The sequence below is a fragment of the Bos mutus genome, chromosome 2 (assembly GCF_027580195.1).
Source record: "Bos mutus isolate GX-2022 chromosome 2, NWIPB_WYAK_1.1, whole genome shotgun sequence".
Classification (NCBI taxonomy): Eukaryota; Metazoa; Chordata; class Mammalia; order Artiodactyla; family Bovidae; genus Bos; species Bos mutus.
The window spans coordinates 65,190,330-65,244,593 of record NC_091618.1 but is presented as its reverse complement, the minus strand read 5'-3'; the positions used below and the strand labels follow the sequence as shown (position 1 = coordinate 65,244,593).

Genomic DNA, 54,264 nt, shown 5'->3' with positions numbered 1-54,264 from the left:
CAGGGCCTGCCACTAAGCAAAAGGCACCTGGCCAGAGGGGAAGTGTTTGTGTGTTTGGGGGAAGCTAGAAAAGTTTGGGGACCATAAGTAGGAACTGATGAGTAGTAGAGGCTGGGATACTGTGCCCTTGTTTTCCAGTCTTGCAAAAACCACTTATGGATTTGGAGAGTGGCCCATGGCTATGGGGGAATGAGCCTATATTTGTGTCTATTGCGCTTGTGCATCTGAGAACCAGAGACAGAAATGAGTCCATAAAAGCTTTGTTTGTATGTCTCTGTATTTGTGTGCATGGCTGGAGGCTAGCGAATGTACACATCAGTGTGTACACCTGAGTCTGCCCCACCAGCTGGGTACAGTGAAATGTATTTGGTGAAGGTTTTGGTGTACACTGTTTAGAAAGGAGAAGTCTTCCACCATCCCGCATTTCCACAGAACTTTAGATTTCGTTTAGGCAGAGACAAATGTCATGGTCCTGCCTGCTTCCACCTGTCTTTCGTGGATGGGTGTGAGGGGGAGAATTGTGAAAGCAAACCTTGCAGCCTGGCCAGGCGTGCATGCGTTGGGCCGAGTATGAGCGTGTTGCATGCACACGGTGGTAATCGCATTTCGAGTGTAGATCAGATGGCGGTGGGGCCTTGTGGCGCGGGACATGAATGAGTTGTCGCAACACAATAGCGCACAGCCTTCCTACGGGGACTGGGTGACCAGCGGTTTTGTTGGGAGTGAATGCGAGGAGATTTCTGCTACAAGTGCCTCGGTATTATTATGAGCCGGAAGGTCAGACTATACATCGCAGGTCCCCAAAGCCTATAGACCTTGGGAAATGTGGGGCCTCGAGCCACGTCATTGTACCTGACAGTCCTTTCAATAGACTAATTCAATTAGCGCTTGGGAGTTTTGGTCTTCATTTGGAAGCGATAATAATGTAGGGGGTGAGTGGGTGCAGGGGGATTCAATGGGTATTGGTTAGGGATCCTAAGCGATTGTACCCAAAGTTTGAAGCAGGACTTGGGGAAGCAGGGGAAGGGATAAAGCTGAGATGGGGGTATGTGGGAAGCAAACCATAGAAATAAAATGCTCTGTTGACTCTAGAAATTGGGGCAGCTGCTTTGTTTATAGAGACCCTAGAAGACTGGAGGTGGGCAGGGGATATTTCTTTATTTCTGTGTGCAAGAAGTATACCCACAAATGTCCAGGTTCCTAAAAAGCCCCCCAAAAGCCCGCTGTTGGAGGTGGTCACCTTTGAGGATTTCAATATTTGAATTTATGCACCCATCAGCCTGCCTTCCCTCAGGGTTTTCTCCCTTTTATGGGAGCGAGAGGCCGTTCACAGCACGGACTTTTTGTTCTAGCAACAGTTTTGGTTTCGGGGCGCTTTTATCCCCTTTAAAGCTGGGCAAGCAGAGAAAATGAAGCCCTTTCTCTGCTTGATTATGGGAAGTACGGGAAACATCTCTGGCGATTCCCGAAAATTGCGGACGCTGTCGGCGCCTGATTCCCGGACACCGGGGTGCAGACACCAGACCGTCGCTTCGGGCGGGCTGACTTGTCGACTTAGGGCTGGATCAAGGACTTGGGGAGAGAGATGCAAGGCCCCTTGGCACAGATTACGGAAAGGAGCCTTTACCTTCTCCTCTGTATCCCCAAACCGCCCTAAAGCTGTACCACACGCCCCAACCCCCCGCCACCCGGGAGCTGGGGATTTTAGAGCTCAGGGCTTCCGAAAGCAAGGCGATTATATATCCTTCTCTATATATTTTTCTTCACTTTAATCAGGCATCCCGCCTTTCTCCTTACAAAGAATTCCACCCAAACCCCAGAACCGAAACCCTAATGTTCATCCTCACAGCCCCCTACACCACCACCCCCGCCTAAAAAGAAAGCCCAGAGTAAATTCAGCGGCTACGCTCGAATTTTCTTCACTCCTTTATTTTGCTTTTCGCCCTCTCTCTCCCTCCTCCTGCCCAGAAGGTTCCCAGAGCTTGGCGACCCCAGGCCGAGGGGGCCTGCTGCCCACCCAGGTCCCCACCTGTCCGAGTGGCGGCTCCCGCCTCCATGCGGCTCGGCGCGGGTCGGGGTCCACACTGACTGGCCTCGAGCGTGTGCACACCGGTGGGTACGGATGTGAGAGTGCGCACGAGGTGGGGCCAGGGCGGCTTCCGGGTTCTGCTGCCCCCCCTCGGCTCAGTCCATGCTCCCCGGGAGGTCAGACCCAACTCCAAAGTTGGGAACAAAAAAAGAATAACTCAAGAAAAAAAAATACACATACGACATCCGAGTCCTTTGCACGCCCATACGGCTCCAAAACCGCGGTCTCCGGCTCGCCCCAGCAGTCATCCTTCTTCCCTTTACTCCTACAGGGCTAAACACTGGTCCCACGGCTCTTCTGCCGCTGGCCCGGGGAAAGCAAGCAGAAGTCGGCGCACCAGGCTCTCGGCGCTCGGGCTCCCGGCCAGCGCCTTCTCGCCGCTCTCCCCACCGGCCCCCGGGCACGAGCCAGGCCGCGCCCCCGTTTCATCCACTAGGTGCAACCTCCCCGACCCCCTTCCCGGGGAGGGTGCGGGGAAACTCCGGCTTCCAACATGAGATCCGCGCTACTGGCAGCTGGCGGGGAGGTGAGAGAGGGAAAAGTTTGGTCCGCAAGGGGGGCAGGTGGGGAAAGGAAGTCCACCGAGCCTGGAAGAAGAGAGGGAAAGAGGGGAGAGAAGCCGGGTGCCCTCCCCCACCTCCCGACCCCCCCCCCCACCTCCTCGCTCAGACTGGATCTTGTGCCGGTGAGGTGCGGAGGAGGGGTCACTGCCAGGTCTCGGCCTTCGGGGCCACCTTCCCTCTCCCCCTGCTCCTGCAGAAACCAGAGCTGGGGGGCGACGGTGCAGCCGGGCGCCTGAGTGTTTTTACGTGACTCTGTGTGTGAGAGACTCCAGGTGAGTGCGTGTGTACGTGTGTGCCAACTGCACGAAAGGACTGTGTGCATTTCTGCGCTCCTGTAACCCTCGCGTGGTTGCGCTGTGTCCGGGTATGTAAGTGTAAGTGTTTGCATGGGCTCTGTGCCCTGGCTGTGCTTGTGCCTGTCCATGTGTAGGTCTCCGGGGGTGCCTTTGTGTGCCAGCTGCGAACCTGAGAGCAACTCCCTCCCACTGAGGCTCGAAGTGAGGTGTGTGATAGAGCAAGGGCCAGAGGACTCTAACCCCAAACCCACTGCTCACCTCCCATGCCATCACCACTCCCTCACCCCCGTCATTGAACTAGGCAAAGGCAAAGGAAGCAGTTGATAAATCCTGATTAACCTTCCTACGAAATCCCCAAACCCTAAGTCCTCACTGGGGGAAAGAGTGGCAACATGTGGCCAGGTTAACATCACAGGGCCTCAGGGAGAGAATAGTCTATAAGCCCACTCCACAGATGAGGCAACTGAGACTCAGAGCGGGAAGGAACTAGATCAGGCTGCCGCTGGTATTGGGAACCTTGGACATCTGAGTTTTGTCCCGAGGCCTAAGTGCCAAATGAGAGCACAGGGGACAGTGGTCTCCTTCCCTGGGTCTGCCAACTCCATTCAATTCACCTTCAAATAAGGTATATTCTCTCCCCAGACCGTCTGTGCGGTGGAAGAGGAAGCATCTCTTGGGGTTGGGAAAGCAATGGGAGGCGAGCGGGAGACACAGTCCCTCCTCTCTTCTGTCCCACTGGAGGGCCTTAAGGTTCCTGCTGCCTTTCGGGGAGGGACGAGGAGTGGGGGTTCCCTGCTTCCTCTCCACCCCCACTCGCCTTCAGAACTTTCCAGGCATGAATGATGCTGTTAGGGATGGGAAGTCAGTGAGAGGCAGGCTGGCCTCAATGTCAGGAATGAAGTACGGGGGAGGGATGGAATACCGACCCCAAAGCCATTCCAGGCACGTCCCTCCCCTCCCGCACCGAGTATGCCCGCCCCAAAATTGTTATGCAAAGGAGTCAAGTCTGTGATCTTCTGGCGATCAAAGCGGCAAAACCAAATATTAGAAAAGAAGTCAATAATGGATGAGCAGACTAAGAAACCCATCTCGGGGACAATTATCGTCGCAATTGAAAAAAGCTCCCGGCTTCCCTTACTCCCCCCCACTCCATTCCCAATATTTGGAAAAAAAAAAAAAGTAGGCGGAAGAATGGGGCCTGGGGATGGTGGTAGAGAAAGGCAGCAGCCCCGCTTGCGTGAAGGAGCGGGTTCGTGGACGCGTTTGTTGAGGGGAGATAACGCCCCCTAGGGGTGACCCTGGTAAGTCCTGGTGTTGTCTCTGGGCCAGTGAGCAGAGCCGTGCCCTCTGCGCTCCAAGCTCTTTAGCTTCTTAAAACAGTGTGGTCACTCTGAGCCGAAGGGCTAGAATCAAGGTTTCTAGTGTCTTTTCAAACCTCCAGCACGAACCTGAGCCCCTCTCTTGCACCCCTTTCTACCCGCTTTCTTTCGAGAGAGACCCTAGGCGGGTTCTTAGGGCGGAGAGCAGGGTCCTAGGAGCGCGGGAGGATTCCCGGCTGGTTTTCCTGTGAGGAACGCGCCACCTATCGGTGCTCTCGGAGAACTGCACCTGTGTTGCTCTCCGGAAGAGGAGGCTATAGGGGGGAGATTTGATCTGAACTCCCTGGGCCGGGAGATCCAGACCATTTCCGGACAGTCCACACCAGACAGGGGAGAGACAAGATTGCAGGAAGGGGATCCTTCACGGAATCCCCTCGCCTCATGAGAGCTTAAGCTGTTTGCTCTGTGATTCCTAAAGCAGCAAGCACCTGAGTCGGAGTAGGATGGGCAGTGAGTTGGGAGTCAGAATTGGATTCTTTCGACTCCTCTGCTATGCGACCTTGAGAGGGTCCCTGGCATTCTCTGGGCCTGTTTCCTTATTCATAAACTGAGGAAATTGGATTAGATTGATCCCTTCTCGACTCTGACCTTGAATCTAACATTGAATCTAACAAGTATATGTAGACGTGTATGTCCTGTGTTTCTATTTCCAGCTCTTAATAGATTCTGGACTTTTACATGCCATTTATATCCTAATATCTTATATGTAGCTGCTTCAATTAATATTACTGTTTTCTCAGTTGTCTGGGGATTTCATTTGCGTGGAGTCAGGATGCTTCTTGGTGGCCCGAATAGTTGTTTGAAATGAAGCCAGTCATGTCTGACTCTTTGCGACCCACGGACATAGCCTGCCAGGCTCCTCCTTCCGTGGAATTTTCCAGGCAAGAATACTGGAATGGGTTGCCATTTCCTTCTCCAGGGAATCTTCCCGACTCAGGGATCGAACTCGGGTCTCCTGCATTGCAGGCAGACACTTTACCATGTGAGCCACCAAGGAATCCCAAATGCCCGTTTACTTAAACCTTTTTTAAAAAGAAACAAACAGGAAAACTTCAGTCAGTTTACAGTGTGGGACATGGCTGGGGAGGACGGGTGTCACGGAGCCAGGGAGAACATAATGGATGTTCATGTGGGAGCCTTAGGAGAGAAGACCCAGGACCCTGGATTGCAGTCATTGTCAGAGAGGTCAAGGAAGAACGGAAGCTAGACCCTGCTAGAAAAACGGGCGAAGCCATGGACACTCTGAAACTCCTGGGGTCGGGCCGGAGTAGCTCCTAACTGGAGGCTCCTAGATAGATGAAGCAAAAAAGGTAGGCGTTGAGACCAAAGGAGGATCGCTCAGATCTTAAGCCACTTCCCCTAAAACTCACCATGAAATTAATAAAGAACGGAAAGAAGGGGGTGGGAGACAGTATTTTCCTCTGGCTATCCCGAGAAAGCGTGACTTTTGCTTGGAATTTCGGGTTAGTGAAGCTGGAGGGAAGCGAGAGTTGCCCGCTGTGGGTGCTTTTTGAAAGGGCCGGCGCGCAAGCTTGGGGCAGCCTGCCTGCGCCCAAATTAGACGTGCCGACTGGGGCGCCCCGGAAAGATCTGCACCTGACGGAGCAGCAGGCAGGGCCCTCTAACCTCCTCTTCAGCTTCCCAACGACCAGGGGCAGCGCGAGGCTGGATCCGCTGCTTTTTACGATGGTTGGGCGGAGGCCGCGCTTCCCCTCCCCTGGGAATAGAAACTCCCCGTGGGACACCCAGAAAGGCTGCCACTTTGAATCTGGGACCCTTTTCATTCTGGATGGAGGGGACGTTTCTCGTCTTCCAGTCTGCGTGTCCAAGAATCGTTCTGGGCCACCGGCTCCTCGGAAGTGGAAGTGGTGAATTTCAGCGTCTTAACAACCGGCGCACATTGAGATTCAGGGCCAGTGGTTAAAGTTTTTAGCTGCAGATGGAAAAATCAAGGGTCTGGTCACTTGTCCTTGTGAACGCTAACCGATCCTTTGGTGTACTTGGTGACCTGGCCCTGACGTCCTGGCGGTCTGTACGGCTCGGAATTTTTCTCCCGAGTCCGGGAGATCGAGCTGCACTCAGAGGCCGGCGAAAAGTTCGCAGTCCCGGTTCTCGGCAGCGCGGAACTCATATTGCTTGTGACACGGGCGCTTTCCCAGCCTCTCAGATCTGACCCATGGAACTTTGTGCCCTCTGGCCTGGGTGCTGAGGCCCCGGAGTTGGTGGCCACCCCGTTAAGCTATGTCGGCCCAGGAAATGCGAGCTCCAAGCCTGGGCCTACCACGGCGGCACCGCGGCTGTAGCTGTGGGTTGAGCACGGTGGCAGCGTGATCGCTGTCTCCTAGCCGGACCGAGGAGCAGCAGGGACTCAGTGTCCAACCCACCACCTCCTTGGCTCTCCCAGGTGGGCCAAGAAACCCAGATTTCAGGAATCACAAGATGCCAGACAAGAGTGCGCTGCGGCAAGCTGACCGAGACGCGGGAACTTCGGCGGCGCTGGTGCGGAAAACGCTGGCTCCAAAGTACACACAGCTCAGATTCGCCTCTGTGGCAGGACCGACAAAAGAAAAAGAATGGATTCATTTTGCATATTTCATTCAGATTTTGCGGGTCTACAAAGCCCTCCGGAGAGACAGAGAGATAAGGAGAGAGACAAGGAAAGGGGAGAATGTGGATGAGGGATCGAGATGGCGGAGAGAGGGAAGGAGAGGGGTAAGGGGAGAGAGACAAACAGATGGAAGGAAGGTCCCCTTAAGAGGAGGTAAGGATGCTGAGGAAGAGTATCCAGCATACAGCGGTGTGCTTTGGGAGCAGCTCTAAGCTTTTAATTGGGGTTAGTTCATTTAATGCTTACAGTAACCTATTGAGAAGTGTGGCACTGCCTCTCCAACTTTCAAAGGAGGAAACTGAGGCACGGAGAGTCATAACGTAGCCCGAGGGGATGCTTATAGCAAGCGGAAAAGGAAGAGCAGAATTGATCCCCAGCTCTTGGAGGAGCGGAGGAAAGTCTGTTCGGAGCACCCAGGGAGGACGGGGGTGTTATCATTTTCTCCGCACCGAGGCGGCCTCGATGATCCCAGACGCTCCAGCCAGGCGGGACTCGTGTAGGCTGCGGAGCTCCTTCGGGTGAACGTTGGCCCGGCCTTCCGAGTTCTCTCCGGGGGTAGGCAGATCTCTGGTTCTTGGTAGGGACTGGAATCCTCTGCAGGGAGATGACCTTCTGTTTCCCTCACTCTGACAGCCTCTCCGGGTGTAGCGCGGTCGGGCAGCCACTCATTGCGGGTTTTGGTGCTCTTCGCGCTTCTGAGCTCAGTGACCTTGGAAGGGGCCCCGCGTGAACTCATTCTTGGTTGGCTGCAGCGGGCTGCGGGGGCAAAAACGCTGGTCCTGGCAGGTCGAAGTTGCTGGGAACCCTCACCCCCACCCCACCAGCCCAACCCGCACCTCCATTTTCAGTGTCTGGTCTCGGCAGCTACGGCTGCCAGAGTGATCGCCAAAGCCCAGTCTTTCCCAGACTTGCTTTCCGGCAGCAGGAGCGGGGGCCCTGGCTGGGGCGTGCAGAGAGCTCGAGTCCCGCTGAGAGGAGGAGTCCCTAGGCTTCCTAGACCTGAGCCTCAATTGTCCCACCACCACTTTCGGAGGCCGGTGGAGGACAGTGGCAAAATCCGGGTTACCCAGCCTTTCCTAGCCATCATCCCTCATCCCTCGGGATTGCTCCTCTCCAAGGCTCCAGCAGCCCTTCTTACTGACCAGGATGAGGGTGAGGATGGAGAGGGAAGGAGGGGACCTAGGATCAGAATTGATAGGAGATAGGGGTCCACTCCCCTCTACCTTGGCTCCAGGTCCTCTGCAGGCCAGTGAGAAACTTTGCCATCCTTGAGAACCTTCAGCTGGTGCTATGTGGAAGGGGTTGTGCTGATGGTTGGCTCCAACTCACCCAGGCCCTGGTGAAAGAACTTTCCAGGCAGAGAAAAAGGAGGTGGCCTCTCAGCTTGCTTCAGAAAAGTGCAGGTGGGCTGAGAAGAGGGGGCTGGACCCCAGAGTGCTATCTCCCTCAGCTAATCACCAGGAGTTTTAGTCTTTCAGCCTTGGCTCCCTCCTATTTCCTTTTCCCACAGCTTTGTCCTTGAACCCAAGGAGCAGAACTAGAGGCTTTGCTGCAAGGTCTCTGTCACTGAGGGGGCACGTCAGACCCCAGTTTCCCCAGACCCCACAGGGCTCTTAGATGAGGAGTGAGCAAACCTAATTAGGACTTGTCAAATGCTAAAAAGTCTTCCTATTGGAGGCTGTCTTAGGTCTGGAAATCACAACTCTGTAAATTTGCAGTGTAGTTGAGATTTGGCAAGAAACTGAAGGTGTCAACAATTCTGAATGAATGTGAACTTGAACTTGACATGGGTCTTTTTTTTCTTTTTGGAAGGTATCTGAACCTTGAGCCAAAATACACCAAAGAAGAGATTCTCCTCACATCCTCTACCTCCTGGAAGTTACAGGTACCTTGACTGTGGGGACCTAGGGCTTGGGAGTACAGAATTTGCAGGGAGCATAGGAGGTTATTTATCTTCCCTAGGTCATCAGAGAAGGAAAGCCAAGAGACAGTGCTGCCATCCCTCTTTCTCCATCAACCTTTAGCATTTATCCCCTCACCTCTCCTGCCTGCCCCTGTCAGTCTCCCAGCTATCAAGTGCAGACTTGACAGGAATGTTGCAAGGAAAAACTAATTAAATGGCTGTACAATGCTTTGGAAATATTAAGTGTCATGTAAACGCCTAATGCTAATAATAATCTTGATGGTGGTAATTATGTGCCAGGAAGCACATCCCAGACAGCTCAGCACTGAGCCCCAATGTGCGTGTCTATGAGAATCCCAGGGAACACCCATTCTTTCTGCCACAGAGCCCCAGCTTTGAGTGGCCAGGTGGAAGGTGGGAACTCCTTCCCACTCCAGGTCCTGCTCCCATCACCTGGGAAGCAGACTGGGCTTAATCCTGGCTGGGAGTCCTTAAGTTACTTCACTCTCTGACCCTGAAGTCCATCACCTGTAAAATGGGAAGTTGGTGATTCCCAAGGTATGAATACCCCCACGTTGGGTTCTGCTTCTTCCAGGCTCTGACCGGCTCCATGGTACACTCACATCAAGGTCTGACCTTTGTGAGCTAGACGTCTTCCATCCTCCAGAGCTTGCTTAAGATAGAATCATTAGGGGGATTACCCTGATTACCCTTCGTGTTTAAATAGAAGGATGTCCTTAAACACATCTCCCTCTTTCTCTGGACTCTCAATGGGAGGGGCAGGAGGTCTCAGATCTTAACATTTTTTCTAGTTTGATGAAACACCAGGCCTTCCCCAGGACTTAAAGTTGCCTTATAAGGTCATTTCACTACCACCCATCCCTCAGCCCCATCCTCTCCCAATCAGAGCTTCCCCACCAGTGCTGGGCTGGAGATATGGGGTGCTGATGTCTGCCAAAACCAGTGGAGGCTCAGGGGGCAGCAGACTACAGTGACTCATGATTGAGGGTTTTGGGAATTTCCACCAGAAATCACTGGGCCTCTCAGGGGTTTTGAAGAGTCAAAACCTAGATACTTTACTGATACTTCTCATCCTTGAACTTGCCCTAATTTTATTTCTCCACGACTTGGAGAATAGGTTACAATTTCAGGCTTTACCAGCTGCCATTTTTTTGTCAGTCCTAATTTGGTTGGATTTTCAGTTTTTATTGCTATGTGATGACATACCCCCCTCCTTGTTGGAGAAGAAAATAGCTTTTTTTTTTTTTTTTTGTCATTCAAAGGAAACAAATTCTTGTCTAGTTAAGCTTTAAAAACACAGTACTTTGTACTGTTTAAACTAGGCTTCAGTAACTCAAAAACACCTTACCTTTAAAACTAAAACTTTTTGCAGATTAAACAGAAATAGGTGGTTTCCTAGGTATTTTTTAAAGGCATCCAAATAGGAATGCTATTAACAGGGACAGTGTTAGGCTTTGGCATTTAGGCTATGTGGTATTTTGTGGTCAAATTTGAGGAGAATTACAACATCAGACACTGACAACACACACACACATACATACAACACAAATGCACCATTGAAAGAAATTCTGGACTTTGCCATTTCACACTTTCTTAGCTAAATATAGGCTTTGCTTTTTATTTCTTCCTTATAATGAGAAGCTGGGTGTGCGACCCCATGGGCTATACATTCATGGAATTCTCCAGGCCAGAATACTGGAGTGGGTAGCCTTTCCCTTCTCCAGGGGATTTTCCCAACCCAGGGATTGAACCCAGGTCTTCCGCATTGCAGGGGGAATCTTTACCAGCTGAACCACAGGGAAGCCCAGAGAAGTAGGTGACAAATGTTAGCTCACACCACCCATTGATGGCAGGCAGAGACTACCTTCCAGGCCAGTCAGTGCCCTTTCTGCCACACCAGCCTACCTGCTGCTTCTTTGGATAAGAAGGCAAATCCACATGCAAAATCCTGCACACTCCCCAGACGTGACCCTGTATGTGTGTGTGCTTAGTCGTGTCCATCATTTTGCAATACCATGGACTGTAGCTCACTAGGCTCCTCTGTCCATGGGATTTTCCAGGCAAGAATACTGGAGTGGGTTGCCATTTCCTCCTCCAGGGGATCTTCCTGACCCAGGATCAAATCCAAATCTCCTGCATCTCCTGCATCGGCCCTTTACCCTGTGCCACCTGGGAAGCCCCAAATGTGACCCTAGGCATCACCAAATCCTACAGTTCAAACATACAGTTCTCACACTGACCTGCCAACCCCACAGCCAACTTTGAAGGGGTGCAGGCAGTTTCCAGGCTAAATTGTATAGTTACACACCCAGGACAGTGGGACAGTGAACCGTAAGGCCCATTTCTTCACCCCTGGCTTATTTTTTGAGTTCAGGCTGTACCCCAGTAATCACCTCCAGTGAATGAGAGTTGTGGTCTGGGAACCTTTAGGGGCAAATGTGAATGAATACACCTATGTGTAGCTTTTCCGCAAGTTTGTCTTGTTGTTGTTGTTGTTTTACTCGGTCCCACCCAAGAGAGCTGCATCATGAAGAATCTGTTTCCAAATTAGATAAGTTACCAAGTAGTTACCGATAAGTAAGACACACTTGATATTTCAGATAAGTTCCTAGCAACTGCTGCTGAGTTAGCTTTTTTTGTCTTCCTGAAGATGTTATTCACCAGAAAGCGTTCCCTTCTCCAGGAATTTCATGGCAAAAAAAAAAAAATTTTTTTTTAAATTTCTGACTTTTTGGTTCCCTTTGGTTGGTAGGAGGGGAGTGTGGGGCACAGTCGAGGTGATGTGGTGGGGCCAGGTTCTAGACCACAGGGAGAGAAATAGGATGGGGGCTGGGGGCTGGGCAGAGCAGCAATGTCTATGGGACATGGGCCTCAGCTCTGTGCGGCTGCCCCAAGCTACCATGCTAGCACACCAGCTTTGTTTGATCCTTTTGACTCACTGCCACCATCCTTTTCATCACTTAGAACTCCCAATCTTTTTTCAGCATCTGTATTCCTATACTGGCTGCTGTGTTTGCTGTGGGCTGTGGGTACCCAAGCATTTTGTTGAATAACTTTGGTTAATTCTTTTGAAAGCACTTTGATCTGAGCAGTCTGTTCAAGGAATGGGGCTTCTATTCCAATGTGGCTGCTGCTGCTAAGTCGCTTCAGTCGTGTCCGACTCTGTGCAACCCCATAGATGGCAGCCCACCAGCCTCCCCCGTCCCTGGGATTCTCCAGGCAAGAACACTGGAGTGGGTTGCCATTTCCTTGTGGCAGGCATGCCCTTCTCCTCCTCCATGTGCTGTAAACACAATGCCAGGCAATGAAAAACAATCTCTCCAGAAATTCAGATATTTCCACACTGTCGGCTGTTTGGCCCTGGGAGCCAGAATGTTCAGCATTTCCTCCAGATAATAGTATGTTACCAGGGCCCACAATAGCCTGGGAAATCGAGTCCCCCCTTTCCCCTCTCCACAGGAGTCCTTACAGTAGACTGGGCCAAAAGCCTAAGGAACCACTGGACTGAAATTCTTGCCCAAGGCGGGAGTGGGGATGAGGAGGAAGTGTGAGGACATCATTCCCTTTCTGTCTGGTGGAAACTGCCTAGTGCGTGTGGATGAGACAACCCAACTCAACGTGGATGGGCTGTGTTGGTCCAGGGTGGTAGAAGGGATGCAGGAACTGGGCTCAGAGAGCCAAGCGGGCTGGCTTTCCTCTAGCACTTCTGGTTAGGAAGCTAGTTTGATGGGAGGGCTGTCAAATTTGACCATCTTGAGCATTTCCTGTGTGGGTTCAGGAAAGCTAACTGGGGATGGTGGAGTGGCAGGGGGTTACAGGGCCTTGAACTCTCTTTGCTATGACAAGTCTCTGGTGGGCCAGAGAAGCTGCTTGTCTGTTACCCTTTCCTGTGGAGAGAAGACCTCCTGGCCCATATCCTTCCATAAACTCAGATCCTGGGTCTCTGGCTCGTAAGTAAAAAAAGAGAAGAGTGTGTCACATTTAGGATTTGAAGGATGTGAAGCCCCAAAGGAGCAGATAGTAGAATTTCAGGCATTATCCAGCAAGTGGCAAGGAATTTGGGGGAATGCAAGCTGACTTGGTACTATTTGCTAAATTAGCCTTGCACTCAGGATGCTTCTGGGCCCCCATATCTCTCCAGTGCATGCAAGCTGCTTCTCAGAGCTGATGCACGTGAACTTGTTTCATTTCTGTCCAGCACGACAGCCCCTGGCCCCACTGAGCACTTGAAGTATGGTTGGTCTGAATGGAGATGTGCTGTCAGTGTAAATTAAAGTGCAGCATAACCAACAAGACTTACTGGATAGCACAGGGAACTCTACTCAATATCTTGTAATAACCTATAATGGAAAAAAATCTTGGATATATATGTATATGTATAACTGAATCACTTTGCTGTACACCTTAAATTAACGCAGCATTGTAAATCAATTATATTTTAATAAAAATTAAACACACACTCACACAGCAGATTTCAAAGGCAGCATGCAAAAATAAAGTATCTCATTAATATTATTGTATTGATTATATATTGACATGACAAGTTTTTAATCTGTTGGGTTAAATAAATTATTAAAGTTATTTTCCTCTGTTTCTTTTTACTTTCTTTTGATGTGGCTAGTAGAGCATTTAATTTACATATTCTGCTTGTATTCAGGGGTCACATTATATTTCTATTGGACAGTGCTGGTCTAAGTGAATCCTTCCCATTTGAAGTTACTTTTGAGGACTTGCTTATTAATTTCCTTCTTTCATTAGCCACATGCATGGAGGCCACTCAGAGCTCCAGGGAAATTTCCTTTCTGCTAGATCATTTCAGTTCAATCACTCAGTCGTGTCTGACTCTTTGCGACCCCATGAATCTGCTAGACAGGCACTGAAAGATCAGAAGTAGGCCGGGAGCCCAGCTTGACTTGTTTCCAAATAATGGCTTCTGGTGACATCGTGTGGTCATTTCTTAGTACTACACCAACCACAGGCTGTGCGCAGTCCCCATTTCCCAGTCCTGGTGTTACCCATTGCTCACTGTAGTTACCGCACTGGATGGGCTAATAGATCAGAAGTCCTACACTTGCAGAAGAATGTTTTTCCCCCGAATGTGTCCTGTTATCCTCTCAGCCTCCTTTCAGCTCTGCTACATCTGCAGTATTGGGTCGACCGCACTAACCTACTGCGAGGTTTTCTTTACTCAAGAGAACAACTCTAGAAACCTCTCTCTAGAAAACAGATATTCTAGCCTGGAAACCTTGCAAAAAGTTGAGTGTATGGTTGGTCTGAATGGAGATGCGCTGTCAGTGTAAATTAAAGTACAGCATAACCAACAAGACTTACTGTATAGCACAGGGAACTCTACTCAATATCTACTTCTCTGTGCCCCTTTTTCCTCATGTGCAAAAAAGGTCATATAGCGGATGACCTCTAACCTCAGCTCTGGCTCCCCAAATCCTCTTTGGTGGAGTGGACTTGACCCCTCACAGGTGGTCACCTATAAGAAAGGGCTTAATGTGAAGTTCATGGAGGTGACTTAACACAGAGCAGAAGTAACTGACCATGATTTCTGAGGGGGCGATAATAGGAACACAATTGTCAACAGTGAAGACTAAGTACTTTACATATGCTATCTCATTTAATGCTCACAACCATCCCACAAATTAGGTATGAATATAAAAAGGTAAAGAATCTGCCCACAATGAAGGAGACCTGAGTTCAATCCCTGGGTTGGGAAGATCCTCTGGAGAAGGGCATGGCAACCCAGTCCAGTATTCTTGCTTGGAGAATCCCATGGACAGAGAAGCCTGGTGGGCTACAGTCCATAGGGTCACAAAGAGTTGGACGTGACTGAGTTGGGCACACAAATAGCAAACAGAATTTTAATATACACAAAGTTAAAAATCCATCTAGGAGATCAGGGGACCCTATAGAAGAATGAGAATGTCCCAAGAGAATCTAACTGTATTGCAAATGAATGATACATTTGCATTTGAAAGGGGTGGAGAAAGATGCTGATCTAAGCAACTTTAGAAATAAGTAAGAATAGAGGCATGGAAAAGTGCACATAAGCATTGTGCTCTGGTTAATAAAATTGTTTCCCATGGGGGCATGCAATACTTATTCTGATATTATTAAGCATGTACACAGGAATTGGACAATCAAGTAAATGGTTGACAGATGATGGGAAACCAATTTCTTATAGTTGGAGTGGGAATTTACAAATAGTCAAAGAGAGGAAGCTGGAATGATCCATGTGGTAATGGATTAGAGTGGGAGACATTAGTATAAACCCATGTGTAGCTTATACAGATGATTACATGTAGAAGTATTTGTATATGCATACACACACACACACACAGAGGTTAATATATACGTACATAGTTCCTGTCCTATAGTCTAAGAGGGCCTAGAAGCAATGACACCCTAATAACAATAAGTATCTTAGCACCCGGATCTTGGTTTCTAATACCATTCTCCAATAAGGAACCAAGAGTCCTTGGAGAAATGGCCAATTCTAGAACCAGAAAAGGAAATACACATGGTGAACCTGGAGCATTTTGTGTTGCTAGCATGTAAGAAAGTGCTCAAAACTTTAAAAACCTCCATTGATAGAGGCATACAGGAGGCAACTGAAAGGATCCCTAGTGATAAGACTGGAACACCAAGCTACAAAATAAAGTAGTATTGTAACATTTGACCCAAAGTTTAAAGTAAATATGTATTCATGGGCCCATACTGATATCAGTGATTGAATATATAAATGAATGGGAGAAAAGAGGCAGATTTCCCTTGAAGAAAATAATACATTTCACCCCCAAGGAATAATCCCCGTCCCATAAGTGTAGCCTGTGCACAGTGCTGCCGTTGTTGTTTAGTTGCTAAGTCATGTCCAACTCTTTGCGACCTCATGGACTGCAGCCCTCCAGGCTCCTCTGTCCCTGGTATTTTCCAGGCAAGAACACTGCAATGGGTTGCCATTTCCTTCTCCATGGGATCTTCCCAACCCAGGAATCAAACCCACGTCTCCTGCATCTACTGCCTTGGCAGGCAGATTCTGAGCCATCTGGGAAGCCCATCGTGACTGCCTTCCAGAGAGTCCAGTATGCAAAGGCAGAAGGTGAGGGGAAGAATCCTTGACAGACAAAACCTGACAAACACTTCCTTAGGCAGGTGATCAAGGTCATTATAAGCCGAAATAATTCTTGTTAGTTGGTACCCTTGGTAAAACGATACTTTTCCTCTCTGATCTTCCTCCCCAAAGCCCATAATCCCTATCGAGTCATAAGAAATACATCAAATAAATTCCCAGGGACATCTTCAAAAATATTTGAGCAGCATTCCTCAGAACTGTCACAGTGATCAAAACCAAGGAGAGTCTGAGAGACTCACAGACTTAGGGAATGAATTTATGGTTGCAGGAGTGGGGGAGAAGATGGGGAGAAGGGATAGTTAGGGAGTTTGGAATGGACAGGTACACACTGCTATATTTGAAATCAGTAACCAACAAGGACCTACTATATAGCCCAGGGAACTCTGCTCAATGTTATGTGGCAGCCTGGATGGGAGGGGAGTTTGGGGAAAAATGGATACATATGTATGTATGACTGAGTCCCTTTGGTGTCCACCTGAAAGTGTCACAACACTGTTAATTGGCTACACTCCAATATAAAATAAAAAGCTTAAAAAAAAAAAAAAAAGGAAAGTCTGAGAAACTATCACAGCCAAGAGGAGCCTAAGGAGACATGACAATTAATGTAATGAGGCATCCTGAGAGGGACCCTGGAAGAGAAAAAGACAATGAATAAAAGCTAAGGAACTGTGAATATAGTAAACACCTTAGCTCGTTTTGGGGCTTCCCTTGTGGCTCAACTGGTAAAGAATCCTCCTGCAATGCGGGAGACCTGGGTTTGATCCCTGGGTTGGGAAGATCCCCTGGAGAAGGGAAAGGCTACCCACTCCAGTATTCTGGCCTGGAGAATTCCATGGACTGTATAGTCCACAGGGTTGAAAGAGTTGGACACAACTGAGCAACTTTCACTTTCAGTTCATATCAATGTATGAACATGTAGGTGCATACTAATATAAGATGCTAATAATAGGGGAAATGAGGTGCAGGAGCATGTGAGAGCTCTCTGTACTATTTTCTCAACTTCCCTGTAAATTTTAAACTGTTTTGAAAAATAAAGTCCATAAAAAATGTTGGGGCTTCCCTGGTGGCCCAGCAGTTTAGCATCTGCCTTGCATCCAAGAGATACCGGTTTGATCCCTGGTCCGGGAAGATCCTACATGCCTCGGAGCAACTAAGCCCGTGTGCCACAACTACTGAGCCTGTGCGCTAGAGCCCAGGCTCCCCAACAAGAGAACCCGTTGCAATGAGAAGCTCGTGCAGCACAACTAGAGAAAGCTCATGTGCAGCAACAAAGACCCAGTGCAGGAAAAAAAATGTGATAAGTGAAAGCAAGATGAGGCTGTAAAAATGTCTCTAGGTAAGGGTTGGCAAACTTTGTAAAAGGCTAGTTAGTAAATATTTTAGGTTTCGGGCTTTATGGTCCCTATGACAGCCACTCAGCTCGGCTCTCTTAGAGTAAAAGCAGGCACAGGCCATACAGATGAGATGTCTGATTTCCAATAAAATTTTATTTGGCAAAAACAAAACAAAAAAGCAAAAAGTGGCCTGTGAGCCGTGGTTTGCTGACCCTGCTCTAGCATGTGCACTTAGAAGTGGAATTGCTGGGCCACAAATATCCAAACCCTCAATTGTGGAAACCACCAAATGGTTTTCCCAAGAGACTGCATCAAGTTTTAAAAAAAAAAAAAGAAAGGAATATATTACCATAGAAGTTCCTTTTGATTCATGTCTTGCCCAAAACTTAGCATTTTTTTCTAAAATGGTTTGTTGCTGGGTTCTTGTGCTGCGTTTCCCTGATTATAATGGGCTTATAATTTCTCCCTCTTCTGAGAAATGCCTATTCGTGGTTTTTGCTCAGTCTCTGCTGTGTTGTCTTTCTTTTATGCATTAGCAGGGGCTCTTTATATATTCTGGGCTTTGCTCATGGCTTAGATGGTAAAGAATCTGCCTGCAATGCGGGAGACCCAGGTTTGATCCCTGGGTTGGGAAGATCCCCTGGAGAAGGGAATGGCTTCCCATTCCCATATTCTTGCCTGGAAAATCCCCTGGAAAGAGGAGCCTGGTGGGCTACAGTCCATGGGGTCCCAAAGAGTCAGACTCGAATGAGCGACTAACATACACTTCAGATACTAGTCTTTTATTTGTTATTAATGTTCCAAATATCTCCTCCCAAGATATGGCTTGTCTTTTCACTTTTCATCAACATCTTTTGATGAATAGAGTTCTTAATTTTAATGCAGTCAGGTTTATTAATCTTTCCTTTTTATAGTTAGTACTTTCTCTTCTCTCTTGTTGAAGAAATCCTCTTGCCTTTCACCTGTAAGTCCTCAGTACCTTTGGAATTTACACGAAGTCCATAACATATGGAGGAGGAGAGAATTCAGTTTTATTTTTTTCTGTTTGGATAGCCACTGGCCCCAGTCCAGCACTTCCTCCCCTGCTGTCTGCAACGTCACCATGTCACATCATGTCCACAGAGTACATCTGGTGCTGGTGTCTAGTTTGTTTCATTTGTCATATAATTTCATGATAATTCCCAATATCAAATTACCCCCAACCTAGTCTTTTTCAGGAATGTCTTTACTATTTTTAGCCCTTTGGACAGTCATATATTCTTTAAAATTATCTTGTCAAGTTTTCTCTGTGTGTGTGTGTGTGCGTGCGCTCAGTCGTGTCTGACTCTTTGCAACCCATTTTATGAAAAAACAAAAACAAACTAACAATATTAGTTCTGGGAACTTACTGAGATTGCATTGAATCCATAGACTGGTGTGGGGAGAACTGACATGTTCAAAATGTTGCATCTTCCTATCTCTGAACATTGACTATGTCTCCTAACATCTTTGGGGTGAGGTTTAAAGATGTTAAGTGACCAGCCCCTGGGGCTGTACAGTGAGGCTGAGCTTAGCCTGTGAGCTCTGTGTTTCCCCTCTGCCCAGGTGAAAGGGAGCTCACACACCTTCAATAAAAATTTTCTTCAATAGAAAAACAGCAAAGAGGACTATAGTAAGCTCGCTCACCCATCTGGGAACCCAGAGTTACCTGACAAAAGCAGAAAGGGGCCCTGACCCTCTGAAAGTTGTAAAATGAACAGCCGCCACTCCTCCTGCAGCTCAAGCTGTTTGCTCAAAGCACTTTTTAATAGGTCCTCAGACAGGGAGATGGCAATTAGGTCTTCTCAAGGCTCCAGGTGCCCCAGAGAGAGTGGTTGAGAAATCTGACCTGATGAACAGATAAGAAAGTTATAATTAACATAGTCTATGTGAACACATGGGATTGCCTATATAGTAGTTTTCCAACCATCAAGACAGTTCTCAGACAAATCTTCACTCACAGGGCGGCTCAGAATGCCCATGCTTCATACTAACAAGTTCCTTGTTTTCATAAAGAACAGATAAAAACCCAACCTAGCTGGTCTGTACGTCTGCCAAGTCTGAAATCAAGGAACTGAAATGAACAGGCACTGAGTATTTTTGTCATTGTTATTGTTCAGTCGTTAAGTCCAACTCTTTGCAACCCCATGGACTGCAGCACACCAGCCTTCCCTGTTTTTCTCTATCTTCTGGAGTTTGCTCAAACTCATGTCCATTGAGTTGGTGATGTCATCCAGCCATCTTATCCTTTGTCACCCCCTTCTCCTCCTACCCTCAGTCTTTCTCAGCATCAGAGTCTTTTCCAGTAAGTCGGCTCTTTGCCTCAGGTAGCCAAAGTATTGGAGCTTCAGCTTCAGCACAGTCCTTGAAATGAATATTCAGGGTTGATTTCTTTTAGGATTAACTGGTTTGATCTTCTGGTATGTCTTTAAAATAATTGTCTCTCCACTGAGGCATAACTTAAATTCATTAAGTTTACAAATCTGGAGTGTCCAGCTTACTAAATTTTTACTCCATTATACACTGTGCAGCCACTACCCAGATCCATCTATTCAGCATTTCCTGACCCCAGAGGTCTGCCTCAGTCATGTCTTCCCCCAGGAAGCTGCTACTCTGACTTCAATCACCACAGATTAGTTTTCTGAAATCCCTATGGATGGAATTCTATCCTTCACATGTATTTTTTGCATATGACTTCTTAAGCTCAACATTACCTCTATGAAATCCATCAGGATATCATGTCACCATCGTTTGCTTTTTTCAACTGCTGTATAAAAACCTATTGTCTGATTTGTTGCAAGTCATTTTACTATTGGTGGACATTTTGGTTGTTTTCAGTTTGGAGCTATTGCAAATAAAACTGCTGTGAACATCACTGAACTTGCCTTTTAGTACACATGTGTGCACCTTTAAGTGGGTATAAACCCAAGAGTTCAATAGTCCAGTTTCTGAATTATGATAGGTCTTGAATTTTCTTTCTTTCTTTCTTCCTTCTTTTACATGTTTAGCTGCAGACTTCTGTCTGGCAAAAGAATATAGCTCCAATGGTTACACTTTTATTGCCATATTTATTGTCATATTGGTATGACATTAACCAGCTTTTATCTGGCCTGACAGTATTTTTTTTTTCTCTTCTCGCCTTTCTACCTCCTTTGCTTCCTTCCTACTTTCTTTCCAAAATCGTCTTTACAATAAAACTTACAGTGTGTAATTTACATATAATCAAATCCACCAATTTTAATTGTACAGTATAATGTCAAATGTGTATGGTTGTGTAACTACCAGTCATCAAGACAGGAGACAGTCCTGTTACCCAACAGTCTTCTGTATCTCTGCAATCACTTTTCCCCATCCCCAGCCCCTGGCAACCACTCCCTTGATTTCTATCATTATAGTTTTACCTTTTCTAGAATTTCATATAAATTAAGCTGTAGTTTCTATAGTCCTTTGTACTTCATCTCCTTCACTCAGCATAATTATTTTGAGTTCCATCTGTGTTACTGCATATGTCACAGTTCAATCCTTTTTATTTCAGAGTGATATATATATTTCATTGTGATATACTGCATTTTATTTTCCCATTTATTTATTACTGAACTTTTGGGATTTTTTTAATTTGGAGGATCTTATTAATAAAGCTGCTATCATTGTTTGCTACTGTTCTTTGCATAGAAGTGTGTTTTCATTTCTTTTGGATAAATACCAAGAAGCAAGATTATTCAGTTACACAGTAAGTATATATTTAACTTTTTAAAATAGATAGTTAGTGGGAAGTTGCTATATAACACAGGCAGCTCAACCTGATGCCCTGCGGCAGCCTAGAGGGGTGGGATGGGGTGGAAAGTGGGAGGGAGGTTCAAGACGGAGGAGACATATATACTGATGACTGATTGACATTGTTGTATGGCAGAAATCAACATTGTAAAGCAATTATCCTCCAATAAAAATTTTAAAAAACATTGAAATAGATAATTCCTTAAAAGAATTGCCAAACTGCTTTCCAAAGTGGTTGTACCATTTTGTTTTCCCACCAGCAGTGTATGAGAGTTTAAGTTCCTCCATATCTTCACCTATACTTGGTATTAGTAGTCCTTCTTTAAAATTTTTATTTTATACTGGAGTATAGATTATTAACAATGTGGTGTTAGTTTCGGGTACACCACAAAATGATTCAGTTATACATATACATATATCTATTCTTTTTCAAATTCCTTTCTCAGTTAGGTTGCTGCAGAATATTGAGCAGAGTTCCCTGTGCTATACAGTAGATCCATGTTGGTTATCCATTTTAAATACAGCAGCGTGCACATGTCTATCCCAAACTTGCTAACTCTTCCCCTCCACCCTTCCTGGTAACCTTAAGTTCTATGAGTCTGTTTCATAAATAAGTTCATTTGTATCACTTTTTTTAGATTCCACATATAAGTGATATCATATAATATTTCTGAGTATTGCCAGTATTTTAATTTTAGTCAATTGTAAAAATGTGTAATTGTATCTCATTTGGTTTTATTTATTTTGCTTTGTACCTACTGGGCACTTGAATATATTCTTTGATTAAGGACTGTTCAAATCTTTTACTCTTAAAAATTGAGTTGTAGTCTCATTAAGTTGTAAGAATTCTTTATATATTCAAGATATGTAAGTCTTTTATCAGATTTTGGGAATGTTTTTTCTCAGACTGTTACTTGTCTTTTCATTTTCTTAACAATGTCTTTTGAAGAGTGTAGATTTTTTATTTTGGTCAAGTCCAAAATAAAATTTTACTTATCTTTTTCTTTTTAGTTTATGTATTTTGGGGTTTTACCTAAGAAATTCTTACATAATCCAAGATCAAGTTTATCCCTGTATTTTCTTCTACAATTTTTATAGTTTTAGCTATTACATTTAGGTCTATGATTGATTATGAGTTATATCTGGTGTATAGTACCAGATAAGGGTCAAGGAATATTCTTTGCATACGAAATTCCAGGTGGCCCAGCAGCTTTGTTGAAAAGTCTGTCCTTTCTCCATTGAAGTACATTAGCACCTTTGTCAAAACTTCACATCCATACAGTAGGGCTGTTGTGAGAATTAATTAGGACTTTGAAAGCACTAAGCATTAATAACTAGCACATAATAATTGAACAATAATTATTGTCATTTATAATCATTTATAATTTATCATTATTTCAGCTAGATTTTCTGTAAAATAGATGTATTGCAACATATTTGGTAAGGTTTTTTGTGAGGATTTGGTGACAAATAATGTAAACAGAACTTTTAGCAGTTTCTGTATGCAATAAGTTCTCACAAACAATCTTCTGTATACGACATTGCCTACAAGTAGACACTCTCTAAATAACAGCTGTTATTACTATCCTGTGTGTATCTGTAAACCCTCATATGATGAATAATACATGAAAATATTTTATGCAATTGTTAATGCTAATATCCCTTATGAAGCGACAAGGAATTATTATTTTCTACCTTTCAAATTGGATATATATATATTTTTAATCAAACCCAGTGTTGCTAAGAATGAGGGAAAATGAGCACTCTTTTATACTGTTTGTAATAGTGCAAATTAGCCCAGACTTCCTGCAGGGCAACCTGGCAATATAAATCAAAACCTGTTAAAACATGCATACATTTTGGCCTTGCAATTCAAATTTTAGGAATTTTAGCCCAAGAAAATAATTGAAATTGCGTGTTGAGAACTGTGTGCAAAGGTGCTCACTATAATAATATGTATAGTCAGAGGAACCTTATAACCACCTAAATGCTTGACAAATAGTTAAATAAATTGCTGTACACTCATGCAATACTATACAGGATGCCCACCTTTAAAATTATGTAGTAGAAAAATTTTTTATGATGTATTGAAGGAAAAGACTAGGTTACATACCAGAATTCATTTTTTCATTCAGCAAGTATCTGTTGCAGACACTGGGCTATGATGCAGAACTATTCAGACAGTACAGGGCAGTAAGTGCTGGGACAGGTGATGGCAGGAGGCTAAAGGACCACGCACAAGGATGCTTAGGCCAGTTTGACCTGAATTTGCTGTCTAGGTTGGGTCAGAGCTCCCATAGTGAGTGACATCGTAGTAGAGACGTGAAGAATGAGTAGGGCTGGGCAGAGATAGATGTGGGGTTGGTGAGCAAATAGAAGAGGGTTCCAAGCCAAGGAAGCCATGTTACTACAAGTTCCAGGAGATCACTGAAAGCTTTTATGCTAAAGAGTGAAGTGATCAGCCTTCGCATCCTAGAAGGACTTCTCTCCATTGTGTGTGGCGTGGATTGAAAGGCATCACATTGGAAAGTAAGTAGACCAGTTAGAGACTGTTGAAGTAGTTCAGAGATAATAATGGTCTGTTGGAAAGAAGTAGATGAATCCAGGAGATATTTAGAGGGGCTATTGGACAGGACTCGGTGACTGATTGGGTATGGGAAGTGAGGAAGGGAAGAAGAGGACACCAACCAAGTGTCTGGCGTGGCCATCTGGATCAAGAGTGATCCCCTCAGAGGATGGGGAACTCTAGGGAGGGAAACTGGGAGGAAAGAGGGGAGAGGTGTTGTGTTCTGCTTGGGTTACATTCACTTTGAGTTCCTCTTAGCAGAGAAGCTCCATAGACTGTTGGGAATTAGAGTCTGTAGCTCAAGAGAGAGATTAAAACCGAAAACTCAGCTCACATATAAGTGATGACTGGATACAAGAGAGTTAGTAAGAACTCATAGGCCAGTATTTTGAAACTGCAGATCTTAATCCCCATTAGTGAACTATAAAATCAATATAGTGGGACATCTCCAGCATTAAAAACAAAGAAAAGATAAATACAAAATTTAAAAATTAAAAGTTGTTTCATGAAACTTTTGTTTTAGGTCATATATGAATAAAAGACTGTCATAGTGTGTGACATAAGTTTGAGTAAACTCTGGGAGTTGGGGATGGACGGGAAGGCCTGGTGTGCTGCAGTTTGTGGGGTCGAAAAGAGCTGGACACGACTGAGCGACTGAACTGAACGAACTGATAGTGTGTGAATGTACCCTGTCCTCCACTATAGCTTGCCTCCATTTGATGAGTGAGAAGCTATCTCAATGCATGTATTTAAATCAATATTTGTGCTCCTTGACAGTTTGGAGCAGGGAGGTTCAACTGAAAAAATGGTTAACTATTGAGTCCTCAAATGAACTCATCAGCTAGTAAGCAGATAAAAACATATGGAAAAGCATCTGAATTCTGGATTTCTCATAACCTAATTTTTCCCTATTAAGATGCTTTTTAAATTTTAAGATAATGGAGGTGAGGTTGATTCAATGAAGGCACAATTCCTCAGCAAGTGTTTCCTTGTCCCTGGAGTCAGGAAACATTACTGTTGTGCTAGATGGTCCCTTTCAAGTCAATTTCCTGACATTAACTCTTAGAGTGCAATTATTTATGACTATAAACCTTTAGGTTCTAGGAACCCAAAGTAGTAAAGCCAGCCTAAACTGGGTCAGGAAGATTGAAAATAAAGTTTAGAGTAGAATGAGAGGAGTTAATGGGGTAGCACACCTATCATAAAAGAAGCTGGTGTTCAAGTCCTTGCCATCTGCCTGCTGGCTGTGGAAGGCACACTTCTCAGTGAGCCTCCATCCCCAAATTCATAAAATAGAGACATAAAGTCCTCCTCTACAAGCATTACCTTTTCATTGACAGTATCAAGATGAGATGCGATGTGGTGAAGGGTTTTGTTCATTGAAAGCCATCTACAAATGCTTGGCAGTGTTTCTTGGGTAAACAGTCCTTGGATTGACTTTTAAAAATAGGAGATATGAGCTAAAGGAGGATCAGGTTCCTAAGGTTCTTGTATCATTAACTCTGTTCTTTCTGTTGCAGAGCAAACACTGTGGAGACTCTGTGCAAGCACTGTGGAGTGCTCCTGTGGTTACTGTATTATAGATGGCCACAGGGACAGCCAGCCTGCAAACTCAGACACCAGCTCCACCCCTGGATCATGCCACTCTGAGTGCTAATATATAATGGAAGCAATAGCATCTTATTCAAAGAGTTGTTTGAATGACATAATATAGTAATCGTGTGAGCAAAGTATATATGTTCATGAAGTCTCAGTTCTCACTAAGGAAGCCCCAGTCTTCTGGCTCCATGCTGAGCAGAGGAGGCTAAACCTGCCATTCTCAGCTCCCTGTGTCTCAGAGATGCCCCTTCTCTTTTGTCACGAGTTCCCAAACTTTAATGTGCAAATGCTCTCAGGTAACGCAATGAGAAATTCATTCTCTGGGACTCATCCCCGGGCAATGAAAACACACCTGTAACACTCTCACCTGCCCTGATGTCTCCCTTGGCAGGTGGCCAGTGCTGAGGCCTCCAGGGCACTGTCTGCTGGCCGGAGCTTGGACTCTGCCTCTCCCCTGGATTCCCTCATTCAGGATCAGGAATAAAGGAAAGGACTTAATGTGGACAGAGAAACATGCAGTTTGCCCATTCATTTGGCTGCTCTGTGGATCCTACCCCTGGAGCCAAGAGGCCCTCACCAGGCTCCCCATCAAGGCTGAGGCCATGTCCCCACCCATCTCATGCACACACGCCTGGTAACACCTTAAGCCAAGGAGCTTAAGCTCTCACAGCTCTCAGGGAGGAAAGGAGAGACATCTTCTTTCTCTATTTTAAGCAGAAATGCTAGGCTGGCCCTCAGCTTCTGCAGCACCTCCACTGGACTGGGGAAGGTCCTTGCCCACCTCAGGGGCAGGAACTCTAAGAAGTCCTTCCAGAGATTTCCCTGGTGGCACAGTGGATAAGAATCCGCCCGCCAATGCAGAGGACACAGATTCAATCCCTGGTCCGGGAAGATTGTACATGTTGCAGAGCAACTAAACCCATGCACCACGACTACTGAGCCAGCGCTCTAGAGCCCATGAGCTTCGACTACTGAGCCCGAGCTTCCTAGAGCCCGCGCTCCAAAACAAGAGAAGCTATCGCAACAAGAAGTTCGAGCGTCGCACCTAGAGTAGCCCCAGCTCGCAGCAACTAGAGAAAGCCTGCACACGGTAACGAAGACCCAGGACAGCCAATAAAAATTAAAAAAAAAAAAAGTCCTTCCAGATGCCTCCTCACACAGGCCTTCTCCTGGGCAGTCACTCCTGCAGGGCCCGCTCCAGAATGTCTATACTTGCAGGGAATGGAATGGGCGGGGGCTGGGCCTTGACCGAGCACCTCAACTGTTTTTCACCTAAACTGCCTGTTATATAAATGCAGTTTTCTGGAGGTGTTTTATTCCACTTGAGTAAGATCGAGAAAGCAATTGTGGATACGAGAGGATATTATATTTTTTCTTTTGTTTAGAAAAAACTATTTTTAATTGAAGGATAATTGCTTTACAGTGTTGTGTTGGTTTCTGCCATACATCAACATGAATCAGCCATAGGCCTACATGTGTCCTCTCCCTCATGAACCTCCCTCCCACCTCCCACCCCATCCACCCCTCTAGGTTATTACAGAGCCCTCGTTTGAGTTCCCTGAGTCATACAGCAAATATGAGAGGATATTATTACTGTTTTACTATTATTGTAACTAACACATTTTGACGAGCCCTTCTTTGTGATCATAAATCCAAAAGGTTCAGTAAACCATAATTTTGCACAACTTGTTTGGTGGTCAACTCCTTCCTAAATGAATGTGGAGCAATTTATAGTCTTTCTGTTCCTGGCTAGGTTTGAATGCTCCTCTATTTTGTGTGCTTGATTATGGGGTGCTGCCCCAGACCCCGCAGGGTTGTCAGATACCATACAGTCTTTAAACCATATTATTTCCCTAAAATCCCTCAAATTCTGAATTTCTGAATGCACCTGGATAATGGTTTGTGAATCGTAGTTGAGGGACTTATTATAAGAATCATAGTTGAGGGACTTCCCTGGTGGCTTAGTGGCTAAGGCTCCATGCTCCCAATGCTGAGGGGCCTAGGTTCAATCCCTGTCAGGGAACTAGATCCCACATGCCACAACTAAAGATCCTATGAGCTGCAACTAAATTAATAAATAAGTATTAAATGCTGCTGCTGCTAAGTCGCTTCAGTCGTGTCTGACTCTGTGCGAACACATAGACAGCAGCCCACCAGGCTCCCCCATCCCTGGGATTCTCCAGGCAAGAACACTGGAGTGGATTGCCATTTCCTTCTCCAATGAAAGTGAAAAGTGAAAGTGAAGTCACTCAGTCATGTCCGGCTCTTAGCGACCCCATAGACTGCAGCCCACTGGGCTCCTCCTCCATGGGATTTTCCAGGCAAGAGTACTGGAGTGGGGTGCCATTGCCTTCCCCGAAGTATTAAATAAATATATAAATATTAAAAAAAAGAATCATAGTTGATATTGTTGCAGAGATTCAGAAGGGGTGGAGGTGTGTTTGGACTAGAGGCCTGTACCTACCCCTATTCCCCTGCCAGCCCCCTCCCCACACTGTTTTCCTGAAATGGCTGGTCTTCAGACACCATCACCAGCAGCTTCTGATGGCCTGTGACTGGCTGCATCAGCTCCATCTCAAGGCAGATCCTTGCCAGCAGATGAGCTCCCTATGCAGAAGCCCCTAGCACAATGCCTGCTTTCTCAGCCCACAGGTTTACAGGGTGTACTGTGGCTCTGAGCCCCAGGCAGAACCCCGGAGGATGCCAGGGCAGCTGTGAACACCCCACTGTCAGAATCACCATAATTATCTCTAGCACCTTCATCAGAGGTGCCCTTAGCCAGAACGCACAGGTACCTGCAGACACTCATGAGCCACCCTGCTCCATAGCACATCAAGTAGGCTGAGAAGGGAAGGGGGAGGGTCATGGTCTCCCCTAAGGGTCCCGGGAAAGAAGCAGAGTCTGCTTTCCCCAACAGACTGCAGGGGCTCCAGAGGTGCCTGTGGGCCCCAGAAGGACAGAACCATGTGCCTTTGATCCCCACTGTTTCCTAGCATAGCACCTGGCCTTCAAGGGCAGCGCAGGCTTACTAGCTGAATGAATTAAACCAAGTGGCACTCACTGAACTCATCAGATGACAGTATAGATCAAGGTCAGAAGCTCCCCACAGGTCAGCTGTAGCTGTGGGAGCTTTAATGCAGTACTTACTGTGTGCAGAGCCCTGTTAAGTATCAGACCCTGTCTAGTCCAGACTTTAGGACACCACGTGAAAGAGCAACTTGTATCCCTATTTATAGATGATAACTTCAGGCACATGGAGGTCAAGAGCCTTTCTGAAGGCCTCCCAAGTCAGCTTGGCTCCAAAGTCTGAGTCATTTCTGTCCTGTGCTGCTGCCCAAGGGCAATCCACCTGCCCTCCCCTCACAGTGGGGCTGGACCACACTCCACTGTCATTGTCTCTTTTCTGTGTATAAACCACTGCCAGGGCCTGGAGGAGAGATTCCAACAGCTTTCTCTGAGGGCAAGGAGCCAGGAGGCAAGGACTGGGGAGAGGCTGAGAGAGGGGAAGGTTGTGGGCTGGGGGAGGAGGAAGGAGAGATTCACCCCTTTCTGGGATGGGGTTCCTGCTGCATGGTCCATCCAGCTTTCAAACCCTCTTCCCTCTTCATGATCTGAATCACAGCTTCTCTATTAGCTTGAGGATTTCCCTTACCACCTCCTTGTGTTTCTCCTTTCTTGATAGCTCAGCTGTATCTGGCAGAGAAGGCAATGGCAACTCACTCCAGTACTCTTGCCTGGAAAATCCCACGGATGGAGGAGCCTGGTAGGCTGCAGTCCATGGGGTCGCAAAGAGTCGGACATGACTGAGCGACTTCACTTTCACTTTTCACTTTCTTGCACTGGAGAAGGAAATGGCAACCCACTCCAGTGTTCTTGCCTGGAGAATCCCAGGGACGGGGGAGCCTGGTGGGCTGCCGTCTATGGGGTCACACAGAGTCGGACATGACTGAAGCGACTTAGCAGCAGCAGCAGCAGCAGCAGCTGTATCTTGAGACTTTTGTTTTTGAACTACATATTATTTTTCAGATTCTTTTCCATTATAGGTTATTACAAGATATTAAACATGGTTCCCTGTGTTATACAATAAATACTTATTGATTATCTATTTTATATGTAGTGGTTTGTATCTGCTAATTCCAAAACTCTTAATTTAACTCCCCTTACACTTGCCTCTTCGGTAACCATAAGTTTGTTTTCTGGGTTTGTGAATCTGTTCTTGTTTTGTAAATAAATTCACTGGTATTAGTTGGGTGTGTGTGTGTTTTTTTTTTTTAGATTCTACATATAAATGATATCATATTGTATTTGTCTTTCTCTGACTTACTTCACTTAGTATGATCATCTCTAGGTCCATCCATGTTGTTACAAATGGGCATTATTTCAATCTTTTTTATGGTTGAATAATTATTCCATTGTATTGCTATGCTAAGTCTGGTGTAAAAGTAATTGTAGTTTTGCGTTGTTGAAATTTGCCATTTGTTACTGGTTAAAAAAATAAAATAAATGTGGTTGTGTTATACATCATTTTAATGTACATTTCTCACTTTATTTTTTTTTTAATTTATTTATTTTAATTGGAGGCTAATTACTTTACAATATTGTATTGGTTTTGCCATACATCAACATGAATCTGCCACGGGTGTACATGTGTCCCCAATCCTGAACCCCCCTCCCACCTCCCTCCCCATACCATCCCTCTGGGTCATCCCAGTGCATCAACCCCAAGCATCCTGTATCCTGCATCGAACCTGGACTGGCGATTCGTTTTTTATATGATATTATACATGTTTCAATGCCATTCTCCCAAATCATCCCAGCCTCTCCCTCTCCCACAGAGTCCAAAAGACTGTTCAAAACATCTGTGTCTTTTTTGCTGTCTCGAATATGGGGTTATCTTTACCATCTTTCTAAATTCCATATATATGCGTTGCTGCTGTTGCTAAGTCGCTTCAGTCGTGTCCGACTCTGTGCGACCCCATAGACGGCAGCCCACCAGGCTCCCATCCCTGGGATTCTCCAGGCAAGAACACTGGAGTGGGTTGCCATTTCCTCCTCCAATGCATGAAAGTGAAAAGTGAAAGTGAAGTCGCTCAGTCGTGCCTGACTCTTCGAGACCCCATGGACTGCAGCCTACCAGGCTGCTCCATCCATGGGATTTTCCAGGCAAGAGTACTGGAGTGGGGTGCCAGTGCCTTCTCCAGGATATATGCGTTAGTATACTGTATGGGTGTTTTTCTTTCTGGCTTACTTCACTCTGTATAATAGGCTCCAGTTTCATCCATCTCATTAGAACTGATTCAAATGTATTCTCTTTAATGGTTGAGTAATACTCCATTGTGTTTATGTACCACAGATTTCTTATCCATTCATCTGCTGATGGACATCTAGGTTGCTTCCATGTCCTGGCTATTATAAACAGTGCTGTGATGAACATTGGGGTACACGTGTCTCTTTCAATTCTAGTTTCCTCGGTGTGTATGCCAGCAGTGGGATTGCTTATTTTTTTTTTTTTTGCTAATGACATTATTTGCTGTTTATTTTATATTTATTTTAGACTAGGGAAATATTTTAGACAAAAAACAAATTCGAGCGATCTTGAGTTCAAAATGGGTTGTAAAGCAGTGGAGACAATTCACAATATCAATAATGCATCTGGCCCAGGAACCGCTAAAGAATGTACAGTGCAGTGGTAGTTCAAGAAATTTTCAAAGGAGACAAGAGCCTTGAAGATGAGGAGTGTAATGTCTGACCATCAGAAGTTGACAACAACTGAGAGTCATCATCAAAGCTGATCCTCTTAAAACTACATGAGAAGTTGCCAAGGAACTCAACATCAACTATTCTATGACCATTCTGCATTTGAAGCAAATTGGAAAGATGAAAAACCTCAGTAAGTGGATGCTGCATGAGCTGATTGAAAAATTGTCATTCTGAAGTGTCATCTTCTCTTATTCTACACAAGAGCAACAAACCATTTCTTGACGAGATTGTGATATGTAATGAAAAGCGGTTTTATGTGACAACTGGCAATGACCAGCTCAGTGGTTGGACCAAGAATAAGCTCCAAAGCACTTCCCAAAGCCAAACTTACACCAAAAAAAGGTCATGGTCACTGTTTGGTGGTCTGCTGCCAGTCTGATCCATTACAGCTTTCTGAATACCAATAAAACCATTACATCTGAGAAGTATGCTCAGCAAACTGATAAGATGTACCCAAAACTGCCTGCAGCCCACATTGGTCGACAGAAAGAGCCCAATTCTTCTCCACAACAACACCCGACTGCAAGTTGCACAACCAGCACTTCAAAAGTTGAGCAAATTGGGATACAAAGGTTTGCTCATCTGCCATATTCACCTGACCACTCGTCAATTGGCTATCACTTTTTCAAGTATCTCGACAACTTTTTAACAGGGAAAACACTTCCACAACCAACAGGATGCAGAAAATACTTTCCAAGAGTTCACTGAATCACAAAGCACAGATTTTTATGCCACAGGAATAAACAAACTTATTTCTCCTGGCAAAAATGTGTTGATTGTAATGGTTCCTATCTTGATTAATAAAGGTGTGTTTGAGCCTAGTTATAAGGATTTAAAGTTCACCGTCTGAAACTGCAATTATGTTTGCATCCACCTAATGTATATGTACCACATCTTCTACAGCCGTTCATCAGCTGATGGACATTCAGGTTGCTTCTGTGTCTTGACTATTGTAAATACTGCTGCTATAACACTGGGGTGCATGTTTCTTTCCAAATTAGAGTTTTCATCTTTTCTGGATATATGCCCAGGAATGGGATTACTAGACCATGTGGTAGCTCTAGTTTTAGCTTTTAAAGGAGTCTCCATACTGTGGTGGCTGCACCAATTTACATTCCCAGCAACAGTGCAGAGGGTTCCCTCTCCTGTATCTGGAGGCTTCTGAAGCTCCTTACCATGATTCTCTGTTATTGGAAGAAGTGATTATCTCAACACCAAGCTCCTCCTGTCCTCATCTTGAAAGAGAACTCTGTTTTACGTAACCTCATTGTCTATAGAGAAGTAGGTACTAGTGTGGTAGAACAAAATAATTAGACAGAGAAGGTATGAGTGGAGAGGGCCTCGATCACCTGACAAAGGAGAGGTCTTTCCTCCAGGTCCTCATGACTTCTGCCTCCTGTTTTGGAGTGGGTCCAGAGGCTTGCCTCCAGAGATTTTGGATTCATTCTGTTTTCTGTGTGGGAAGAACCAGGGGTAGCATATCCAGTGCACTGTGGGCCTGGACACTGAAACCAGCAGGACTACAATACCGCTATCCCATCAGTGCCTTTGGGCAAATCAGAAGGTATCCTTCCTTTGGTTGCAGTAAAATCCACCTGCAATGCAGGAGACTGCCTGCAGTACAGTAGACCCAGGTTCAATCTCTGTGTGGGGAAGATCCCCCAGAGAAGGAAATGGCAATCTACTCTAGTATTCTTACCTAGAGAGTCCCATGGACAGAGGAGACTGGTGGGCTACAGTCCAGGGGTCACAAGAGTCAGACATGACTGAGTGACTAAACCACCACCAGAGTGTAAGATGGGTCTTGGGGCAACTCATCCCCTGCAGGGGTTCCTCCCAGGGAAGGGCACAACTTTCCCACTGGAAGTGGTGGCCCTGGGCGGTACTTGGCCTGACTGACATGTGCACTTTTGGTAGTACTCGCAAGACAGAGTCACAAGGATTGTCCACTGACTGGGTGATCTGTGTAGACAACCCCACCAAAGACATAGACTGGGTCGGGGATGTGTTTCTCTGACAGTGGTGCATGATCTACCCTACTGTGGCCAGTATGGGCTCAGTTATTGCAGCTCTTGAGCTCTAGAGTTATGGTGCACAGGTTTAGTTGCTTCAAGGCATGTGGGATCTTCCTGGACCAGGGATTAATCCATGTCCTCTACATTGACAGGAAGATTCTTATCCATTTTACCACCAGGGAAGTCCCATAAATTTACATTTGCCAAAACCCTTTGTGAACCCTGAGTTCCTGGAAATTCTGATAACTGTAGTGGCTCTGGCCTTGTGACTTCATAGAGCTGTGGCCCAGATTTGGAAAGAGTGCGTTTCCCAGAAACAGTACCTTCTCCAGTCAGGTGAGCCTCTTGCTGCTCACATGAATGAATGAATGAATGAATGAATGACTCAACGAGTCAGTCACTCTCCAAACCCAGCACGGGGCCGACATGGAATCTTCCAGTGCCTTGTTCTACTTGCTAACACAATGCATGCAGGAAGAGTTCATGCATATGCATGTGTGTGTGCTCAGTCATGTCCAACTCTTTGCAACCATATGTACTGTAGCCTGTACATATGGTTTCTCTGTCCATAAGATCCTCCAAGCAAGAATACTGCAGTGGGTTGCCATTTCCTCCACCAGGGAATCTTCCCAACCCAGGGGTTGAACCTGTGTCTCCTGCATCTCTGGCATTGGCAGACAAATTTTTTACCACTGAGCCACCTAGGAGGCTCGTAGGAAGAGTCCAGAATCCTGTTTGTTTGTTCTACAATCAAAAACAGAATAAGAATGTTTTTAATTCAAATATCAGACATATGGGAAATTATTTCAAAACACCAGTGTAATATAATGAGCACAGACTCGAGATGGACTGGGTTGGTTAAATCCTGGCCCCACCGTTTCATAATGGTGTGACTGGCAGGTTCTGTAACTTCTCTGAACCTTGATTCCCTCATCTTTAAATAAGGATGATATCTACTTCTGACAGTTGAAGTAGAGATTAAATAAGATATTGCATGTGAAGCACCCAGCCTGTCATAAGCACTTGACAGATTATTACAAGTCATTGCAATGACCATTTCCTCCATTGACCTGGACAGAACAATTTTCAAAAGTTATAAACGAAGAGAAAGCAACTGAACAAGTGGTGAAGGGAAGAAGACTATTGAAAGACAGAGGATGGGCCAAAGTGCCCCTTTCCTTACAAAGTCTTCAGGCCAACAGCCATTGAACGGTGCTGAGCTGTTTGTCCCTTCAGGAGTGTGACACTTGGATAATGATGTTGGCCAGCACGGCCCCTAATTGAGTTTTAATTACAGCAGTTCTGGGAAGAATGAAGTTAAACCTCTGTTCTCCTTGCATAATTAAATTTAGGTTAGCATATCTGGAGAATTCTTATCCCACACATGTACTGTGCCTCCTTGTCTGAAGAGGGATTTCAAAATTGGACATTGTTGTTTAATGGATGAAGTTTAAGAATGACACACGGGCTTTGTTCCACTTTAATTACTAATAGTTAATTGTAGAAAGAACCTAATTAGATTGCCGCCGGAGGGAGATGTAGGTGGAGATGAAATGGATCTCTTCATTAGGTACGGTTCTAAGGAAAGAGGGGCCAGCAAGGTCTGTGGGATATTGGAGGCTTCCAGGCAGGGCAAACATAATTTTGAGAGACTCTAATGAAAGGCGGCTGCCTTGGTGAATCTGTTAGGTGCTTTTTCAGACCTCTGTGCCAATCTCTGTACTGGCTCTGAAGGCAGCACAAGAAAAGCAGGAGGCATGATGTTTTTCCTTGAGGTGACCCAGCTTGTTCAAGGAGAACAAAATTAGCGTACCTAGGGCAGAAGGAAAGGAGAACTTCATCAGCACCTACACGAATGACAAATTCTTTAAAGGCTATCTGAGAAGTCTGCTCACTGGGGACAGTGGGGACTGGCAGAAGATTGTGTGAAACCCAAGTTCAAAATTCAGTTCTACCAAGTACCAGCTCCAAGGCCTCGGACAAGTTACTTGACCACTGCAACTCCATTTCTCGTCTGTAAAATGACACCCACCTTGCAGAGTTGAGTGAAGAGGAACAAAGGCAGAAAAACAGTAGCATGGGGCTTGGTTCTTATTTCTTGATGGAAAAAAAAAAAAAAGAAAGAAAGAAAAACAACCATAGCTGTTCTTATAATTACAGGCCTTTCTGATTCTGAGGATTCTGAGATGAACTCATCCAGGCCTGTCTGAAACAGGCTTTGTTTTCCACGAAATGTGAAAGAGATCAGTCTCAAAAACCCCTACACATATATGGGCAATGAGAGATCCCATGGGTGAAGCTTGTGGAGTACTAGAGCCCACAGCTGGTTTAATCCCTGCTTCCTGGACCCCACACACTGTGGGTCCCAGGACCTGCTGCTGGGACCTGGAGGTCCTGCCCTCCTCGCCACTTTGCTAAGAACTGAAATGTTTAACTGAAAAGCTCATTTGTTGAACCAGGTTTTCAACCAGTAGTTTTCAACCAGGGGCAACTCCTCCCCAGCAACCCCCAGAGGACATTTGGCAAGCTTCTTAGAGATGTTCATGGTTGTTACAACTGGGAACTGGGAGGAGTTCCTACTGGCATCTAGTGTGTAGAGGCCAAGGATCCTGCTAAACTGCCTACAATGTGCAGGACAAGTCTCTCATGACAAAATTATTTGGCTCCAAACATCAAGAATGCTGAGGCTGAAAAACTCTGGAGTAACTGGTTCTGGACCCAGGGCAGCAAGCCTGGCAGAGCAGTCTCTGAATACATGTCTAAGTGTGGCCTGAGGAATGCACGCCCAGACAAATGCCCCCAGGCAGCCTCTGTCAGCAACATCACTAGGTGTCCTGCATGAGGGGTCCCAGCCTGGGGTTTTTGTCTCATAAACGGCCTCAGGGTAACTGCTCACCTGTTTGGTCATCAAATTGTCCAAGGAGTGTGTTCTACAGTGTGGCCACTAGATGGAGATCTTGGGATGATCTTTCCCAAGGAGATAATGAAGATAATGGTGACCTCCTTCAAAAAGTGCCATGCACACACTGCTCTACGCAGTGCCCCCAACCCTGCAGCAGGCTACTGCTGACCCAAGCCTCTGCCAGGGACTCCAGGACAACCACGGGAAAGTCGGGACCAGTCTTGTGTGCAGTCACTGCTCCTTTCTCCTGAGTCCTGGTGTGCATAACGTTTTGTTTGTGCCCTCCAAGAGTCTGTTTCCCCAGTCCTGTGTAAGTTCTGATGGCTCTATGGTGGGGCTAATGGTGACCTCCTCTAAGAGGGCTTATGCCATACCCAGGTCTACTGCACCCAGAACCTCTGTCCCTGTAGTAGTCCACTGATCACCCATACCTTTGCAGGAGACACTCAAACACAGTTCTGTCTCAGTCTCTGTGGGGTCTCTGGGTCCTAGTGCTCACAAAGTTTGTTTGAGCCTTCTGAGCATCTCTGGCGGGTATGGGGTTTGATTCTAAATGCGATTTCACTCCTCCTACCATCTTGCTGGGGCTTTTGCTTTGCCCTTGGACGTGGCGTATCTCCTTAAAGATGCTCCAGCACTGTGCAGCCATGGAACCGTGAGTTGGGTCTCCAAAGACCAGCAGAACGCTGGCTTTTGTTTGTTTGTTTCTTTTAAAAAATTACTTGTTTATTGGACTTTGCAGGGTCTTAGTTGTGACACATAGGATACTGTGGCACACATTATCTTCATTACCTCCACCATAGTTTGGTCTCAGGTCAAACAACAGGGAGGGAACACAGCCCTGCCCATCAACAGAAAATTGGATTAAAGATTTACTGAGCACCTGACCTGCCTCTTGAGAAATTTGTATGCAGGTCAGGAAGCAACAGTTAGAACTGGACATGGAACAACAGACTGGTTCCAAATAGGAAAAGGAGTACGTTAAGGCTGTATATTGTCACCCTGCTTATTTAACTTCTATGCAGAGTACATCATGAGAAATGCTGGGCTGGAAGAAGCACAAGCTGGAATCAAGACTGCCAGGAGAAATATCAATAACCTCAGATATGCAGATGACACCACCCTTATGGCAGAAAGTGAAGAGGAACTAAAAGGCCTCTTGATGAAGGTGAAAGAGGAGAGTGAAAAAGTTGGCTTAAAACTCAACTTTCAGAAAACTAAGATCATGGCCTCTGGTCCCGTCACTTCATGGGAACTAGATGGGGAAACAGTGGAAACAGTGTCAGACTTTATTTTTTGGGCTCCAAAATCACTGCAGATGATGATTGCAGCCATGAAATTAAAAGACGCTTACTCCTTGGAAGGAGGGTTATGACCAACCTAGATAGCATATTGAAAAGCAGAGACATTACTTTGCCAACAAAGGTCCATCTAGTCAAGGCTATGGTTTTTCCTGTGGTCATGTATGGATGCGAGAGGTGGACTGTGAAGAAAGCTGAGGGCCGAAGAATTGATGCTTTTGAACTGTGGTGTTGGAGAAGACTCTTGAGAGTCCCTTGGACTGCAAGGAGATCCAACCAGTCCATTCTGAAGGAGATCAGCCCTGGGATTTCTTTGGAAGGAATGATGCTAAGGCTGAAACTCCAGTACTTTGGCCACCTCATGCGAAGAGTTGACTCATTGGAAAAGACTCTGAGGCTGGGAGGGATTGGGGGCAGGAGGAGAAGGGGATGACAGAGGATGAGATTGCTGGATGGCATCACTAACTCAATGGACGTGAGTCTGAGTGAACTCTGGGAGTTGGTAATGGACAGGGAGGCCTGACATGCTGTGATTCACGGGGTCGCAAAGAGTTGGACACGACTGAGCAACTGAACTGAACTGAACCGAGCATAGCCCTGCCCATCAGAACAAGACCCAGTTTCCCCCTCAGTCAGTCTCTCCCATCAGAAAGCTTCCATAAGCCTCTTATCTTTATCCATTAGAGGGCAGACAGAATGAAAACCACAATCACAGAAAACTAACCAAATTGATCACATGGACCACAGCCTTATCTAAAACTCAATGAAACTCTAAGCTATGCCATGTAGGGCCACCCAAGACAGACAGGTCATGGTGGAGAGTACTGAAAAAACGTGGTCCACTGGAGAAGGGAATGGCAAACCACTTCAGTGTTCTTGCCTTGAGAACCCCATGAACAGTATGAAAAGGCAAAAAGATAAGATACTGAAAGATGAACTTCCCAGATTGGTAGGTGCCCAATATGCTACTGGAGATCAGTGGAGAAATAACTCCAGAAAGAATGAAGAGACAGAGCCAAAGCAAAAACAACACCCAGTTGTGGATGTGACTGGTGATGGAAGTAAAGTCCGATGCTATAAAGGACAATATTGCATAGGAACCTGGAATGTTAGGTCCATGAATCAAGGCAAATTGGAAGTGGTCAAATAGGAGCCGGCAAGAGTGAACATCGATATTTTAGGAATCCACAAACTAAAATGGACTGGAGTGGGTGAATTTAACTCGGATGACCATTATATCTACTACTGTGGGCAAGAACCCCTTAGAAGAAATGGAGTAGCCATCATAGTCAACAAAAGAGTCTGAAATGCAGTACTTGGATGCAATCTCAAAAACGACAGAATGATCTGTTCGTTTCCAAGGCAAACCATTCAATATCACGGTAATCCAAGTCTATGCCCCAACCAGTAAGGCTGAAGAAGCTGAAGTTGAAGGGTTCTATGAAGACCTACAAGACCTTCTAGAACTAACACCCATAAAAGATGTCCTTTTCATTATAGAGGACTGGAATGCAAAAGTAGGGAGTCAAGAGATATCTGGAGTAACAGGAAATTTGGCCTTGGAGTACAGAATGAAGGAGGGCAAAGGCTAATACAGTTTTGCCAAGAGAATGCACTTGTCATAGCGAACACCCTCTTCCAACAACACAAGAGAAGACTCTACACATGGACATCACCAGGTGGTCAATACTGAAATCAGATTGATTATATTCTCTGCAGCCAAAGATGGAGAAGTTCTATAAGTCAGCACAAACAAGACTGGGAGTGGACTGTGGCTCAGATCATGAACTCCTTATTGCCAAATTTAGACTTACATTGAACAAAGTAGGGAAAACCACTAACCATTCAGGTATGACCTAAATCAAATTCCTTACAATTACACAGTGGAAGTGACAAATAGATTCAAGGGATTAGATCTGATAGAGTGCCCGAAGAACTATGGACAGAGGTTCCTGACATTATGCAGGAGGCAGTAATCAAGACCATCCCCAAGAAAAAGAAATGCAAAAAGGCAAAATCGTTGTCTGAGGAGGCCTTACAAATAGCTGTGAAAAGAAGAGAAGTGAAAGGCAAAGGAGAAAAGGAAAGATATACCCATTTGACTGCAGAGTTCCAAAGAATAGTAAGCAGAGATAAGAAAGCCTTCCTCAGTTCTCAGTGCAAAGAAATAGAAGAAAACAATAGAATGGGAAAGACTAGAGATGTCTTCAAGAAAATTACAGATATCAAGGGAATATTTCTTGCAAAGATGGGCACAATAAAGGACAGAAATGGTATGGACCTAACTGAAGCAGAAGATATTAAGAAAAGGTGGCAAGAATACACAGAAGAACTATACAAAAAAGATCTTCATGACCCAGATAACCATGATGGTGTGATCAGTCATCCTGGAATGTGAAGTCAAGTGGGCCTGAGAAAGCATCACTGTGAACAAAGCTAGTGGAGGTGATGGAATTCCAGTTGAGTTACTTCAGATCCTAAAAGATGACTATGTGAAAGTGCTGCACTCAATATGCCAGCAAATTTAGAAAACTCAGTAATCGCCACAGGACTGGAAAATGTCAGTTTTCGTTCCAGTCCCAAAGAAAGGCAATGCCAAAGAATACTCAAACACCACACAATTGCACTCATCTCACATGCTAGCAAAGTCATGCTCAAAATTCTCCAAGCTAGGCTTCAACAGTATGTGAACCAAGAATTTCCAGATGTTTAAACTGGATTTAGAAAAAGCAGAGGAATCAGAGATCAAATTGCCAACATCCGTTGGATCATCGAAAAAGCAAGAGAGTTCCAGAAAAACATCTACTTCTGCTTTATTGACTATAGCAAAGACTTTCACTGTGTGAATCACAACAAACTGTGGAAAATTCTGAAAGAGATGGGAATACCAGACCACCTGACCTGCCTCTTGAGAAATTTGTATGCAGGTCAAGAAGCAACAGTTAGAACTGGACATTGAAAAAAAAAAAAAAAAGAACTGGACATTGAACAACAGACTGGTTCCAAATCGTTAAAGGAGTACATCAAGGCTGTATATTGTCACTTTACTTATTTAACTTATATACAGAGTACATCATGAGAAATGCTGGGCAGGATGAAGCATAAGCTGGAATCAAGATTGCCAGGAGAAATATCAATAACCTCAGATATGCAGATGACACCACCCTCATGAAAGAAAGCTAAGAAGAACTAAAGAGCCTCTTGATGAAAGTGAAAGAAGAGAGTGAAAAAGTTGGCTTAAAACTCAACATTCAGAAATCTAAGATCATGGCATCTGGTCCCATCACTTCTTAGCAAATAGATGGGTAAACAATGGAAACAGTAAGAGACTTTATTTTGGGGGCTCTAAAACCACTGCAGATGGTGATTGCAGCCATGAAATTAAAAGATGTTTACCCCTTGGAAGAAAAGTTATGACCAACGTAGACAACATATTAAAAAACAGAGACATTACTTTGCCAACAAAAGTTTGTCTAGTCAAAGCGATGGTCTTTCCAGTAGTCATGTATAGATGTGACAGTTGGACTATAAAGAAAGCTGAGCACCAAAGAATTGATGCTTTTGAACTGTGGTGTTGGAGAAGATTCTTGAGAGTCCCTTGGACTACAAGGAGATCCAACCAGTCCATCCTAAAGGAAATCAGTCCTGAATATTCATTGGAAGGACTGATGTTGAAACTGAAACTGCAATACTTTTGCCACCTGTTGCAAAGAGCTGATTCATTTGAAAAGACAGTGATGCTGGGAAAGATTGAAGGCAGGAGGAGAAGGGGACGACAGAGGATGAGATGGTTGGATGGCATCACTGACTCAATGGACATGAGTTTGCATAAGCTCCGGGAGCTGGTGATGGACAAGGAAGCCTGGTGTGCTGCAGTCCATGGGGTCGCAAAGAGCCAGACATGACTGAGCGACTGAGCTGAACTGAACTTCCCAAGGAGGACTTGTACCTGGGTGGACCAATCTTCCCAGAGGGTGGCCTTTGTCCACTGCTCTAAGTGCCGATAGCCTTTAGGAAGCAGGAATTTAGTGAAGGGAGGCACCAACTGGAGAAAGGGTTCAATATCTACTGCTTGCTTAGCAAGTATGGGACACTTACAGCCCTGATCCTTCTCAAATAAACTGAGACTCACCTGCTTCATCCTCCCTGTTAACAGTGATTATCCTGAAGGGTTATTGTGCTCCACCATTAGAAAAATGTGTCCTTAAAGACTGAGAACATGTGATGGGAAATAAGGAGGTGGGCAGATGGAGGAGCTACTTGATGGGGCTGCCAGAACTCATGCCTGATACCCTCCACACATTAGCTCCTTTTATCGTCTCAGCGCCCCACTGAGGGGCGTCTGGGGGCCTTTAGAGAGAGACTCGGTAACCAGACAATGTTACACTGCAGACCTGAGTCCCATCTTCCCCACCACCCAAGAAGGGTCTCTTGTTTACTATCAACATGGGGGAGTTCCTCACCTGTAACCTAGGGAAGCGGATTGACTGCTGGTCACAGAGAATCAGACATGACTGAGTGATTAACAACCTTCACACTACATTTGGGGGACTACATAATTCACTGCCTAAAGCAGGACACTTTGGAGAGTAAACTCGGACAGCAGGTGGACAGTAGCTGGGACCACAGATGCTAACCTGACATGAGATCACTGTAGCTAAATTACTTTCCTCTCTAATGCCCCCAAGTTTCTGAGTCCAAGCAGGACTCTTTTTTAAAGCTTTCATGACATTTGTGCGACCATTCAGTACACAGTGCAGTCCCAGTGGAAAAGCTGAGGGTCAGAGAAAGTGGGTCAGAAAACCCGGGCCTTGGGATTCTGCCTGCGGCCAAGGTGGGGCAGGTTGCCTCAGTGAGTGCCGGCAGGTAGAAAGTGTGTGCATCCAGGACAGACTGAGCTAAAAGAAAGGAGTTCTTGTTTTGACAGTTCTTACATGAACAGTTCTTACTTGTGTTATTTTGATACGTGTGTGTTGTGTGTGTATATAACAACCACGATCGAGTTGCTGATTGTGAAAGTGCTGCTTATCCGTTCGGCCAGAATATGACACTGGAACTGAATCTTTGCAAATGTCAAAGATTCGCCAGTAGAGGGCGATGGAGGAGCGCTGCTGGACGAAGGGCTTCCTGGCTGCGGGCGCGGTGCTTGCTTCTTGCTCTTGCGGTGTCGGTGTGCAGGATTCCCATGGAGCCTCCTTCACCCCTGTGCATGACTTTCTGGTGAGTTCTGCAGGCAACTCATCCGACTTCAGTGACTTCAAGAGCACTTCGTTGGGGTGGTGGGATGGCTTCCTGGAAGCTTCCTTGCAAGTCTCTCTAGTGCCACAGTGGGTTTTCCAAAAAGTTCAACCACTTTCCTTTCAGGCCCCTTCTGGAAAGCTTTATTGTCACTCCAGGTGACAGCTTCCTGCTTGACTGTCACCTCGGCAAACTTCACCATCCAGTGGGCCAAGCCCCCACCCTCTCCAGCAAGATCTGAATCTCAGGCTAGTGTGTTAGGGGTTAGTTAGTTTTTCCTGGCGAGCTCTGCTTCAGCCCTAGGGCAGTACCTGCTCCCTGTCTATATCAGCCATTCCCAGATTCTTTATAGTTCTCCTCACCCTTAGTAGTTGATGCCCTGTTAGTACATCCACCTGTTACTAGTCAATAATTCTTTACTTAACATATTCCCTATTTAATATCCTGTGTAGTTTGGGTCTCCTCTCTATGCCAGTGAAGGGTTCTTTGTCTTTCAGCATCTATCTGCTCTTGATACTTTTTGTGTCTTTGTCCTGATTATCAGTGGACTTGTTTGTAAAAATACAGGAAATCAATTATATCACTCCACCAAGGACAGGAACCATGAGTGAGTGTGCCGAGTGGTTTCAGATAAGTGACCCTGAGAGTGCACAGAACTGAATAAGGTGTAGCACCTCCAAACAGCAATTCTTCTTATGCTTTCAAGTCCCCTGTATTTAAAACACTGTGTTGATTATGCCACTTTTCAGTAAGAGGTGGACAAGTTGCTCTTCCCCTCTCTAGGCTTCAGGATTTCCTTGAGAGTAGAGCAAGGTGTTCTCTATACCATGCAGCTGTCAGGGTCTTACATTCCATGACTGAATGCATGCTACAGAATCTTCTATGCTTTCTTATCTTATATAGATGTAGATTCTGGCACTAAGGCTAAATGTTTCTTTGCTTAGTGAAACCAGCATTTCCAATAAAGGTGTGACCACTTTGTTGTACACTGTTGCCCTATTGCATAGTATTGCAACAAATATGCAACCAACAAAACTTTCTTTGTTATCTATTTACCCATTAGTGAGAATGAGTGCAGAAAAGTCATCTGACCCAATCCTCAGCTTTGTGGAGGAGATTATATAGGTCCAGATGATTAATTGACTTTACTAGAGCTACACAATTGGTGTAACAAAGCTAGAACCAGTTCCCAGGTTGCTTGGGTTCCAGTTCAGTTGTTTAGTCGCTAAGTCATGTCCAACTCCTTTGCAACATCATGGGCTGAAACCCTCCAGGCTCCTCTGTCCATGGGATTTCCCAGGCAAGAATACTGGAGTGGGTTACCATTTCCTTCTCCAAGGGATCTTCCTGATCCAGGGATCAAACCTACATCTCCTGTGTCTCCTTCATTGGCAGAAGGATTCTTTACCACCGAGCCACCTGGGAAGCCCATTCTCTATAAATTAGTCCAACTAATTTCATCTAATATAGCCTGCTCCTGTACCATCTTTTAAATTCCTTACTAGCTCTTCTCTTGAGATTATGTTTGGATGGCAGTAGGAAGACAAGCTACTGTATTCCTGTGATTAGAAGTGAGGGGTGGCAGTCATTTATAGGAGAAAAATACAAGGGGATACTGAAGGGGAGGGTAAGGGAATTCTGAAGTCAAAGTTTGCCTCTAGCTGTTGGTAAACTATAAAACAGTTCCTTAAACCAACATGTTTTAAGGATGCTTTTATTAAGGTCAAATCTCTCATCAACTTCATGGAGTAAGCAGGCTCTTCATTTATTTGTGTGATTGAATCCAGTGGTTTTCATCTAAAGTCACCTTGGCTTCCCAATGGACATGTAACAATGTCTGGAGACATTTTTTATTGTCAAGACTAGGGACAGGGAACAGTACTGGGATTTAGTGGGTAGAGGATAAGGATGCTGCTGCTGCTGCTAGGTCGCTTCAGTCGTGTCCAACTCTGTGCGACCCCATAGACAGCAGCCCACCAGGCTCCCCCATCCCTGGGACTCTGCTAAATATCCCCAAATGCACAGGACAGCCCTCATAACAAAGAATTACCAGATCCAAAATGTTAATAGTGCCAAGGCTGAGAAATCTGGATCTACTCAAACATGTTTCTTAACAACATTGATTCACAGTGCTGATAGTAGCCAACCTAATGTCTGTGAGATAGTATCTCATTGTGGTTTTCATTTACATTCTCCTAATGATTAGTGATGGCAAACATTTTTTCAGATGCTTGTTGGCCATTTGTATAGCTTCTCTGGAGAAATGTCTGTTGAAGTCCTTTTGCCCATTTTTAAATCAGGCTGTTAGCTTATTTTTGGTTTTGTTCTTTATGTATTCTGGATATTAAGTCCTTATCAGATATATGATTTGCAGATATTTTCTTCCAGCTTATACATTGCCTTTTCACTCAGTTAATTGTGTCCTTTAATGCATAGTTTTATATTGTCGTGTTGTTGTTGTTCAGTCACTCAGTCATGTCCAACTCTTTGCAGTCCCATGGACTGCGGCACACCAGGCTTCCCTGTCCTTCACCATCTCACAGGGTTTGCTCAAACTCATGTCCATTGAGTTGGTGATGCCATCCAACCATCTCATCCTCTGTCATCCCCTTTTCTTCCTGGCTTCAGTCTTTCCCACCATCAGGGTCTTTTCCCATGAGTCAACTCTTTGCATCAGGTGGCCAAAGGATTGGAGCTTCAGCTTCATCATTGGTCCTTCTAATGAATATTCAGGGTTGATTTCCTTTAGGATTGACTGGTTTGATCTCCTTGCTGGGAATCTTAAGAGTCTTCTCCAACACCACAGTTTGAAAGCATCAATTCTTCGGCTCTCAACCTTCTTTATGGTCCAGTTCTTACGTCCGTACATGACTACTGGAAAAATCATAGCTTTGACTCTATGGACCTTTGTTGGCAAAGTGATGTCTCCGCTTTTCAATATACTGTCTATGTTTGTCAAAGCTTTTCTTCCAAGAAGCAAACATCTTTTAATTTCAGAGCTGCAGTTACTGTCCAAAGTGATTTTGGAGCCCAAGAAAATAAAGTCTGTCACTGTTTCCATTTTATCCCCATCTATTTGCCTGTTCTTTTGGTCATTGTTAAATTCAATGTCATGAAGTCTTTCCTCTGCTTTTTTTCTCAGAGTGTTGTAGCTTTAGCTCTTACTTAGGTCTTTGATCCATTTTAAGTTAATTATTGTATTAATATGTGGTATAAGCTAAAAGTTCAGCTTCAGTCTTCTGCACGTGAACACAGTATTCCCAGCTCCAATTATTAAAAAGACTCTCCTTTCCCTATTGAATAGTCATGGCACCTTGTTGAAAATCATTTGACCATATATGTGAGGATTTATTTTAGGACTCTGTCATCTATTCTGATGTCTATATGCCCTTGTTTCTGCCAGTAAAACACTGTTTTGATTATTGTAGCTTTATAAAGAGTTTTGAAATTAGGGAGTATGACGCCTCCAAATTTCTTTTTCTTTTTCAAAGTGGTTTTAGCTACTTGAGGTCCTTTGAGATTCTAGATGAATTTTAGGATGAATTTTTGTATTTCTGCCAAAAATGCCTTTAGGATTTTTTAAAGGATTGCATTGATTCAGTGGATGGCTTTGAGTACTTTGGACATTTTAACAATATTAAGTCTTCAAATCCATGAACACAGAATGTCTTTCTGTTTATTTGTGTCTTCTTCAGTTCCTTTGATGAGTAGTTTTTAGTGTTCAGTGTATGTCTTTCACCTCCATGATTAAATTTACTCCTGAGTATTTTACTCTTTCTTGATGCTATTGTAAATTAAGTTATTTTATTTCCTTTTCAGATTGTTCATTGTTAATGTACAGAAATGCAACTAATTTCTGCATATTAATTTTGTATTCTATAACTTTGCTGAATTCATTTATTAGTTCTAACAGATTTTTTGTGTGTGGAGTTTTAAGTATTTTCTACATATAAAGTCATATCATCTGCCACCAGGAATAGTTTTTCTTCTATTTGGATGCATTTTATTTCTTTTTTTCCCCCCTTGTCTAATTTCTCTGGCTAGAACTTTCATTTCTGTGTTAAATAGAAGTGACAGAAGCAAGCATTCTTCTCTTAATGCTGGTGTTTAGAGGAAAAGTTTTCAGTCTTTTGCCACTGAGTCTGATGTGAGTTGTGGGCTTTTTGTATATGGTCATTATTATGTTGAGATATTTTCTTCCATTCTTAGTTTGTTGAACTTTTTTTTTCTTATCATGGAAGGGTGTTGAATATTGTGAAATGTTTTTTCTGCATCAATTGAGATGAATTTTCTCTCTCTTTTTCTTAGCCAATCTAGCTGAAATTTTCTCAATTTTGTTAATCTTTTCAAAGAACAAACTCAGTTTCACTGATTTTTGTCCATTGCTTTTTTTTTTTTATAGGGGACCCATTTTGGAGAAGGCAATGGCACCCCACTCCAGTACTCTTGCCTGGAAAGTCCCATGGATGGAGGAGCCTGGTAGGCTGCAGTCCATGGGGTCGCGAAGAGTCGGACACGACTGAGTGGCTTCACTCTCACTTTTCACTTTCATGCATTGGAGAAGGAAATGGCAACCCACTCCAGTGTTCTTGCCTGGAGAAACCCGGGGATGGGGAGCCTGGTGGGCTGCCGTCTATGGGTCACACAGAGTCGGACACGACTGAAGTGACTTAGCAGCATTACTATTTTATGTTATTTTTTCTTTTTTCAAATGCAAATTTGTGATTTGTTCTTTTCTTTTTAAAATATGTTTATTTTTAATTGGAGGATAATTGCATTACAATGTTGAGCTGAATAAGCTCATAGGTATACACTTGTCCCTTCCCTCTTGAACCTTCCTCCCACCGCCCACCCCATCTCTCCTCTCTAGGTTGTCAGAGCATCAGCTTGAGCTCCCTGCATCATATATCACATTCCCACTGGCTATCTCTTTTACATATGGTAATGTATGTATTTCAATGCCACTCTCTCAGTTCGTTTATCTAGAGTCCATATACATGTGTTAATATATGATATTTGTTTTTCTTTTTCTGACTTACTTCACTCTGTATAACATGCTCTAGGTTCATCCACCTCACTGGAACTGACTCAAATTCATTCCTTTTTATGGCTGAGTAATATTCCATTGTATATATGTACCACAACTTCTTTATCTGTTCATCTGTGAATGTACATCTAGGTTGCTTCCATGTACTTGCTATTATAAGTACTGCTGCAGTGAAATTTGTGGTGCATATGTCTTTTTGAATTGTGATTTTCTCAGGATATATACCCAATAGTGGGATTGCTGGGTCTTACGGTAGTTTTATTCCTAGTTTTTAAAGAAATCTCCATACTGTTCTTGACAATGGCTGTATCAATTTACATGAGTTCATTATCAGTAGGAGCTATGGCTGAAAGACTGTAATGTAGAAAGAATTCAAGATCTACCACAATCTGAACTATAATAGAGCAAACATGTGAGACATAGAGAAGAGCATGTGACCCAGGAGGGAGACTATGGGAATCACCAGTCCTCAGCAGCCACAGTTGCTGGTAGCACTCCATTAAGTTTCTATTTTCACTTTGTAAATAACTTAGCAATAATCTCCCTCTTCCCTAGGGTAAATTAAGTGAGTCTCTGATAGTTGTAACACAGAGATTTCATGTATACTATGATCTCAATTAAGACACATATTTTTAAAATTTATTTATTTGGCTGTGCTGAGTCTTCACTGCTGTGTCAGCTTTTCTCTAGTTGTGGCAAGTAGGGGCTACTCCCTAGTTGCAGTGCGCGAGTTTCTCCTTGCAGTGGCTTCCCTTGTTGCGAGCACAGGCTCTAGGGCATGCAGGCTTCAGTAGCTGCAGCACATGCGCTCAGTAGCTGTGGCTCGTGGGCTCTAGAACACTGGCTCAGTAGTTGTGGCACACAGGTTTAGTTGCTCCATGGCATGTAGTATCTTCCTGGACAAGGATCAAACCTGTGTTTCCTGCATTGACAGGTGAATTCTTCACCACTGAGCTACCAGGGAAGCCCCTTCAATTGAAACACATATTTTTAAAATTTGGTTGGGTAAAAGACCAGAAGAGAAACACCAGGCTGTTAACAGTGGGTATTTCTATGGTGGTAGTATAACTAGCAATATTAATTTCTTGTTGTATGCTATTATGTAGTTTCCAAATTTGGGGAATGTGTGTATTACTTTTATAATCTGTTAACAAAACTGTAAACCTAACTACATATGGAACTCTGTGTCCTTGCTCTGGGACACAGATTATCAGTCTCTTTGTCTTCAAGGAATTGACGATCAAAAAGCAGCCACAGCATTAACATATATACTTTACCATTGCTCAGCCGGTAAAGAATCTGCCTGCAATGTGGGAGACCTGGGTTTGACCCTGAGTTGGGAAGATTCCCTAGAGACAGCAAAGGCTACCCACTCCTAGGCAAAGACTACCTACTCTCTATTCTGGCCTAGAGAATTCCATGGACTGTATAGTCCATGGGGTTGCAAAGAGTCGGACACAACTGAGTGACTTTCACTTTCACATGTAAAACAGATAGTCAATGGGAAGTGCTATATAGCACAGAGAGCTCAGCTAGGTGCTCTGTGATGACCTAGAGGTGTGGTGGGATGGAGAAGGTGGGAGGGAGACTCAAGAGGGAGGGTTTATATATATTGTTGTTGTTGTTTAGTAGCTAAGTTGTGTCCAACTCTTTTGTGACCACATAGACTGTAGCCCACCAGGCTCCTCTGTTCATGGGATTTCTCAGGCAAGAATCCTGGAGTGGGTTGCCATTTCCTCCTCTAGGTGACCTTCCTGACCCAGGGATCAAACCCGTGTCTACTGCATTGACAGGTGGATTCTTTACTACTGAGCCATCAGGAAAGCCTGGATATATGTACACTTATAGCTGATTCATGCTGTTGTACAGCAGAAACTAACACAGCATTGTAAATCAACTATACTCCAGTTTAAAAATAAATTAAAAAACAGCCACATAGCCATGATCAAAATGACTTGGGATGGATTCTGGCAAGATAATTGTAAAAGCATAGTTTTAAAATTTATGTAAGTCCCTCATGGTATACATGGCCATCAGGATAGCAAAATTAAAAATCTGTGGACATATCTATAACAAAACTGAGTGAAAAGATACACATATAAGCTTGGAAATATGAGTGGGAGTCACTGATAGCTCTAAGATCTGTCTGATATCAGCATCTATGCAAAATGAAGAAAAGGGACCTCTGATGGCCCTAAGGACAGAACTCCAGAATCACCACAGATGCTCACTGGAAAACACAGTGGACCAATCTGAGAGTAGCAGCTTCTTCAACTGGAAGGGGTTCTGCAGAATCCATTATATGGAAAAGCACAGAGACCTCATGAGGCCTGAAAGTACTGGAGTAGTGTGGGTCCTATGAACTTATGAAAAATAAATACAAAACGGCTTCCAGGAGAGACTCCCTACCCTGAGGAGAAACTGCTGAGGGTGGAGTTGAAACTGGGCAAGACAGAGATATCGGAGGCATGGGAAAGAAAAGATCCAAGGGAAAGGAAGTACAGGAGGCAGATATCACATGGTAGAAACTACATTTGTGATTACTTCATAAAAACATCTTACATTCTTAAGGAAGCTAACATTGTGAAAAGCTAGCCCACTCACACTCCTACAAGTACAAGAAGTATTATCTCCCCTAAAAATGAACAACAGAAAATTGGCTTGCCAAAAAAAAATAAACAAAGTCAATATAAGAAGAGGGAAAAATGGAACAGAATAATGTCCCTACACAAATGATAAAAGCAGGGCAGAAAGGCACGCTCATAAACTGTGTGAGGTTATACCCTAGGATTCCGAGTGAGCTAAAGTCATTTTTAAAACGATAAAGGAACACATAAAAATGAATTGAGAAAGCTCAGAAATGAGGTCACTAAAGAAGAGGAAGTTTTGAAAAGAGAAGTTAACATTCAGAAAAGAATTAGAACTAAAATGAAAAACATTATAAATGAAAACTGAATCAAAATGAACACAGACACGATCAATGACAATGGACAGTGCCTTGAGACAAATAGAAGATGGAACTTAGACATTTTAAATAAAAAGGAGAAACAAAGAAATATTTTTTAAAGAATATTCAGGGAAAAAATTATAGCTATAGAAGATATGGAAAGAAGATCCAACCTATGTATAAGAGGCATCACAAAGAAGACCAAAGCAATGGAACAGAACAAATATTGTAATCTATTATATAAAATAAAGAACATTCTTGAATTTAAAGAAAAACCAAAAGTTTGAAACATGTTGAAAGGATACAGCACATACCTAGGAAAACTGACCCAAAATGGCACACTGAGACATAGTCTAATAAAATGACTGAACTTTATTGGGGAAAAAAATCCAATAAATCAATCAATTAAATCCAAAATCAATTAAAAAATAAATAAATTTTTAAAAAGAAACAGAGGACTCTTTATTATGTTAAAGTTCATAATTGTTTTTGTTACTCAGTTGCTAAGTCCTGTACGACTCTTGTGACCATGGGCTATAGCCCACCAGGCTCCTCTATCTATAGGGTTTCCCAGGCAAGAAAATCCGAGTGTGTTGCCATTTCCTTCTCCAGGGGATTTTCCCAACCGGAATTGAACCTGAGACTCCAGCATTGCAGGCAGATTCTTTACCACTGAACCACCAGGGAAGGCAAAGTTCATAATGCTGATACCCAATTATACCTCAGCCGTGTTTACAAAGCAGAAGCCCCTGGAGATAAAAGGAAAAGCATATATGTATATTATGTAATACCATAAGGACTTTAATCTATCACTTTCAGTATGAGAAAGATCAAGTGGACAAAAGATTGGTAAGGATACAGAAGAATTATACAACATAACCAATGAGATGAATCTAAAGATCAATATCAAAATCTGACGCCTGATAATAGAAACTACACATCTAACCTTCACAATAATTGACCATGTATTGGGAATCAAAGAAAACTTCAATATATTCCAGGAAATAAAAACTATATAAAACCAATATTCTTTGATCATAATTCAATAAAACTAGAAACTGATAGCACATAAAGGCCTTTACACTTGGAAATCTGAAAAGAAAAACAACTTGCCCTTAAATAATTGTTGAGTCAAAGAAGAAATATAAAATTATAGAATTTCTTTAAAATAATGATAATGAAAATGCTATATACATATCAGATTGTATAGAACCAGGTAAAGCAGTTATCAGAAGGAAATTTATGCCATTACATATTTCCATTGATAAAAATGAAACCATGAAAATATATTGAAGACCAACTCACAAAACTAGAGAAGTGAAAAAAACTAAACCAAAGGAAAGCAGATGAAAAGATTACTGTATTTATCTTAAAAAAGAAATTATTGTCAGCAAGTAAAACAAAAGTAACAACAGTAGAATTTTAGAGATACTTACTGAAATATTTTCAGATGAAGTGATGGGATGTCTGGGCCGGGAAATGGGTCAGGAAGTGGGTCTGGGTCGGGAAATGGAAGAAGGTTGGCCATTAAAAAAACGTGAGTGCTGCTGCAAGGGAACTCATTACACATTGTTCATTTCCAAGCTTGATCATTTATATTATAAAAAGCTAAAAATAACTTAAGTGAACTTGGATTAAAGGGCTCTGTGAATAACAAATGTGTAAACATTAACTAATAATCATAGAGATGAGTGTGTAGAGAGGAGTTGGAGATGAGGAAATGCATTTAGACAAGAGAACTAATTTAGACAAGTCACAAGAATGTGACTCTCCTGTAGGGACAGTGATTATCTGGTCCAGTCACCTGTCTCTTTGTTGTGGACCCCAGATGATCACCCATTTCCTTGCACCTTTTCAAAAAAAAAAAGACTGGCAAGGACAGTAGACAGATGCGTGTGCAGAGTCCTACCTGCTCTGGGTGAGAAAAGCCCAAGCTCTGGATCAGAACCAGGTCAGTGCTCACCTTGACCACTGCATCATGACCTTGGGCAAACATCCTCTTGCCTTTCCTAACCTGTAAGCTTATGGCATTGGACTAGATGACTGCTGAATTCCTCTCTAGCTCTCACATTCCAAAAAGGACATCTCACAGTCCAAAAAGGACAAGTTAGCAAATGCAGCAACCCACCCTTTCCTGGCTAATACTTCCCCCTTCAGACTTTTTTGGGCTCCCCCAGTGGCCCAGATGGTAAAGAATCTGCCTGCAATACAGGAGACGTGGGTTCAAATCCCTGAGTGGAGAAGATTCCCTGGAGGAGGGCACAGCAACCCACTCTAGTATTCTTGCCTGGACAATCCCATGGGCAGAGGAGCCTGGGGGGCTACAGTCAATGGGGTCACAAAGAGTCGGACATGACTGAGCAACTAACCCTTTCACTTTTCAGACTTTCTTAGAAGCCCAACCTTTGGAAACTTCAACTTTCCAGAGCAGGACTGTAGCCTGGTGTGTGATTGCAGCAGGCTCTATACCAAACCTTTGCTGACCGCTCATCATAATGATGGGTTGGAAGCATCAAGAAAGCATGACCTCTGTTTAAGAGTGAAAGTGAAAGTTGCTCGGTCGTGTCCAACTCTTTGCGACCCCATGGACTATACAGCCCATGGACTTCTCCAGTATTCTGGCTTGGAAGAAGCTTTTCCCTTCTCCAGGGTGTCTTCCCAACCCAGGGATCAAGCCCAGGTCTCCCACATTGCTGGCTGATTCTTTACCTGCAGAGCCACAGAGACTGCATTTTAGAAAACTTATACTAATAGGCTAAAACAAAAAAGGTTTGATATCAGAAAAGGTCTCAGTCATCTGAAAAGCCCCCCAGTATGGAACCTCCCACACCTCTAGTCTCCAGTGATGCAGGATAAATGTAGAATGAGGTAGTCTCCATTCATATATCATTTGCTTATTTCATTTTACCTTCAATGACATATGCTGCTGATGTCGATGTAAAATGTGAGAAATGTTCCTGAATATCAACATAAAGCAAGAAGTCTCAGCATAGGGGCTCTCTATATTCAAAAAATAATACCATGCTAATGAGCAAGACCACAGAGAGTGTGGCAACTTTGATTTCTAGTGGAATCTGGAAGAGGGGCTCATTAGAGATTCAAGGCTTGTAACTCACTTTAATTAAAATTTGAGCTGGGAGAGCTTGGAGAAACCAGCCCAACGAATGAGGTTTAGAAGAGAGGGAGGGGGGAAAGGGGCAGGATATTGACATGAATAAAGGAGACCTTAATTAAAGGATTAATGATGACAATAACAATAAAAATCGCTTCATCCTCACTTTGTATCTGCAGTTGGACAAAGTACTTTGTGAGTCAATGCCAGGTTGAAGCTGCCCTTTGTGACTCAGAGAGAGTGAAATGCTGGGGCCATGCAGGAAATATTTATACCTATATCATTTGGATGATTTGCACAATTGAATATTTGAGGCCTGACTTTGACTGAATCATCCCATCTGATTCTTCACGTCACGAGTTATGTATCGACTCACCTGTCTCATTTAGGAGGAGAGCTCTTCTTGGAAGCCTTACTGATGATTCAGCTACCACTGCCCCCAAACTTAATAACTACAAGAACGTTCAGTGAACCTCCTTTCTCCTTGATGGCTACTTGAATTACTTGCGGGGGGAAAAGATTGAAAATCAAATGCTTTCAAACGAATTTTTTAATTTACTTTGTTTTTGCCTAAGCCTGTGCTTTGTCTGCTTATGGCGTCCTTCAGGAGTGGCCTGAGTGCCGTGTGAAGTGAGGGCCATTCCCAATGCA

General features: G+C 44.4%; 1 long non-coding RNA gene across 1 annotated transcript; it reads left to right on the top strand.

Annotated features, from left to right (window-relative positions):
• The first annotated feature begins 2,037 nt into the window (after positions 1-2,037).
• Positions 2,038-29,010, top strand: LOC138992083 (uncharacterized). The gene is made up of 3 exons (XR_011467941.1): positions 2,038-2,615; positions 8,748-8,820; positions 25,213-29,010. It is a non-coding gene; the product is annotated as an uncharacterized lncRNA (long non-coding RNA).
• The last annotated feature ends 25,254 nt before the right edge of the window (positions 29,011-54,264 follow it).